This window comes from Eurytemora carolleeae, unplaced genomic scaffold (assembly GCF_000591075.1).
Source record: "Eurytemora carolleeae unplaced genomic scaffold, Eaff_2.0 scaffold22, whole genome shotgun sequence".
NCBI lineage: Eukaryota > Metazoa > Arthropoda > Copepoda > Calanoida > Temoridae > Eurytemora > Eurytemora carolleeae.
In genome coordinates this window covers 149789-221396 of record NW_019396028.1, presented here as the reverse complement: position 1 = coordinate 221396, position 71608 = coordinate 149789, and the positions used below count along the sequence as shown (strand labels likewise).

At 32.7% G+C, this 71608-nt stretch overlaps 6 protein-coding genes across 10 annotated transcripts in view; 5 read left to right on the top strand and 1 right to left on the bottom strand.

Annotated features, from left to right (window-relative positions):
* Positions 1 to 249: 249 nt before the first annotated feature.
* On the bottom strand, positions 250 to 5926 carry LOC111694877 (nuclear pore complex protein Nup50). 3 transcript variants are annotated; one of them, XR_002763747.1, is made up of 6 exons: positions 5808 to 5926; positions 3108 to 4808; positions 2746 to 2945; positions 2166 to 2258; positions 960 to 1094; positions 250 to 640 (listed from the first exon to the last, which is right to left on the bottom strand). XR_002763747.1 is itself a non-coding variant. In XM_023463929.1 (5 exons), the coding sequence occupies exons 1-5, from the start codon at positions 5892 to 5894 to the stop codon at positions 1022 to 1024; spliced, it is 2154 nt and encodes a 717-aa protein (XP_023319697.1). In that variant the 5' UTR covers positions 5895 to 5926; the 3' UTR covers positions 625 to 1021. The 3 variants fall into 3 exon arrangements, 1 of the variants encoding a protein (XP_023319697.1); XR_002763745.1 differs by having other exon boundaries at positions 580 to 696; XM_023463929.1 differs by having other exon boundaries at positions 625 to 1094.
* Positions 5927 to 20320: 14394 nt separating this feature from the next.
* Positions 20321 to 22564, top strand: LOC111718470 (uncharacterized). The gene is made up of 2 exons (XM_023494085.1): positions 20321 to 20508; positions 22081 to 22564. Exons 1-2 carry the CDS (start codon positions 20484 to 20486, stop codon positions 22524 to 22526), a joined length of 471 nt encoding a protein of 156 aa, XP_023349853.1. The 5' UTR covers positions 20321 to 20483; the 3' UTR covers positions 22527 to 22564.
* Positions 22565 to 23341: 777 nt separating this feature from the next.
* Positions 23342 to 29067, top strand: LOC111718464 (dentin sialophosphoprotein-like). The gene is made up of 4 exons (XM_023494075.1): positions 23342 to 25802; positions 25864 to 25916; positions 26482 to 26555; positions 28910 to 29067. The coding sequence occupies exons 1-4, from the start codon at positions 23962 to 23964 to the stop codon at positions 29057 to 29059; spliced, it is 2118 nt and encodes a 705-aa protein (XP_023349843.1). The 5' UTR covers positions 23342 to 23961; the 3' UTR covers positions 29060 to 29067.
* Positions 29068 to 31517: 2450 nt separating this feature from the next.
* On the top strand, positions 31518 to 53542 carry LOC111694765 (uncharacterized). The gene is made up of 26 exons (XM_023463779.1): positions 31518 to 31722; positions 32202 to 32382; positions 33328 to 33717; positions 34182 to 34521; positions 34780 to 34894; positions 35266 to 35356; positions 35990 to 36083; positions 38715 to 38828; positions 39479 to 39575; positions 41177 to 41267; positions 41658 to 41721; positions 42309 to 42364; positions 42688 to 42762; positions 42864 to 42909; positions 42993 to 43066; positions 43752 to 43848; positions 43949 to 43975; positions 44372 to 44428; positions 45546 to 45591; positions 46796 to 46922; positions 47187 to 47316; positions 47654 to 47796; positions 49003 to 49142; positions 49777 to 49924; positions 51800 to 51886; positions 52755 to 53542. The coding sequence occupies exons 1-26, from the start codon at positions 31518 to 31520 to the stop codon at positions 52849 to 52851; spliced, it is 3132 nt and encodes a 1043-aa protein (XP_023319547.1). The 3' UTR covers positions 52852 to 53542.
* A 2179-nt stretch (positions 53543 to 55721) lies between these two features.
* On the top strand, positions 55722 to 66034 carry LOC111694829 (stress response protein NST1). 2 transcript variants are annotated; one of them, XM_023463863.1, is made up of 10 exons: positions 55722 to 55881; positions 58457 to 58541; positions 61152 to 61233; positions 61954 to 62124; positions 62638 to 62728; positions 64050 to 64106; positions 64339 to 64452; positions 65015 to 65091; positions 65550 to 65582; positions 65735 to 66034. In XM_023463863.1, exons 1-10 carry the CDS (start codon positions 55864 to 55866, stop codon positions 65781 to 65783), a joined length of 777 nt encoding a protein of 258 aa, XP_023319631.1. In that variant the 5' UTR covers positions 55722 to 55863; the 3' UTR covers positions 65784 to 66034. The 2 variants fall into 2 exon arrangements, with proteins under 2 accessions (XP_023319631.1, XP_023319639.1); XM_023463871.1 differs by having other exon boundaries at positions 58457 to 58532; positions 65735 to 66033.
* Positions 66035 to 69492: 3458 nt separating this feature from the next.
* Positions 69493 to 71608, top strand: part of LOC111694771 (uncharacterized) — a 12457-nt gene continuing 10341 nt past the window's right edge. The window contains exons 1-3 of one of the 2 annotated variants that reach the window (XM_023463798.1): positions 69493 to 69614; positions 69694 to 69814; positions 70959 to 71071. In XM_023463798.1, coding sequence (XP_023319566.1) covers positions 69524 to 69614; positions 69694 to 69814; positions 70959 to 71071 — 325 coding nt within the window. In that variant the 5' untranslated portion in view covers positions 69493 to 69523. Of the gene's footprint in view, positions 69615 to 69690; positions 69815 to 70958; positions 71072 to 71608 lie in introns of both variants that reach the window. The other variant, XM_023463789.1, reaches the window with a different exon arrangement.

The following is a 71608-nucleotide window of genomic DNA, read 5'->3' as shown; positions in this document are numbered from 1 at the left end:
GGGACACCCTGTATATCGTCGACATTTTCTTCAACAAGAACTCTTAGCAAGACTAAAAAGTTGTAAAACCATTAAAGGCGCTATCGAGGAAGGCCCCCACCCCCTCCCCGGAAAACAGTGAAGTGGACCATGGCCAATTTAGTGCAAATTAAGACACCCCTCCCCCTCCCCCTGGACTTGTCCACTGGATTATCTTTCTGTACACGCCAAATGCCCTTATATAGTATAAGTAGCTTTTAAACAAACAAATTTGTTTTTAAAAAAATATATTTATTTACAACATAAAGCTAATTCTTGTGACTGGTAGAACATCTAATTTTCCTCCGTTTACTAACAAAGATTGCTTTAACATTAAACGATGAAAAAAGTCATATTGAAAAATTTGAAGCTTTTGTGAAAAAATAATTGGTCTAAAATGCGAGAGAAAAATTTACATGATAAATGCTTCTTTTATGAGAGGAAATTTAAATAATAAAATAAATCTGATAGAAAATTCTTCAAAATAAAAAGAAATCTTGCATTTTATAGTTTTAATTTGATAATAATTCTCTTCTCCGTTTTGGTGAGAATACTCAAATAAATAAGCCACGAATATAATCAACAAACTCAAACATGAAAAATAAATTCTTGAATCAAATAACTGTTTTAATGTTTTGTAATTTGTACAAAATATTGTCAAATAATTGTGTTGAGGATATATGAGAAGGGTGAATAAATTAATACAATGAACCGAAACCGGGAGTGAATCAAACTTCGACTCATTCGTTCTGATGCTAACCGTTCAATATTGATTAATCAATTGTCTGTATCCGGATTTCTTCGGAATCTTCTTTGGAGTTGAACGCAATTCAATAAATAACAGATCGCAATTGATAAACCAGCAATGAAGAAAATTAATTCAGATTTGGGAATGATTCGCTGGAAAAATTAATTGAAAAATATTAGAAAAAACTTTTCACCCTTCTGTATGTCAGGTTAACAATTCATATAACACAACTATCTCGGTGCCCCCTAGCTCCGTTCAACTATGCTTCTTCCCTTTCAACTCATCAATTTTAGACTTCAGATCATCAGCATCATCTCCAGTCTTCACCCTGTAATAATTCATTATTTAGCTTCAAAATTCGGTGATGATAATGGACAAAACATCTGTAGAGTAAAAAAAGTAGATGTTAGTTCCACATTTTATTGAAAATATAATTAGGTCTGGGTGGACCCTCATCAGTTCTTGAGATTGTTTTTTATCATGAAGATTATAAAACATTATTTAGCTATTATCGAGTTTAAAATACAGTGGAAACCAGAAAACTGTGGAATTAGGAAGACGACATTAAGGCAATACAAGTTTATTTGATGTTTTACAAAGCAAATATTTTACCACTGATTTAATCACTTTTCCAGGGAAATGGGTCTGTTTACACTGCACAATTGCTGTGTTTCATATTCATTTGACTATTTGAAGTCGTCTTCCAATTCCAGGGTTTTGTGGTTTTTACTATACTTTATTTTTCCTCTGGAATCCGTAACAGTGCACTGAGCATTATGTTACGACAAAATTTCTCGTGACTTATATTAGACGAAAAGTCTTATTTCTTTTCTAGAGACCAAATCTAATAAAAATTGCTTCTAGTAATGTTTACACCAGATTTGTTTTATCATTATTGATCCCGTAAACCTTTAAAAAGAGAGTTTATCCGCAATATTTTTTTACTTTTGGGTTCTGATCAACGGACGGTTTGGCAGGTCCTTCTAAGTGGATCCAGGTAATGAAAAAATAGGTATGAAGCAAATCAAGTGTTAACGATCTGTCTTTCGATAATCGATATTTACCAAATAATCTGTGTAATATCGATATAATGTGCGAAAAAAAAGAAAAAAAAGGGGGGGGGGTTAGTCTAATAAATTGACATTTTTGCAACTTAATCTCAATTTTTATCGGATCCATGCATCAAAAACATATGATCCCTCTGAACAACTCAACATTCCGATGTGTGTACGTTGAATTGAATAGATTGTAAATGAAATTTAAAAATCATAAATAAACTTTAAATTGATTATCTCAAAGCTTAGAAGTTAGAACAATTCTTAACCGATCTTCCACATGATAAAAGTTGACTTTAGTCATCCATTCGAAAATTGTCAGCATTAGTTACTTCTAGATATACCTGATGAGCATGGGGACTGGAACACTTGATGGATTCTTAGTGTCAATGGGAGGATTTGGTACACACACCAACATCACGTTGTTCTTACCAACCCTAGGAATGAAATGAAATGAAATGAAATGAAATGAAATGAAATGAAATGAAATGAAATGAAATCCAACCCAACCCAACCCAACCCAAACAACCCAAATCGAATCGTAGATTTAGGAAAGTCCTATTCGTACCTCTTAATCGAGAAAAGACAATACTAAATCATGATTGAAAGCTTATAAATAAAAAAACTATTTAAGTTTGGACACTTTTGGTGTTCGTTTTTAAGCATTTCAAGCTTTAAGGCTTAATATCCATGTTTCGTAATTATTAATTTTGCAAGCTTAATAAAATATGATACATTTTACCATGAAAAATTTCTCAATGGTATAACATAAAAGGAAAAGATGAACGATAAATATTTTCCTATTTTTGGATCATACTTTCCAGAAAATCAGCCTTAATAATAATTTTTCTTAAATACAAGCTTTTAGGTTAAAGATACAGATTTCATTTAAATACCCCCCCCCCCCTCCTCCTCCTAGCTTACCTAGTAGTTGGGATATCTGGGTTGAGAAGAATATTGAGAAGAATATTCCCCAGGTTAGTATCTGCTCTCACCAACAGCTGAGTTTTACCATTATCTGCAGATTTGAGATGAAGCATCCCAACTCCTTTATCCATATACTCATCACCTTTCTTGTAGAACAGTTTACATTTACGAGAATACAGTGCATCGTCCTCAACAACCTGAAGTGTTAACAATTGTAATAAAAAATTTCTTCATTTCAAAATTGACAGCTTTAATCTATTTTGACAAGAAGTTTTAATTTGGTTTTAAAACTTTGAAAATTTCATAAAGCATCATTCATCAAAACGAAGGCAGTATAAATTTTAAATATTTCTATCTACCTGTTTTACTTCTACAACCGGCGGAGAATCCACATCTTCCTCCTCCTGAGTGGCGGAAACCGGCTGGGATGGGGCAGGGGTCGCAAATCCTCCGCCGCCACCAGAACCGAATGAAAACCCTTCCCCAGCAGGTTTCGAGGCCAAACCAAATGAAAATCCAGATGAAGCGTGTCCCTGTTTAGTTACTGCTCCTGAACCGAAAGCAAATTTGGCTGGTTCTGTTTTGTTTTCTGAATTCGCTGCGAACGAGAATGGTTTAATGGACTCTGAAGGTTTCACTGGACTTTTAACACTCGGGGAAATTTGAAAACTGGTTGTACCCGAGGATTTTTCCTTGGCAGGAGTTTTTGTTTGATATTTTTCAGAGATTACCTTAAGATGTTTTTCATAATCTAGAAACACCGGAGACAGAAGAACTAATGGATTTTCTTCAACATGGCGCTTAATCCATTCCGTAACTTGAAGATTCAAAGCTTTCAAATGAGCCAAATAATCTTCATTATATTCATTACTTTCTACACCGTCCTTTGAACTTGAATTTCCAAACGAGCTTTCAGTCGATTTTGCAGACCCTAAAATAGGGGTTGAAGAGACACTTTCTCCAAATTCGGACGATTTTCCGTTTAAATTGACGGTGGCGCCACTTTCTGAAGACTTTGATCCAAAACTAAACTCAGCTTTAGAGGACTTGGGTTCTGTAGTATCCTTACAATTAGACATAAAAGCAAACCCAACAGGTTTGCTAACTTTTTCAGAGCTCGGGGTAGAAGAACCACTTCCGAACGAAAATGACGAGGATTTGGCAGATGATTCGTTCGCTCCAAAAGCGGGAGCGTCAGCAGGTTTAGGATTAGAATTTGATCCGAAAGCAAACACGGAACTTGTTGATTTTTCAGTGGCCGGAGCACCAAAAACAAAACCTGACGAAGATGTGTCCTTGCTTTTCTCGGCGCTTCCAAAACTAAACCCTCCAGCTGGCTTGGGACTTTCCTTCTCACTATCCTTCACAGCGGAAGATCCAAACTTAAATCCAGATGATGGTGCATCAGAGGATGCGCTTGAACCGAAAGATGTTCCGAATCCAGTTCCTCCGGTTTCTCCAGACTTTGTTCCAAAAACGGCCGGGCTAGATTCTGAATGTCCGCTTCCAAACTTAAACCCTCCGGAGTCACCAAAACTAGATTTGGAGCTGTTTGATTCTGGCTGCTTTGCTCCAGGTTTTGGAGTTTCGCAAGCAGCACATTTAATCTTATCTGCAGGGTTCGAGATCATACAAACATCACAAGACCAGGAACCGGACTTAGCTTTAAACATGTCCAATAAATCATTCTTCGGCTCAGCTGGCTTCTTCTCCGACGATGTAAAGGTCGAACTTAATGGTTTCTCCTCATGCGAGCTTTTACCAAATGAAAACTGACCGAAGGCTGGTTTGGTGGGCTCCGCTGCATTGCCCGATCCGAATAAGAACGGAGAAGCAGAATCTTTTTTATTAGCGGATCCAAATACAGCAGCATTGGCGTCAGTTTTAGGCAAATCAGTTGCTTCGGGTTTAGCTAAAAAACTGAACGAGTTCGTGGTAGCCGGAGTGGATGCAGAAAATCCACCGAATCCTGCGAAAACGTTCTTTTTCTCCCCTCCGTCGACAGCATTTCTCCTTCGGGCCGTTTTGATCACGCGACCCATTAACTCCTTATCATTGGCCTACAGAAAAATGGATATATAAAATTAAATCTAATTGACGCTATCATTATTGGCTTATTAGTGGCAATGATAGACTCGCAGATATTCTCAATATACTCCTAATTGGGGTCTAGAGATTAACTCACCAAATAACCAAGCCATAAACAATAACCTAGCTCGCCTCCTGATTTGAATTTAAGGTGCACAATTCTGAATATACTCCAAACTTGTAAGATTGTTAAAAAAAGTACTTATGGACACCCTCCCCCCTTTACACTAAGTCACCGGAAAGGAGGTTGTTTAATGTTTATAGAAAAGAGAAAAGTCGGAGAAATTAAAAGAAAGCGAAATACGGGAAAATCAAATGAAAGAAAAATCAGTAAGATACACCCCGGGGTATATATTTATAAGAGTTAAACCCTTTTCATCCATTTTCATACTTGGAGGTGTTTGGGGTGGGGGGGTGTTAATAATTAAGAATTGGACATGAAAGGCAACTTTTTCTTTCCTCATGTTGTTACTCCTAAATATTATCCTTATAAATAATTCAGTTTCTCAAATTCAGCGAATAAAACCTTAAAAACTGCACCGCTCCACGTAAACATACCCAACTTCTAGGGGGATAAGGAGTGGGAGGGGGTTGGCAGGGGATTAAATAATCTTTCAGAAAAAGATAAACAGCTGGAAATTTTGTATATAGTTATCATAGGTCATGTAGACGCAGCGCTGGGCCCCTAGCCTGTCATAGCCGCGTCGCTCGGCCCCTAGCGTGTCCTAGTCGTAGCGCTCGGCCCAGAAATTTTCTTATCCTAGCCTAACCCTAACATGGTAAAAAAAATAAGTAGTAATAATTTAGCTGAAAATTGAGTGGTCATGTACAAATTTGATAGGAGGGGGGGGGGGGTCCAAAAATCGTATACTTGGACGGACCCTCTGAATTGAATTGAGTAAGAGGGGATGGTGTATTATAAATCACCATGGGTCGCTAGCCAAATTTTGCACACTCATTATACACAATACCTTCTTAAAATGTCCTGCAGTCTCTGCTTCCTCTTCCTGATCCCAATTCTGGTCATTCAAATCACGTCCCGCTACACGTTTAGCCATTTTTACTGATTCTAAACATAAATACACTCCTTTAAACATAAATAATAAAATAATGCATTTGTTTCGAGACAAAAATTTATAAAAACAAAATTTTCTAAATTTACTTCGATTAATTCGACGCGACAATATGAAGTAGAGCAAAATAGTGAATCGTATTAATTATTATTACGAATTTAGAAGTTTTTGAAGCGCATGCCTAATGCCGCATGTGATTGTTAAATCTTCATGTTCGCGGGATCTGTCGTCCTTGATTTCAAAAACACCACAAATTATAATAATGAATAAGTATATGCCCAGTTGCCTTCTTGTTTATTAATTTGTAGCATGCGAGGTAGGCCCGTAGCGAGGGGCAAATTAGGGTACGTTCCCCCTCTTTTCACCAGGAGGTGGGATGGCACATCATCTGAAACAATAAAGAAGAGAAGGGAAGGAAAAATGAATTAGGAAGGAAATGAAAAGTGGAAAAAAAGGAAAAAAGATGGAAGAAATCAAATTTTTTAAATAAAGCATGTGACTGATATCAGGACCGTAACTAGGGGGGGCAAGGGGCATGTGTCCCCCTTTTTACCACCGAAGGGGAGGCACAGGGGGGGGGCACACTATCTGAGACAAAAAAGGAGAAAATTATAAAAAGGAAACGAAAAATTAAAGAAAGATGAGAAAAATGGGAGAAAATTGACAACAAAATGAATTTTTGTTTCCAATATTATTAAGGATTATTTTTTCTTCAAATTAAAGAAAAATTTATTGCTTTCTGTAATAAATTATTTGGGAATTTTTTTCTATCCTGTCTTGTAAAATGAAAGGGTTTTAATAATATTTTTGTATTTTGAGAAGCTTATCCTCTTCCCTTCTTTTATTAGATTATAATTGAACCCGCACAGCAAAAAGTAACATGGAGACAAATTGAAAGTATATATGGCCAGGTTTACAGAGGCGCAACTAGGGAGGTGGGGTCGGCCGGGCGCGCGCCCCCCACCCCCAGCACGTTTGAGAGGGCCGGGGGGCTCACCCCCCTGCCGAATGAAAAGGAAGATTGGCGAATTTCAGTTTCCGTAGGTGTCAGGAATAATAAAAAACCAAAAGAGTTATTGTAGAAATTGTATTCTACTATAATGGTTATAATTTAAAAAAACGTCATGTTTGTGTGTCTGTACCAAAAGAGTACGTGTGTAAGGATACCGTACCAAAGGTGTATACTGTAGGTTTATACAGTACGTAATAATCTCGGTATTTGTACACTGTACAGTCTTGGAGAGTACATTTGTTTACATATGTTAATTGTTTACTTAAATAAGTTTAATATGCATGTAATATATTATTTATATATTTAAGTCAACACTATAAGCCAAATGTTCATGCAAAGAATATAATTTGATTAAAGTTTACAATAAGCTACTCGTTATTCAAGTTTAATTATAATTGACGACATTGTTCTACAATTTCCTTGACTGTACCAGAAGAGTGTGTGTAAGGTTATCGTACTGCCTACTGGTCTGCAAAGCAGTGCGACTGGCTTTCTCATGCCAGACCAGCGCCATTTCCTTTCCCTTTATTCCTATTCCCTGGCTAAAGGCTATTGTAAACATTTAATGTAAAAAGGTTCCAAACTGTATTGTATTTGTGTTTAGTGTTGTTAGTTTAAATAGACTACAAACTGTTCAACTTTGTAAATATGCATCCGAGAGTCCTAGAATATTCCATCGTTGAAGGACAGATTTTTTGAATTGTTCTTTTTAATCATAAGATATTTTTTCTTTTAAAGTATATTTTAATTCTCCGTAAAGGAATTAAATTTTTGCCACAAACTCTGATTTTTTAACCCCTTTATCTTTGCAACCCAAGCTCGTAGATTTCAAACTTTGAATTATTTTGGTAAAATAACCTAAGTTTGAAATATCAAAGGTTTTCACCATTCGGTGCAAAGATTTAGGGATTAGAATATTTGAGTTTGTGGCAAAAACTCAGTTCCAAATATAGAAAACATTCTGAGACTGAACCTGGCAAACTTCTAACTGATTATCATATTGATAACTGTAACCTGTTTATCTTCTTTGAAAGAACTTCTATAAAATCGAAAATGAAATAAGATTATGAATGTTGGTTAGAATGATCAATCATAAATTTAATAACTTCAGGAGAAAACGTAACATTATCTGTCCTTTTTCAACGTAGATGATAAAAAATATATATGTATTTTGATGTTTTTTTTTCTTCAGAATTTATAAATGATTATTTCTTGTATTATATCTGTAATTAAACCATGGGTACAAATTTTCTTTGGCGCTCCGCGCACACATGAAAAGAGTTGATTGACTCATATGTTCATTTTACAGTTGTTGAAAACATAAATTTTTAAAAAACACAAGAAAAAAAACGATTTGAATTGAACACAGCCAAATCTGAATGCAACAACTGAAAATTTCTTTTTTTCGACACCAACCTCTTAAAAAGTTATTTTTATTTTGAAAATTTTTTTCNCCCCCCCCAGCAAAAGTGCTAGTTGCGCCTCTGCAGGTTTAGGAGAAGCTGTTTGTGCTCATCCTCAAGGTTTCAGGGGAGTTTTTCGAATTTTAGTTTTGGGAAAACTGAAGATTTTCATGCTTGAGCCTTTATCTTGATCTTTACATGGCATTTACATCCTTTACTTCTCCTGTATTAAAAATAAGTATTGACTAAATTCGTGATTCCAAAAATTTCAGAAATATATTTATTTATAGTTTGAAGTCAAATCTCTACATCTCATACAGTTATACCTCCTTTTTTTGTTTTGATGCAAATACAATGACAACCAGAAAACTCTGAAGTATTGAAATATGAAGACTACTAGACTTTTAAACTCAAATTATGTCTGATATTGTCAAATGAGCATGGGACACAGCAATAGTGCAATGTAAACAGACCCATTTCACTAAATTAATGATTTAATTAGTGTCATATTATAAAACTATTTTCTTTGTACACTTAAGTGATGCTATAAAGTCGTCTTCTTATTTCAGAGTTGTTTGGTTATCACTCTAGCTTTCCAAGCACTTATACAGATAACATAATGCAAAATAGGCGCAAAATATCTATCTTAATGAATCAAAATGTGTAATTTAAGTTAAAAATCTAGTTTTTTCATCTTTAGACAAAGAGAATAGATTATATATTAGAGGGGAATTTACTAGAAAAAAGTGTAAAACGGCCCCATTTTGTTGTACTGTTTCCATACTGCATGTGTACTTCACATATTTATGCTATTTAACCTTTTGGGCCCTTGAATATCATTTTATAGAAAATCTCAAATTAATATTAAAAAAGACCAAATTATGAAATAGGCTGGTTTCATAACTGATCAATAATCATTTCACATAGACTCTATACCTTTCACTTTATACAAACGATGATTTTCCATTATAACTATAACTCAAATGATGTTTTTTATTCACCTAATTCATTATAAAGTTTATTTAAAAGCTTTAAAAAATTCGAAATTGAAATGGATAGTCTAGGGAACATACTGTATTAATGTACCCAACTGCATATAATGTGTGAACATTTACATGATTTGTACACTTTGAACTCCTTTTCAGGCTGAAAGAGACTGAAAAAATTCATACCGAGAGATTCTTTAATTCCCCTCTAATATATATTCTTTCTCTTTAGATATTAAATTTTACCCTTTTTGAGTTTTTCAGGTAAAAAAATTCAAAAAATTCTTAAAATTTAAATTAAAGATACTATATGCTGTGGAATGGCTGTGGACGTCCCCCGGGGCCCTCTTCTTAAACCGCCACTCCTATTTTATAGTTTGTACTGTGTTATACTTACGCAGTGTCATATTTCAAATGAAGGTCTGCTGAGTAGCTGGACTCTGGAGGGGATGGTGTATTTTTCGACCTACGCAAATCTGCTATACTCCACTTCTGACTTTCGCCAAATCCGCTATACTCACATCTTACCTAATAGCATGTGGTTTTACAGCTGCGACTATGGACCCTCGAATGATACAAAAATTAACAGCTGGCGAAGGTCCGATATTGCAGTATGTCGGAAAGTAAGTAGGTCAGAAGTACAGTAGGGGGGATGTTGCGTATAGACGATATAACATTTCCCTGGGGCCTGGAGGGGCTTGGTAAACCTGATTTCAAGGCACCAAAGCAGAATTCAGACACATAAACAAACTGATTTTGCTTATGTAAGCATGTGTCTGTGCACATGTGTATTGTGCAAGGAACGAGGGAAGACACACAACACCATTTTTTCGTCCTCACCAGGAATGGCGTCCCTTAAGAGGGGGGGGGGAAGTGCAGAAGTCCTAAATGAGTAATCACCGCCACCCAAACGTGTTTTGTGGCATGCGCGCTCCTCAATTGGTTTCTTATCACCGTATAATCATGTTACATGAGATTTTAATTTAATGCATTTTTGAAACGATTTTCAACATCTATTATAGGGGTTTCATGGCATCATTATTGACTTAAACTAAATTTTTAATTTGTTTTCAGATTGATTTGGTCAACGAAAACTGAGAAACAAGACATAGTCCATTTTAGGTAAACAGTGCAAACGGGCAGTCAGGGCAACAAACATAGGTTTTGGCTGATCCAGGGGGGGGTAATTCTCTGGGGGCAGGGAGCATTGCTACAGCATAGGTTGCCATATGAGTTGTACATTTCAAAATAACATAATTTATAGTTATTACTTTGTTCATTAAAGAGGTGTGAAATATAAGGAGTTTGAAACAATAACATTCAGGGTAAAATGCTGCAAACATTCTTGTGGCATATTTATAGATTTATTTTAGAAACTGGGGGACAGTAAAGAAACAATTTGTACACCATAGGGCCATTACCAGAGGTCAATATTTAATGTTACATTTATTTGTCTCATTAGCAATTGAGAAGAAAGTATGCTGCAAAACACGTTTGGGTGCCAGTGATTACTCATTGAGGACTTCTGCACTCCACCCCTGGTCCCAACTCCCAACTAACCATTTTTTCTTCATACCATACCTTTTTTTGGTCCGGGCCTTGCTTCTGTGATTTTGCCTCAATATTACTTTTTTATTGTAGGCAATGTCATATTATTCAATATGGATTGATTTTGTTTAAAATGCAGTTTTGTTTGAAAATAAAACAATATTTAACCCCTGCAATACCCCCAATTTAACAAAGAACTCTGTTGTTTTGTATTATACTCCTAAACTGTAACATTTAGGTTATATTGGGCTGGAGGTTATATATTAGAATCTACAACTAAAAATTAACAGGTTTATTGTAGGAGAACATAGCGATTGATTATAATTTGCTTGAGGGATTATAAAATAAAAATGTATGTCCACGAATTGTTTTATGCCTACTGTATCTTGCTCTTCATAAAAAGTTCTTCTATAAAAACATTATAAAGTATTTTAAACCATTATAAACAGCACGAGTGGTTCAAGTTTTGAATATATAATATAAGGTACTTAAAAAAAGAAATTAAACAATACCAGACGAAAAAAGTGTGGTCGGACGAGAAAATGGTGAATTTTGACGTCACAGACGAAAAATTGTGTGAGTTGCATTCCCTCCCTCTTTTTAGGCAGGGCTCGTTAGCATAATATATAGTGCATGCTGAGATTTGATTATTAAAATTAAAATAAAAATAATAAAATGAATATTAAACAATTAAGACATTATACAAATGTTCTTATCTTTCATCTGCTATAAGTGGATTTTTGGATGTAAGTCAATCATAAAACGAAGAATATTCTTCGTTAATAAAAAATCATAGATATACAGGGTGTCCCACGAAACATGACATTTCAGAAATAGTTATTTTTAGTTAAACAAATCTTTTGCCTAATTATACTTTACTTTGAAATAAATTTTAATATAACAGAACTCCCATATAATATTTTCAGTGATCTTTGGTATCAAACAACTGAACAAATAATAGATAAAGACATTTTAAGCTATTCACCAACTGTCATGTTTCGTACAAGAATATAGATCGCTTATGTCGTCTTCACCATACTGGAGGGTTCCAGTTGAAATTCGAATTGGCAATTTACAGGGTGTCCCACATCAAATTAGACCGCGTCAATGGGTCTAAATTACGATTTGGGGGACAAATCAGAAAATTTAAAAAGAATGAATCATTTTGAAAAATTTAATAAGGCTAATAGAATTTATTTTTGCAGAAAATGCTAGATTTTTCGAGTATTATGTGCGTATATTTAGGTGTTAAAGATTGGAGATAATCTAATACGATATGGGACGCTCTGTAGCTATGGTGCTAGCTACTGACATACAGTACATTGGATATAAAGGTTTGCGGCAAGTATATTTGTACTCTGTACAAATTTGTGGGGGTTTGTTTACAAATATTGTAGAAATCGGTCTCTAAGAAATTACCCATTTTATCATTTTTTTAAAACCATTAATTTTGTTTTATTTCAGGATCTCTCTTCAACTTGTCTAGAGTGCAAAAGAGAAATCGACTGGCTAGTGCAAATTGTTACTTATTCTTTTTACAACTGAGACAAAGTTACCAACCTGTGAATATAAGATATACTTTTTGATATTTATGTATTCCTAATTTTTTCAAGGCAATAATTTTGTAAATTGCATGCTGAATTGATTGTGAATTAGTGGTCTATTTTACAGTGAATCCTTGAATGGATCCTGTAAACCTGCAATATATTTATATGTCGTCTTTGTTTCAACAAGAGAAAAGAACAGAGAAGAAAAACAACCAAACCAAAAATGTCCAAATTAATTTTGTTTCATCAATAAAGAGATTTTTTGTACTATACTTTAATTTATACATTTGTCTTGTATACTTCTGTGTTTGTGTTTGGACTTGAGAAATTTTCACTTTTAGAATCTTTTTTGGATATTTTAATTTTTAAAAGGGTCATGAAAAAAGTCGACATTTATTACTTTTGAAAATGTACCAATTTAAACAAAAAAGAAAAACAAATTTTTATAGCTAAGCTTGATGATCAAATTGTGAAACTTGCAAATACATACAAAATAACTGATGAGTGCCCCCTGAAGACCTGGAAAAGATTTCTGGATTATTGTTTGGAATCTGGACAGATTCTATTGAGAAATTATATCAATTCCTGGATGATATCAATAAAATTCATCCTACAATCAAGATTACTCTAGAACTTAGTTCTCCATTTTATTGTGGTTTAAAGGATGAACATGACTGTTGGTGCCACAGAACAAAAAGTATTCCATTCCTTGACACAAAAGTGTATAATGAAGATGGAAAAATCACAACAGATCTCTACAGAAAACCCACAGATAGACGTATTTGCCTACTTCCATCATCTTGCCACCCAGCGCATATTTCTAACAACATACCTTATTCACTTGCATACAGAATTGTACGAATTTGCAGCAAACCAGAACTTAGGGATGCCCAATTCTTTAAACTAAGGGATTTTCTTCTCAGCAGGGATTACAATTCTTCAATTGTTGACTCTGCTATAGTTCGAGCTAAAGCTATACCTAGAGAAGTTGCTTTAAAGAAAGTGGAGAAAAAGGAGAAACCAGATCGAGTTATATTCTCTATCTCATTTAATCCCCAGCTGCCTTGTATCTCCTCCATCATACGGAAACATTGGAGAACCATGGTCGAGGATCCTTGGATGAAGGAGGTTTTTTAAAATCCACCTATGGTTACCTATAGGAGACCTCCTAATCTCAGGGATAAACTCTTCTGAGCCAGAATTCCAGATCCTCCTAGAATGAGGTCAAAGAGGCTAATACCTGGTATGAAACCTTGTGGTTTAAATTGCCCAACTTGTCCCTACATAGAGCCTGGAACAGTCATGCAATCCTCTAATACCAGCAAGAAGATTGAGATTAATGGCACTTTCAACTGTAAGACCAGAAATGTAGTTTACTGTATTACAGTAAACTACAATATATAGGACAGACAACAAGATCTTTAGATGAAAGAGTGAGAGAACATATTGGTTACATTAGAAATCACCATATAAACCAGCCTACAGGAGAAAATTTTAACCTTCCTGAACATGAACTCTACCGGCTAAAAGTTAGCGTTCTAGAGAAGGTTTGGGACCACGGAAGAAGTTTACTTGAAGTTCGAGAATCTAAATACATCAGAGATTTTATGACATGAACTCAGAGGAATGAACAGAAAAAAATAGTTTTTCTTTAATTGTTAATTGTAATTCAGTATGTTTTTTTAAAAAAAAGAGTTTTTTTATGTCCAATTCTTTAAAAGGTTTAAATACCCCTCCTTAAACAAGCCGCCCCCCCCCCTCCCCTTACCCACGATTTACGCAAAAGTTCGTCAATTAGATCGACCCCCACCCCCACTCTATACACTTACATCTACACAGCTTATTTTTAATCTTTGTGAAGAAACAATTTCAAGGAATAATAATTGTCTTAAAACATTTTTTTAAAAGTGAATATTCGCAAATTATCTTTTTTCCATCTAATAATCTGAGTTCGTTTCCCTTATGTCCATTTGACAGCCCAAATTTTCATTTTGAATAATCTTTTTTGTTTGTTTATCTTCCTGTGATTTTTTACATTTTTTTATTTTTTTTATCAATTTTGATGGTTATTATATCGTTAGAACTGACGAGGGTCAACCCAGACCGAAATATATTTTCAATAAATGTGGAACTAACATCTACTTTTTTACTCTACAGAGGTTTGGTCCATCACCATCACCGAATTTTAAATACACAAATTTTTAATTTTTAAACGATTTTTAATGGCGACTTTCAGGGCAACAGTCAACCCTATAAAGGCTGGGGGGTCTGAATCTATGCATAGAAAAAGGCCTTTGCTAATAGGTATAGGGTTAATTGCATATTCATAGACCAATTTGTCAAGCCCAGATCATTGAAAAAAAATTTAACTGACAACTTAAATAGTTTGGGCGCTAGGAAAGGTTGGAAAAAAGGTAAAAATGTAATTTTTTTAAACAGACATCCAATTGTGACACATTTTTCTACATCCATTTTTCAGGGGCGTTTTAAAAATATAATTTTTAGATCTGTAGCTTTAGTCACAAAAAGTTATGGACCATTTTATATTTTTTTTTAACACAGACCGGACTTTTTACCGCCCTGTACCCAACCCTATGCATCAAAATGATTGACAGAAAAATCCTTTAGATTAACTATTGATATGATTAAAAGTCACAAAACGGTAATAGTGACTAAAATGAGAGTGCTTGGACAATAAAAACTATAGGGCCGGCCAAGCCTGTTTAGGGTTAAAAGGTAAAATAGTTAATGGGAGAAGCCTAGTTTTTTTAAACTTCTTTAAAGAAAATAGTAAATAAATACTCTACAGATTGACCCCGAGAAGTAAAACTTATATTCAATAACCTCTTCAAATTACGAGTTCATGATGTACAAGGGGTTGTACAATTTTTAGCTTTACAGTCTGCATTCGCGATCTATATTCTTGTATATCATGTAAAAATTCTTTAATAAAAAAATCTAACGGAAAGGGGCCAGTTTTACCCTGCAACCCTGAGTAAAAGTATCGCTATAACCTGTTTCTGTTTTGACGTAGACAAAATTAAAATGTATTTTTAATCCCAACCCATTTAAATTTTCTTCGTTCATATGTTTAAAACTTTTAACTCTTAGATTATCTAAATATTTAAAAGAAATTTAAGTTTTAAAACATTTTCTTGTGAAACGCAGTTTGAGAGTTGAATTCAGGTTTGCATAGTGGAATATCCCCAAGAATTCAGGATTGTACGTGAAAAATAGCATTTAAAATACTAGTTTATGTATACTGTAATAGATGAATCCATGAACTGGATATTTCTGGATTGAATTTTTAAAACGTCTTAAAATTGCAAAAGCTTATGAGTGGAGACTGGAGCGTGCCTTCAAACCAAACTTGATTTTGACATGGTTTCAAAAATAAATTTTGTTATGAAATGTACTTTGTATATGATTGTACATTATCCAGCATGTTGTTTTGCTAATGTATTTACAGGAACCATGCATATAGGAGTTTACTTCCGGGAACTGCAACTATGCAGTGTTCACTTTCAGGAACTACATTTAGGAACCACAACTATATGGATTAACTTGCTGGAACCACAGCAATGGGTTCACTGTCAGGAACCACCATTATGGGTTACTTCCAGGAACCACAACTATGGGTTACTTCCAGGAACCACAACTATGGGTTACTTCCAGGAACCACAACAATGTGTACACTTCCAGGAACCACAACAATGGGTAAACTTCCAGGAACAAGAACTATATGTTCACTTTCAGGAACAACAACTATGGGAACACTTCCATGAACCACAACTATGGGTTACTTCCAGGAACCACAATGATGGTACACTTCCAGGAACACAACTATGGGTTACTTCCAGGAACCACAACAATGTGTACACTTCCAGGAACCACAACAATAAGTAAATTTCTAGGAACCACAACAATGGGTAAATTTCCAGGAATCACAACAATGGGTACACTTCCAGGAACCAAAACTATGTATTTACTTTCTTTAGCTGCAAATATGCGTTGATATTTCAGGAACCAAAACAATGGGTTCAATACCAGTAACAACAACTATATGGGTACACATCCAGTAACCACTTCAACTATGTGTTCACTTCCAGAAACCACACTTATGGGCTTCTTCCAGGAACTGCAAATATGTGTTCACTTCCAGGAACTAAAACTATGGGTTCACTTCCAGGAAAAAAAAAATTTTAGGTTTATTTCCAGGAACCACAACTTTTGGGTTCTCTTCCAGGAACCACAAGTATTGGTTTACCACCAAGAGCCACAAATATGGGTTTACTACCAGGAACCACAACAATGAGTACACTTTCAGGGACCACAAATATGAGTTCACTTTCAGTAACACACTTAAAGATGCTTCTAAAGGCATCTTTATTTTTACATTTACTTTACAGTCGATATATGGTAATGCTCTATAAAGTATACATAATCTGAGATTGCACTGTATGCACTATTCAAAGAATTTTATGACCTAACATAAAAATATAACGCAATTGAAGCATATGTGTTATTAACTCGTGTCGAAAATGTGTCCTAGATTAAAGGCAGGAAAACCTGATGAATTTTTAAGATTTCTTTCTATAATCTTATAAACAAGTAATGAGCAATAAAAACCAATACTTTCATATAATATGAACTTACAGATCCAACATTAAACGAGACTTTAAGAGACGACTGTACGGAATTTAGTCAGCTTTTTACTTGCATACATTATGTCCTTCAATCATGAAAGTGAGGTTTTCCTTGCCAACTTTTATGATTATTAAAAAACTATATTCAAGGCTAGACATCCAATTGAACCCTCAAATCGTTTTCTTCAATTAGTTCAAGGTCTACGAGGTTCAATTACGTGTTTTTGCTCTAAATAAGCGATGAACGTTTTTTGAATTTCTACAAACAAATTTCTGTCCCTTAGTTACAAAAGCTGCAATCATAACAATTTAAAGACATTTTTTGACATATCTTGTATGTCACATGTTATGATGTCAGCATATTAGGATTTTTCTTAAAAGCAAGCTTTTTTTGCGCGGGCAAATTTTCAAAAACAAACGATTTTTCTGCCGAATTTCAAAGATTTCACAAGAACTTTTAACAATATGAAAATTTTAATTGCGTATTGTATTTTTTTAGTTACGTCGTGTTTCAGATTTTGTTTGTCACTACTCACGTTCCGGCCTTTTAATAGCATTGTGAGTTGCTACCAACCCTAGAACCAGTGTATACTAGAGTAGAGAACCAGTGTATAGTAGAGTAGAGAACCAGTGTATACTAGAGTAGAGAATAAGTGGATACGTACTAGAGTAGAGAACCAGTGTATACTAGAGTAGAGACCCAGTTTATATACTAGAGTAGAGAACCAGTGTATACTATAGAGAACCAGTGTATATACTAGAGTAGAGAACCAGTGTATTCTAGAGTAGAGAACCAGTGTATATACTAGAGTAGAGACCCAGTGTATACTAGAGAAGAGAACCAGTGTACAGACTAGAGTAGAGAATAAGTGGATACTAAAGTGGAGAACCAGTGTATACTAGAGTAGAGAACCAGTGTATATACTAGAGTAGAGAACCAGTGTATAGTAGAGTAGAGAACCAGTGTATACTAGAGTGGAGAACCAATGTATATATTAGAGTAGAGAACCAATGTATATACTAACTAGTGTATACTAGTTTGGAGAACCAGTGTATATTCTGGATTAGAGAGCCAGTATATAGTAGAGTAGAGAACCAGTGTATACTAAAGTGGAGAACCAATGTATATATTAGAGTAGAGAACCAGTGTATACTAGAGTAGAGAACCAATGTATTTACTAGAGTAGAGAACCAGTGTATAGTAGAGTAGAGAACCAGTGTGTACTAGAGTAGAGAACCAATGTATATACTAGAGTAGAGAACCAGTGTATACTAGAGTAGAGAACCAATGTATATACTAGAGTAGAGAACCAGTGTATAATAGAGTAGAGAACCTGTGTATAAATTAGAGTAGAGAACCAGTGTATACTAGAGTAGAGCACCAGTGTATATTATGGATTAGAGAACCAGTGTATACTAGAGTGGAGATCCAATGTATATATTAGAGTAGAGAACCAGTCTACCCTAGAGTAGAGAACCAATGTATATACTAGAGTGGAGAACCAGTGTATACTAGAGTGGAGAACCAGTGTATACTAGAGTGGAGAACCAGTGTATACTAGAGTAGAGAACCAGTGTATACTAGAGTGGAGAACCAGTGTATACTAGAGTAGAGAACCAGTGTATAATAGAGTAAGAGAACCAGTGTATACTCGAGTGGAGAACCAATGTAATAGAGTAGAGACCAGTGTATATCCTAGAGTAGAGAATCAATGTATATAATAGAGTAGAGAACCAGTATATATATTAGAGTAGAGAACCAGTGTATAATAGAGCAGAGAACCAGTGTATACTAGAGCAGAGAACCAGTGTACATCCTAGAGTAGAGAAACAGTGTATATCCTAGAGCAGAGAACCAGTGTATGCTAGAGTAGAGAACCGGTGTATACTAGAGCAGAGAACCAGTTTACATCCTAGAGTAGAGAACCAGTGTATATCCTAGAGTAGAGAACCAGTGTATACTAGAGCAGAGAACCAGTTTACATCCTAGAGTAGAGAACCAGTGTATATCCTAGAGTAGAGAACCAGTGTATACTAGAGTAGAGAACCTGTGTATACATTAGAGTAGAGAACCAGTGTATACTAAAGTAGAGGACCAGTGTACATCCTAGAGTAGAGTACCAGTGTATACTAGAGTAGAGAACCAGTGTATGCTAGAGGAGAGAACCAGTGTATGCTAGAGGAGAGAACCAATTTATACTAGAGAAACAGAGATGAAACCGATGATTTGAAAATATCCTGAATTGCAAACAGAGAATTCTGGATTTTTATACGTTGAATTCCCAGAAACTTGGGATACCCCGCCCCTCCCCTCCCCCCCCATCTCTGGTACTCTAGCTGCGTTATGAGTTTCTCTCCTTTCTTCTTCCTTGACATTTTCTTACTTCCTCATGCACCAAGGACTGCACCTTTATTTATGATTTTGCATTGTGATTTCAATTGGATTAAATAGATTCGACTTCGTTCTCATTTTGTTAAAAAATAATTTGTGCCTGATTTTCATTTTCTGCTGAAACAGCAAGAAATAGAAATAAAACTAAAATCTAAATATAAAATTAGATATATAAAAATAAAATCTAGAACTTATAATAAAACTAATGCTTAAAAAAAATAGAACTAGATTTAAAACTAAAACTTAAAACTAGAAGTAGAAAACAAATCCATTTACTAGAAATATTTAGAATTAAAACAAGAATTAAGGTTATAAAACTTAAGATTAAAACTAGAATTATGTAAATTTAAATTAGAGTAAAACTTAAGATTAAAACTAAAATTATGTGGAATCAAAACTAGAACTAGATATAAATCTTAAGATTGAAACGAGAACTAGATAGAAAACAATAGATTTAAACTAGAATTATGTAGAATTATAAAACTAGAACTAGATATAAATCTTAAGATTGAAACTAGAACTAGATACAAATAAAACTTGAACTATAGATAGAAAACTAAAGCTTAAAACGAGAACTGTGTAGAATAAAAACTAGAACTATATTAAACCTTAGGACTTAAACTAGAATTTTGTAGAATCAAAACAAGAATCAAATAGAAAACTAAAGATTTCATGTAGAACTAAAATAGAAACCTAAGCATTACATGTAGAACTAGATAGAAAATCTAATATCTCCAAACCTTCGAGTGAACTTGGAAGAAAAGTTCTAACCTGCCCATCTGTTCCCCTTCTCTCCCATCTGGAAATAATCCCGCAATTCTCCAACTATGCCTGAAACAGAAGATAAGATCAGAATGAATAAAATATCTGGCGCCGAGGATAAAAGTCATCAGTCTTCCTCAGGCTCTCCTTCTGTAAACATCTCTCCTTATAATCCTATGGAGTATAAACTAAGACTATGGTCTCCTGATCAACTATTTATTTCTCATTTTCATTTTTCGGACAGATGATTCACAATATTCTTCTTTTGTAAATATATAATGAGCAAAACATCTAATGGATCAGGTAAAAATTATTTAATTTAATTACTTCTCCCTTCTTTGGTAGGTCAATTCTGATTTAGATATGTACATTATAATGTTCTTATGTAATTTTATTATCAAAATCTTCAAAAGTATATTTTTTAATTGATCTTTTTTTAATTTAACACATTTTCCACAAAAATGTATATTCATGTATATAAAAATTGATAAATGAAAATCATAGATAAACTTTGATATATCAAATTCAAAGGGTTTCTAGAACTAAGTTCAAAGTATTTTATTGTTGGACGAATCTTCATTGATTATTCTAAAGATTTCCTACTCTGAGCAGTCGCTTGCAATTTCAAGATCCTAATTTCTAATTTGAGGGTTCGCCTAATTTTTAAAGTTTGGGACCCGCAATAATCGAAAATACTATTTATGTTAAATGTTAGATACAAAAAGCATCCTGATTGAAAGGAGTTGAATCTTTGCCACACATCCTGATTTTCTAACCCCAAATCGTTTTAACTTGGTTTTAGCCCAATATGTCATAAACCAAAGATATTTTAATCTCTGAATTTGAGTTTGTGGCAATTACTAAATTCCTTTGTTGAAAATAAAATGCTTCTAGTATAAAACAAATGAAAGATATCAAGATTCATCCTAGATCAGTACACAATATTTAGACAGAAAATAACATAACTAGGGAATAAAAAGCCATCCCAATTTGAAATATAAAGCTCATTGGAATGATCTTATGACTTTAGAAAGATGAAACTTTAACTTAAGGAATTGTAACTCATTTGAAATAACAAAATCCTCCAATTCTTTCAGTATAGAACACAATTAAGCTAGAACTAGTCGAAAAGGTTCTCTAAATAAACCATATCGTTTTACAGAAAATCTCGTTTTTTGTAAACTTCGTAAGTTTTGGAAACATTTTTCGTAAAATTTAAAAACCGGGTTTCGAAAATTCTCTATGATCATTTTGACATAAATTATAAATATTTCTGACCATAGAGTAATTAAACGAAGAGGTGAAGCTCATCTAAGATGTACACAACCGACCTACCCATTAATTTATTATTAGAGTGGTCGGTTGTATATATCAAGATATGTTTACGTATCTAACACTGTACACTTGTATCTAGAGTGATCGTATTTCTAAGGGGTGGTTTTATGTAGATATTTGAATATTAGTATTGATAATTAGATAGACACTTAACATGGATTTAAATAAAGAAAAAAATCTGAAAATTGGTCAATTCCATAAAATCCCCCATAGAAATACGATCACTCTATAAACAAGTGTACAGTGTTAGATACGTAAACATATCGTGATGTATACAACCGACCACTGTATTAATTAATTAATAGGGAGGTTGGTTGTGTACATGTGAGCTAAGCTTCACCTCTTCGTTTTATTATTCTATGTTTCTGATCCTCACAAAGATCTTTAATCGAGTCATAATTTTGGTCATTTGTATGTTCCTTATTCCAAAAAGTGTATGTTCAAAAAAGGGGTACAATACTTTTGAGTTTTTAATTTTATCAAAATATTCGTGAACATTATTGTCAAATCAAAGAATCGGTGTTAAATTTGTATTTTCAGAGTTTGTGTCGTGTCTCCCGAGTGTTGGAAACGATAGCTGTTCCACTATTAGTGAAGGGGGTTGGAGCCCTGCTGGAACCTTCTCCTGGATATCTGAGTCCTCTAGGAGTTGGAACCGAAGAGGAAGTGAATCCTCAGCCCTGAGACAGAACTCAAGTTCGGTTCAATTCTCCGGGTCTGTCCCAACCATATCATTCCTCTCTCGGTCCTTAGGTTTAGGTTCGGCCAGTAGAGGACAGATGCAAGCTGGTTTCAGATCTGATGATACTAGCTCTTGGTGCCCTGGGAGTAGAAGAAACAGTGACTTCCAACCCCAAGGAGGCAGTTTGTATAGTTTTGGATCTGAAAGTACAAGTACCAGTACAAACAACTTAAATGGTTCCAGCAAGGTTGAAAATAGGCAAGAGATGGAGTGCAGACAGGTTTTTTTCGACTGTGCATTATAACCTCAATATTTTTCCTAAATAAATGTGTTAAATTTTTACCTTTCTATTTAAAAAAAAAGTATCGAATTTCCGAATAAATCTTTTCTAAATGTTATCTCAGGTTAGAAAATTAAACAATCTTACAATATTACAATATACATTAAAACCTTTGTCTGATCATGAATGAATCAGATATTTTTTTTTTTTTGCTAAAAATGGATAAATCTGAAATGTGGGTTCTCTGTGGAAGTTGCTTGTAGATTTTTAGTAATAAAAACAACCATGTCTGAAGTCTAAAGAGGACTGACGAATTCAATGTTTATTTAAACTGCAAACAATACTATGGAAACTGACCAATAGGAGACGAATTAAAGGGAATGCGAACAAATTATGAATACTTTTAAAGACAATATTTACTAGTTTCAACGTTCTGCATATATTTTTATTTGTATGTAGGTGGGCACACAGCTGCCAAAGTTATGTTAGCTATAGGTGGGCAAACAGCTGGACCAAAGTGGCTGAAATTGTGTGACAGAACCCATGGGTTCCTTGGGACTAAAGGGTGTCCCACGAAACATGAAAGTTGGTAAATAGTTTTGAATGTCGTCTTCCATACACTGTATTAGATATTAAAGACTGTTTTCAGTTTATTTCGTTTAAAGAATCTTTTCCACAAGTATATTTTACTGTGAAGTTAATTTTACTATAATATGACTACTATATAATATTTTTTATTGTCTTTGGTATTAAACAACTTAACAAATTATAGAAGAAGACATTCTATTTACCAACTGTCATGTTTCGTGGGACACCCTGTAGGTGAAATTTTTTTAAAATATGAATCAAAATCCAATTTTTAAAATTTTCAACATTTTTTCTTTTTCAAAATTAATTTTCGACGGTCACTTTAGCTATGTTAGCTATATAACTATAACTCCTAACATCGACTGTGTAATGTATTGTAACTGCATTGTATATGTAAATACAATTTAAAATGTATCAAATATAAAATGCCACTGGTTTTACCCAATTAAAGAGGCGGAAAATCCAAAAGTTGGCGGAAAATCCAGAAAGTTCTAGATTAGGCTGTCTACGTCGTGTTTGGTCAGTAGGTTTCTTTCTCAGATTCTTAATTTTTTTAATTTTTATTATAAACAGGCTTTCATAATAAATAAATAATCTTATTAAAAAGTTTTAAAATCTAAATTAAGAAATTCAGACGAAAGATGGGGGAAAAATCATATCAAGTGTGTTTACGTTGCTAACGGGGTTACCTGTTGATATGTCTGATATATTGTAAAAATATTAAACATGGTTCGGTTGAGTAGAGTCGGGGGGAAGTTAAAATCAATAGAACCTAGGTGATACAGACAACAGAGGAAACATTAAACCTTCATATATACCCACCCAGTAACCACCAGTATTAAACAACCCTTTACACGTAGTAGTTGGTTTTATGAGTAAAAAACAAACGAAGCAGGCGTCTTCTCCACGCCGATGGGATGAACTATCAAAACAGCCCGAGGCCAAGTGGATAAAGATCTATGATCAGAATGACAAGTATGATACTAAAGGAACCACTCTACTAGTTTCTCCTAGAGTTGTCAAAGATTTTGATCATTTTGTTGATCATGTTAATGACAAGCTTAAACCTGGTGTTGGAGCCAGGAGAATATATACCTCTATGGGAGGTACAGAGGTTAAAAGTCTCGATGAACTTCAACCTAACAAAGAGTATACTGCGGCCCGCCGAAGATTTAAGAAACGAAAACCTCTTTCTCCCCGAAAGAACTCAAAGAAAGGTTCGGCGGGCAGCTCTGAGGGATATCATTCAAGCGAAGATTTGAAAACTAAAAATGCAAATGGACGCCAGACTCTTATGGAAAGACAAGCTTTATTCGCGAAGAAAAGATCTGAATCTGAGCCCCCCGTGTCCAATAGGAATAAAGTCAAAGATGATTCCCCGCTCTTCAAAAAAAGTCCTAGAAAACCAAAGTTCCTTGATGTCACCCCTCACAATGGTGGCAAAAAGAAGAAAGAGATAAAAGCATCTCCTGCTAAAAAAGTTGCAACTGCCATAAAAGCAACAAAAACAAATCCAACTTCGAATAAGACCCCAATCAAGTTTGCAGGAGCTAGGGAGAAAACACCACCAGGGAAAAAGCGAATGGCTTTTAGGGGTCAGTATATTTTTGTTTCCGATGACGATGATTATGATTACGATGAAGACAAAGACAACAGAGCCGGAGACAAAAAAGGGTCCGATGATGATGAATATGATGATTATGATACTGATTCAAAGAAACCAGCAGCTTTTGCGTCAAGGAAGAAGAGCAACGCTTCATTAAAGAGTACTACAACAAACAAAAGTTTTGCATCAGCTAGATCTAAGGCCTCCTCAAGTTTATCTACCAAAAGTAAAAGAGACAAAAGTGATGAAGAATATTCTGATAACTCTGATGATGACGCCAAAGGTAACAAATCAGCAATTAGTAAAATTAGTAAACAATCAACAAATCACCTGACAGCCAGTCGCAGTCCCTCTAAGTTGAATTCAAGATCAGCTGGAAGTACTAAGTCCAAGGCATCAGCTGGAAGTACTAAGTCAAAGGTTAGTGCAGCATCTCGTAGAAGCTCGAGGAAGCCTTCAGATGCTGGATACAACTCAGACAAAAGTAACAAATCTGCAGCTTTAAACAAAACCTTCAACAACAGTAAAAAATCATCTCTCTCAAATTCAGACGATAGTGATAATGATTCTGATGATAGTAAAAAGACCAGCAAGAACTCCGACAGTGACTCTGACAGTAAAAAATCCGCCAGATCAAGATTAACTACAAGGAAGAGTATTGGAGGAGCAAAGTCTAGAAATAATTCCAAAAGTGATGATTCAGATGGGAAAAAATCTACGAAATCAAGACTCACCACCAGGAACAGCAATAAGTCAAGAAATAACTCCGACAGCGATGACTCTGATGGGGGGAAATCTACGAAATCAAGACTTACCACTAAAAAGAGCATTGCAGGAAGCGCTAGATCTAAAAAAGATTCTGACAGTGATCAGGACTCTGATAGCGGAAAGTCTACAAAATCTAAGTTGTCTGTAAACAGATCTACAAAAAGTGGAAAATCTAAAAAAGATTCTGACTCTGATGATGGCAGAGCTGCAAGCAGAATCAGCAAGTACAGCAAGTTCAGTAAGTTCTCTAGTAAGGAAAGTAAAAAGAAGGATTCAGGTTCAGATTCAGAGGAATATTCAGAATATGATTCAGATAATTCAGATTATGATAAATCTAGGTAATTCTTTATAATCTAATGATAATTAATAATGATAAAAATTCATATTTAAATGTTACAGAAAAGGCGGAGACAAAAAATCTCAGCTGTCAAAGAATGGAGCAATAAAGTCAGGTAAGGGTTCATTTTCTTTGAATTTATATAAAAGGAGTTGAGTCTTTGTCAGAAACTAAAATTTCCTTATTCTTATATCTTTGCAACCTGCATTGATTTAAACCTTTGATATTTCAAACTTAGATTATTTGATCTAACAGAATCCATAGTTTGAAATATCTAAGGTCAACGACATTGGGCTGCATAGAAATAGGGAAAGTTAGATATTTTGTGGCCAAGAATAATTGTTTGGTTTGAATTATTATAGATTTAGCTTGAATTGCTTTGAAAGTTTGAATTCTTAAGACAGGAATTGAGTCTTTGCCACAAACTCTGATTTTCTTATCCATATATCTTTGTATTTCAATATCGTAGACTTTATATATTTCAAACTTTGAACTGTGTTAAATGTAAAAATCTAAGTTTGAAATATCAAAGGTTTACTTCAGGTTGCAAAGACATAGGGATTAGAAAATTAAAGTTTGTGGCAAAGACTCAATTACTTGGCAAATATGTCTGAAAAATTAATATGTATCTACGGCAAATGATATTTGTTTGTTCTTGTATAACATAATTCTACTCCTAGGCCCTGGGAGTCCATACAGAGCTAAATCAATCGCGGGAAGAGCAAGCACAGTACCAGATACCCCAGATACTAAGGTAATAACATACCATATAAACCTGACGCCTCAGATACCAAGGTAATGTTATACCAGATACCCCAGATACCAAGGATAATGTTATACCAGATACCCCACTATATCATATATACCAGATAACAAAGTAATACTGTACCAGATATTCTAGGTATCAAGATAATAATATACTAGATACCCCAAATTCTTGGTAATATTATACCAGATTCCCATATACTAAAATAATTCTATACGAGATACTAAGGTAATATGTACTATACCAGTTACCAAGGTAATATTATTCCAGAATTAAACCCTAGATACCCAAAAGCTATTATTTGTTGACATTAGTTCTACTAAGTCTAGCGTAAATGGTTCCTTTTTGTATTTCTATGCATGATATGCATAATATTTAAATATTCGGAAAAATATTGCCAAGCAAAATTTGATTATTTTATTTAAAATTAAAGCGTATATTTGTAATCCGTGGCCGAATTTAAAGAATTTAAGCGGCGGTTTAAATATGGTTGGTTCCACTTAAAATTGTATCAAATATTTCAAGATTTAAGCCGGCGCTTAATTTAAACCAGGTTTTGGCGGATTTAAACCGCGGCTCAAATTCTTTAAATTCCATCTCCGTTCTCACAAATTTCACTCATAAAATTGTGTTTAAACAAAGATAGAATAACTTGCTTATGTTTAACAATGAAAAAATTACAATTTCAATTGGCCTTCATTGTAGAAGTTTCTGGTTTGTTGGGCCAAGAATCCATGGTTTTATTTAATGGTTTGATATACAGCTTTCCCCTTTTATACCTATGATACTATATAACGATATTCAGAAATAACATGACCTTGTTTCAATATAAAATATTAATATTGGGGCAGAACATTCCAGACATTAATTTGGAATTCAGAGGTTTGGAATTGGGAAACTAAATCATGGTGGGTTTCTTTGTGAACAAAGTACCAACATTTTCTTTGATTCAATTTAAAAATATTATGATAATAATATATAATATTATATTGGCATAACTTTCCAATCATTCCGATAGAGAATAAAGATCGTCCAAATTAAATCAAGATTGGTATCAAAAATTATGAATTTTAAAAAAAGTTTGGTTTTTAGCCTTGAATCAAACTATTTTTAATTTTACATTTTCGAATAAATAGTTTCACCTTTATCAAATATATTTGAACTTGGTCCCATAATTTAATTTTAGACAAAGTTTTTATTCAAATATAATTCGTGATTTCAAGCCCTTTTTTGATATCAAAGAGTACCATACTCGATTCACAACGTTATCCATTGAATCTTTTCTAATTGAATATTCAGTTAATGAAGTAGTAATCTCTGTTTGTTTGTATGTCCGATCCATAGAGAATAGAATATATATTAGAGGGGAATTTAGAGAATCTCTCAGTATGCATTTTTTCAGTCCCTTTCAGCCTGAAAGGGAGTTCAAAGTGTACAATAAATGTTCACAAATTAAATGCAGTAGAGTACATTAATACAGTATGTTCCCTAGACTATTCATTTCAATTTTGATTTTTTTTAAAGCTGTTTAAACTTTATAATGAATTAGGTGAATAAAAAACATCATTTGATTTATAGTTATAATGGAAAATCGTCGTTTGTAAAGTGTAAGGTATAGAGTCTATGTGAAATGATCATTGGTCAATTATTTGGTTTTCTTTTAACATTAATTTTAGATTTTCTATAAAATGATATTCCAGGGCCCAAAAGGTTATATAGCATAAATATGTGATGTACACCTGCAGTATGGAAACAGAACAACAAAATGACCGTTTTACACTTTTTTGTAGTAAATTCCCCTCTAATATATATTCTAAATTCTATGGTCCGATCATAACTAATTGAACCTCTGAACCGATTTTCCTCAAACTGTAATTGGGGAACTTAGCAGAACGATGGAAATGGTTTTTACCCAACGAGGTTATACTTTTATAGAGCAATATTTCCTTGTTAATTAACTGTTGTGAGAAAACTCAGTAAAATTTAAGATACAAAACCTCCCCATGCACTTGTACTCCGAAAGCGTACTTCATATTTGATATTTGTACTGTATCATTAGGCCATAATCTCGTAATATCCTTTATCAGTAAACTATACTAAGTGTACACTCAGGCTAATACACACGGTTGAGGTAGCTAAGATCCAGCCCCCCTGTTTTTACCTGGTTTCAAAATTCTAAGTTGAGTAGTTTATAGGGAAAACTCCAGGCAAAGCTGGGTTCCCAATCTAGTAATAATTCTTAATATTGAGTGGAACTTGAAATCACGTGACAGCTCTTTTGAATTGTAAATTAGAAAATAAGATTTATTAAACCCGCTGTAAAAAATATTTTCCTTGTTCAGGTGAATACCCCTGTTGACCTGCGAGCTGCAAGCGAGGTGGATGACGACGACTACTACTCCGACGAGTCCAACAAGTCCGATAAATCGAGCAGATCGCGTGCAACAACAAAAACCAAAGCTACTGTAAAAACTAGTTTTAGTAAACGTTAAGAACATCATTGTATGAAGATCAATTTCGAGTTTAAACAAAAATGCTGAACTGTTTCCAATTAGTTTTGACAATGCTTTTTTATTTTAATCAATTATGAATAGTTTTATTGTGTTTTCAATATGGATAATACGTCAGTAAACCTATCGCTTATAAAAATAATTGTAAAGAGTTTTCTCAAAAAAATTTAATATTATTTTTGAATAAGCATATATAGTTACAAAAAATTCTAAAATTAAACAAAAAATTTTAATTTGATAAAAATTTGATTTTATATTGTAGCGAAGAACGGTTTTGCCATTTTTGATCAGTAGAATTTCAGTTATCCTCGTGCTAAAGAAAAAAATGGTTGTCAAAGTTTTTTTTTTTATAAAATCTGATTCGAGAAAATAAATTTCTAATTATTTTCATGACTTTTGATTCTTCAACTTTTTATGTCAACAATAAAAATGTGACTTTATGAGACCTCACAACCTGTAAAACTGTTAAGTTTAAGAAAACCCTGCGCCTTAAAAGATACATACTCGAAGTTTTGAGTGTCTTCCTGATTAAAAAGTTCCAATCCCCGATTCACAACGGTAATCTTAACCTTTACCTTGAGCAAAAATGAGGAAGATATCGTCGATTTTCTTTTCCATTAGGGGATGATTTGGATGATTTCTATCAAACTCCTTCTTTTTCTAAACTGCAAAAATCCCCAAGGCCCACTAGTTATAACCTTTAAAAAAACAACTGTTCAAAAATTTTCCTAAAGAAAACAGGAAATTTTAATAAATAATTGAAAGGATTTTAAAATATTTAAAGGGAAACATTGCGAATATGTATACAGCTAAGCATTATTATGAGCAAGGTATGGAGAGCTGGGTCTGTGGAATCACTATACAGCGCTACCGATTGTTCATCTCCCTAATGTTCAAAGTAAAATATAAACAAGTCCCTCTCCCCTTCTCCTTACCATCATTTCTGAATATTAGGGTTTAATTTATGGATATTCGTTTGAGGAGATAACTTTTCTTCGAAATCTCCCATGGCTTTTTCTTCCAACCAAATTTTCTCTTTTCTTTTCTATTCTACTTTCTAATCCGTATATCTTTACATCCAGATGTCGTATACCTTTATGTTTTCAAATTACTAAATCTGGTAAATCAAATTGTGAAAGTTTGAAATTGAAAAGTATTACAACATCAGGTAGTAAAAAAATTAGATTTGGAGACGATAGACAGCCAAGTCCTTCTTGTGCAATAAATGTATTGGACATTGCAGAACCTATATATCTTCTGAACAAAGAAATAGAAAGTGTTTAATATGAATAAATATATTTCATAGATATAAATTATTGACCTGTTTTGATTATGAACAAGTGCGATAAAGCTAGAATTAGTTGCAGGTGGTAAACCTACTGGACACACATGTACTTCTGACCGAATAGTCGGTACTTCGCAAATATCAAGTTAACATGTCTTTATAGTTTATTCTAAACATTTTATTTTCGATGAAATTTTTTTGGGAAATTCGATCTTTATAAATATTTATTTTATTCATCTTTATCAAGTGATAACTTCAGATAAATTCGAGATTTGACGAGTGTTATATTTTAACAAGCGTAAAAAGTCTGAGTAAAATGAGTATAAATTACAAAAAAAAAACATATTTAATACACAAACCTATGCATAACATACGTGGTGTAATCTTTGTGTGATGTCTGATTCATTCAATTTAAACTCATACTTCAGGTTTCAGAAAAGGTTTAAAGGAATTGAGTTTTTGCCACAAACTCAGATTTTCTAATACCTATAACTTAGCAACCCGTTTTTCTAGACCTTTGATATTTCAAACTATTAATTCTGGTAGATCAAATAGTCTAATTTTGAAATATAAAAGGTTTACACCATCAGGTTGCAAATATATAGGGGTTAGAAAATGTAAGTTTGTTGCAAAAACTCAATTCCTTTCTCACAAAAGGACGTAGTTTTCCGACAAACTCTGATTTTATCATACCTATATCCACTGCCATTTAAGAATGTATGGGAATATGAAAGCTCCACTAAATTCCTACCTTTCCGACCTTTTCCTCGTACTGTAACATGAATTTATTATTACATTAAACTTAGGACTTTTAAGGTGATTTTCGACGTATCCGTGGACAGCCTGCCTTGTCATATGACTCGTTTGCATGTGAATCTTTGAAACCCAGTGTCGTAGACCTTTGATATTTCAAACGAAGAATTGTGTAACTGTTGCATCAAAAAGTTTAATTTTAATCAAAGAATTACACCATCAGGTTGCATAGATATAGGGATAAGAAAATTAGAGGTTGTGGAAAAAAATGTTCTTCCTTTAACTGTCACTGAATTGAACTGCAAGAAACTTTTACTGCAGAGAAACAACCGGTAGTTTAAAATTTACGATTTTTTTCTATTTTCTGTTTTTATTTTAGAAAACTTTATATTTGCATAAAGAATGAAAAGTTTGTTTTTAATCTCAACAGTTCTCCTGGTGCTTCATGAAGTAGGAGGGTTCAAACCATTTGAGATCCCGGAGCAAGGACGAACGGTTCCAGCCTGGACAGAATATCTTTACTTTGAAAATGGTGGGACGGATACAGTGAGAAGAGAATACGTCCTACAGGAGTCGGATCAGAGAACCTACCTTCTCTGTCCTAAAGGTAAAGGGCTTATCAATAAAACAGGAAAATCTCGATATCCATTGGAGCCACTTTTCAATTTGAGGATTAATGCGTGATCCCTCAATTAGAGTTATCTCTGCAGGGTATGGTCACCAAGTGACATCAAAGAGGAATTAAATTAATCCGTAATGACCAAATTCGTAGAGGGGCCTGATAATGATAAAGAAAAACGACAACTTTTCCACTTTTTCTTGGTTATCACTGTAACAAAAATATTTCAAGAGTATTTGTTTTCTTCTAAATATGGTTTGTCAAAAATGTTCGAGGGCGTATTGCTCGTCTTCAATGTTATCAAGTAGTTTTAGCCCATATGCATCAAATATTCATATGTTTTTTGTTTGATTACTGGAAAATAAATGTGTTCAATTGTTAAATCTATATTTTGACTGGAAATTTAAATATATTTTCTTGAAAAAACCCTCAGCTTGCCGTTGTTAAAAATGTTTGAAATTGATCAGGATATTTTATCGGAGAGTTGAGTTCGTCCCTGCTCCTATCCCGGGAGCAAATTGAATCCAACCCTGATCTTAAACACAAGCAAGCAGTATTCCATTACACAGCAGTATCCGGCCTGCAGGGTGGAGTGAAGGAGATGGAGAATGAACTGGAACCAGAGGAACACTGCCCTCCGCTATCTAGGTTAGTTCTAAGGGTTGAACACGTCACACCGGTCTGGCATATCACACGACTATATGTTTTGCAGATACTACTTCGTCAAAAAGAGGAAATGATAGGTCGTCTTAATTATAAAAAGTATTTGTTGAGGAATGATCAAAGGATGGTGTATTTTTCGACCTACGCACATCAACTATACTACACTTCTGATCTTTGCATCATCCGCTATACTATACTTCCGACCTACTCACACGTGGTTTTGCAGGTTCTAGTAGGACATTTGGCCACAGAGCCCGACCCCCTAGCCTGTCTTAGCCGCGGCGCTCGGCCACCTAGCCTGTCCTAGCCACGGCACTCGGCCCAGAAATAGTTTTAACCTAACCTAGCCCTCAAATAATAATAAATAAACAATTGTCGTAGGTCGGATATTGCAGTAGGTCGGAAAGTCAGTAGGTCAGAAATTCCGTAGAGCGGATATTGCGTATAGACAATGTAAATTAACCGACCAGAGATGCGCGAGAATCATTGGGGAGGATTTTTTGAATTAGTGAATAAAACAACATCTCAAGTTTCTTTTTTTAATGTAGAACTTCTCCAACTCCTATCAAATACTTAAGTTGTGTGATACGCTGGACTGTGTCTCATGATACATGATAGTTTAGAGACGGCTTTAAGGTCGTCTTTGATCTTTAAAATAAAAGCCAAGCTTTACAAGTAGGGTTATTGATTTCTGAAACAAAATCAGAAAATTCCTTTAGACATTTACAAAAATATCGATTTATTAAAGAAAACCAAACTTGTCTATATCTGAACAAAAATCTTCATGGATTGTCTTTCTGAAATAAAACATTGCACTGCCTAATGAGTTAATGACTTCTCTTTAAATAAAAAAGATGGTAAAATGGCTTGATTTTCTTTCTATTATAATCCTGCGCTCTTCTCACTATGAACATGTTTTTTATGTTGTAGGTGTCTGGTTTACCAAGCTTGTGTTTTCAATTTCGGAAATGAGTTTTGTCAGAAGGATCCGAACCCAGGATCTCGGAAAAATATCAACCTGAATATAACCTGTGTCCGGGACGAATTCAAAACCAGGATTGAAAACTTTTCTCCGGATCAGGTTGAGGAGAGGATCAACAGTGTACTAAATATAGTTTTTCAATCCAAACTAGATTTTGGGATTGAAGATTTTGAGAATACTGTTCTAACAGACAGAGCAGTTCCGGAGAAGTTTGTATTTGACTCCGGGTGTCCGATAGAACCGTACTCTGCTGGATACAGAGGGACCTGTACTCCGGTAGAACAGCTTGAGAACTCGACAGTTGCAGAGAATACCTGGCATCTGACCAGTAGAATCAGGTGAACATTCTTAATAAATCGGGTTTAATGAAATTCCTAATCAACCATTCATCCCTCCATCCAACCATCTATCTAACCAACCAACCATCTATGTAACCGACTAACCAACAAACAAACCAACCAACCAACCAACCATCTAATTATCCATCTGACTAAAAAACCAACCAACAGACCGACAGAACAACTAATCTTCCAAACGACCAACCAGCTAACCAACCCATCAACCAACCAACCAACCAACCAACCATCCAATCATTCAACCATCCAACCATCCAATTATCCCATTATCCATCCATCCAATCATCCAACCATCCAAATGACCAACTGACCAACCAATCAAACAACCAACCTGTTAAACAGTCAACCATCCATCTATCCATCCAACCAAATAACCATCCAACCATCTATCTTTCTATCCAAATCACCAAATAATCTCACTCAAAGAAATATTGTTCCATGTTTAGGAGTGAGAAATGTAAATCAAGAGTAATAATGGTCTACTGTGGATTCCAGTTTGATAGAATGGGAAAATGTGTTCCTCCGTTCCTAGTTAAACCTGGAAATGTTCCCTGGAACGGGACGGATGTATGGTCCGGCTCCGCATATCCTGAACCTGGATCCAGGCCTAGTACTCAGATTCTTCAACGGTTTAAACTCTTGGATAAATACAAACATAAGAACCTAGTTCCTGTCAGGATAGGGTTTGCTCTCCTGGTTCACAAGGATGTACCCGCAATCCTTCAGCTTCTCCGGGTCATCTATAGACCTAACAACTTTTACGTCCTTCATGTCGATTATAGAAAGGTTTGATCTTACAGAAATTATAAAAGGAATTGAGTCTTCGCCACAAACTCGAATTTTCTAACCCCTTTATCTTTTCAACCTGATGGTGTAAACCTTTGATATTTCAAACTTAATTTGTTTAATCTAACAGAATTTATAGTTTGAAATATCCCAGGTTGCAAAGAAATAGGGATTAAAAATTTTTTGTTCTAAATCTGATCAAAATTAGAAATTCAGGAAGCGTCATGTACATTCTGGTTTATACTATTTGTTTTGAAGGATGATATACGGGAAGAATTGATCCGGGAACTCTCCTTGAGCCTTCCTGCTCGAAATATCAGGGTTCTCCCGAAGCATAGATCCTGGACAACATCCTGGGGATCTTTTCATATAGGAAATATAAAACTAAACTTAACCTTTAATTAGGAATACAATATCTAGAATTTAATGGGACTTTAGACGTAATGTTAAGTTAAACTTTATTTGTAGATTGGCATGTTTGATTCGCAACAGTATTCTATTTAAATCTTTGTCTGATCATCGACGACGAAATGATTCTTATTTTTAGAGCCAAATATTGATTGCCGAAAAAATTTTCGTCCTCCTTTATGAAATTTTTTTTTAGATTGTACCATTGTGAATCGGTAATTCCCTTCTAAAATGTCTACGGACGATTCTGTGTTATACTTCAATACACGTTATTGTATTACTATTTACAAACGATAGTTCTGAAAGTTAAAAAATCTAGTTTTTGTGTTATTACAGTTCGTGCACACCTAGAGCAGTTTGAGGAGCTGTTGAGGATGGGAGTTTGGGATTTTATGATAAATATGAGTGGATCAGATCTCTCTATCAGGTCAGTTAGTTGGATTTATGTTTGGTTTGATTTTTTACTTTGATATTATGATTCCCTTTATGTAACATACAAAGACACCCCTTTTCGAAACATTAGATGAAGAGCCAGAACAGGTCCCAAGCATAATATGCCCTCCAAACCCTCAAATGTTAGGCACGTTAAAAACTTTACAAGATTTATCTTTTTCATTTGGTAGTTATATATACCTAGACAAAATGTAAATCCCGAAAATCCGTTAATTAATGAGGCAAAATGAAGAAGTTACTGGCAGAACCAAACAATAACGTGAAAAGCAAACTATTTTCATTTTTAAATTTTATCAATATCAATTGCTTTCCAAAACCATGAAGATATTATTTTGGTCCGAACAAAATTTCAAACTAACTTGATAATCAGTTAGATGTGAGTAATCAATATTTAAAGGGACTGTACAGTTTATTTCGAGTGACTCTTTACTTATTGAGTGGTGGACTCGATTCACAACGGTACTGGTAAAAATAACGATATAGTTCACATTCCATGGTTAGTTAAAGTTTATAAGGGTACCGTTGTGAATCGGGCAAGTCCCTCAGTAAATAGAGAGTCATATAAAACAACAAGCACATTCCTTTTAAAAATATAATCTAAGTATAGAAGTGTGGATGATCTTGGGTTTGCTCTAGCTCCGTACAGGGGACAGAACTTCTTCGCATTTCATGGAAACATCAGAAATTCAGATTTAAACAAGGTATTTAATAGAAGGGATCAGCATTTTCGGTTGAAAAAATTGTTTTGAAATTTTCAAAACTGATAGCTGTGTATACTAAACCCTTAAACATATTGTAAAAGATGTTATATATTATATGCATCTATATATAAATTTAGCTTGTCTGTTTGTTTGTTTGTATCCAATAAACGTAAAAACGGCTGAACCGATCAGGCCCAAATTTTGTGGGGGACCTCACGTGGCCCCAGGGAAGGTTTTAATAAGGGGATATATCGACTAATTATTCTTCAGCTCTCATTTACCTCAACCTGCCAAATTTTATCTTAGATTCTATACAACTCAAAGCCAAGAAAATGGAACCAAGATAAATGACAAATCAGTAATATATAAATACTGAACACTCATAATATACATATACTTATTTATTGGCTTTTAGGGCTATGCGTCCTTTTTTAAGTCACACTTTTTCGCTTTTAAATGAATGATTTTTTTTAAGCCGCCATATTGTCGTCGAACTTAACGAAACTACACATTTCCCGGATTTTTATGTTTACATTAAAGGATTACTAAAAATTCAAAATATTGAAATTTGTCTGGATGAAATTTTTAATTTCGACCGAGTCATAAACCCATACAACTTTAGTCGTATTCACGTCATTTTTACAATAAAGTTCTTTGCTAGCTCATAAGCTGAATGTTTTTAAGGCAATTTACCTAAAGACACCCCGGTAGTGACAAAGGTTAATAAAATATTTCACTGTGTTTTTAAAACCTAGGCAACGCCGTGTTATTTAGGTATAAATATATTAACATACATCCTAGATATATAAATAAAAGAACAGATATATGTTTCATAAACTATCTTTAGTTACATCTGATTATCTATATATTTTTGTTTGTTCAATGAAAGAATGACTTTAAATTATTTGAATCGCTTTAAATAAGAACTCTCCTTCCAAAAGTTCCAACCTGTGCAGTGGAATTAAAAAAATATTCTAAATTTTACTTTTGTATAATTTGATTGAAGGATTGAGAGTGAAGGATTATTTATGTTGAAATATTATCAGAAGTTTGAAAAAATAAATTTATCTCTCTCATATTTGGAATGCTAATATAAACATTTCCATTTTAGTAAACAAAAACATAGATTTATTTATACATGAAACCTGATATTGATGACCAAATTTTCCTTCAGGGTCAGAAATTTTACTATTTTCGAATAAAAAACTTTGTTAACAAAAAAATGTAGATAAAACTTTTATTGCAGCCATGAAACCAAATTTACAAAAATCGTGTTTAAAAAGTTTCATCTGTACAACCCACGTACATAAGTAAATTTTATGATATGAAATACGAGTGTGTTGTGTCTACTGAATCGTTATGAGTGACGTCACAAGTATCTTACATGAGTGAGCGGATGGTTGATTATCTGAATCAAAGATTAATTAGAATAACAGATAGGACACTAGATATCGTCTTTTCAAAATTTGGATGTAACTCGTTCATAATAACCCTGAGTCAGAAGCCCAGAGAAGTTTTGCGCAGTCGACGTAAAACAGACTCTCTCTGTCTTGTAATTCTACGCCAACTGCGCGAAACTCCTCTGGGCTTCTGCCTCAGGATTATTGTGAACGAGTTTCATCCAAATCTTGAAAAGACGACATCTAGTGTCCTATCTTTTATTTTAGTTAATCCATGATCTGAATGCTTTGCAAAAACTTGAATAAAATGTAACAATCCAAAGTTTACTGTTTACAAAAACCAACGACCCTCCCAAGTTTTCCCATGAACTAACGAACCAGTTGGGTTAGATACGTTCAGTTTCGCTAATTTAAATTCAATCGCATTTTCGTTTATAATTAAACAATCATTAAACTCACAGAGTTGTTTTTTATACTTTTTAATTTGAAACGTACGTTAAAAATTATGCATGCCTTTATTGGTGTCTATTGTAACATAGTTTTAACTCTTCTTTTAGTGTAGAGGACATTTAATACAACAGTTTATAAAAAGAAACGAAGGAACATACAAAACTGCACAAATTTCATTGCAAGCTTAAGTACTTAAATGTCTAATTTATCACCATTATTAAATATTTTGTCTCACACTGACAGTTTTTAGTTTTTGCCAACAAAATCTAACTTTCTAACCCAACTTAGACTATTTTATAGAATTTATAGTTTGAAATATCAAAGGTCTATACAGACATAGGGTTGCAAAGATAAAATAATTTGAGTTTTGTGGCAAAATCTCATTTATTTTGAAATGTATGTATATTGTATATCTATAGATCAGGGTATATATATCAAGGATCAGGGTTTAAACATCTAGGATCAGGGTAAATATATATAGGATCAAGATATATATATCTAGGATCAAGGTTTATATATCTTATAGGATCAAGGTTTATATATCTAGGATCAGGGTTTATATATCTAGGATTATATATATCTAGGATCAGGGTTTATATATCTAGGATGAGGGTACATATATATCTAGGATCAGGGTTTATATATCTTGGATCAGGGTTTATATATCTAGGATGAGGGTATATATATATATATCTAGGATCAGTTTTTATATATCTAGGATCAGGGTTTATATATCTAGGATCAAGGTTTATATATCTAGGATCAAGGTTTTTATATCTAGGATCAAGGTTTATGTAAAGAAGCCTGGTTTGCTTGTGACGGATTTACCTATAACGTGACCCGGAGTGCCGGTCAACCTAACAATCAACAGCTGGAGATTAAAACTGCTTCACAGGAATCTGCAATTTTTAAATTAAAAGTTTTCTTTCTTTTCATAATTAAAGTAATCAGGGAATTTATTTGGAAAAGTTAAGAAGATATTGAATAAAACATGATTGTAAGTGTTGCTTCCTCAGGCAGCAGAGATGGAGAAAAAAATTGAGTTTTTTCTCAAATTTTATAATCCCTATATCTTTGTAACCTGGAGGTTTAAACCCTTGATGTTTCAAACTTAGACTATTGATCTAACAAAATTAATAGTTTGAAATATCAAAGGTCTACGACATCGGGTTGCAAAAATATTTGGATTAGAAAACAAGAGTTTTTTGGCAAGAATTCAGTTCCTTTTTGTTTTAATTTTGGTGACTCCTATGCTCTATATTTTTTTCGAACATTCTTTTAATCTAAAAGATTAAAAGTAAAAATCCATCTAACTTAATGGTAGGAGATGAATTGATATTCCTAACGGAATGCATGATAATCATGTTTATAGTGCATTCTAGATTACTTATAGTAATGTTGGGTTTGATAGTGATTTTAGTTATGTACTGTTAAGATTGAAAAGTTAAATTTTATCATAAAAAAGATTTATCTATTAATTTGATCAAAAAAATTACTTCAATTTTTTTTTTATTTTAATTAAGCTTTACTAAACTGTGGATACAGTGGGCTACATTATCCCATGAGTTTATCCAGTATATACTCAACACAACCTCTCATCATCCTACCTGGAGAACTTATGATTTCCATATGCAGACTTCAGGTTTATACATTCATTATACACCTCTCAACTCTATCTCCATGTATATACGTTCCAACTATACACCTCTCAACTCTATCTTCGACGTATATACATTCTAACTATACACCTCTCAACTATATCTCCATTTATATACGTTTCAACTATACACCTTTCAACTCTATCTCCATGTATATACATTCTAACTATACACCTCTCAACTATATCTCCATGTATATACGTTTCAACTATACACCTCTCAACTCTATCTTCATGTATATACACTCTAATTATACACTTCTCAACTCTATATTCAGGTTTATACATTCTAACTATACACTTCTCAACTCTATCTTCATGTATATACATTCTAATTATACACTTCTCAACTCTATCTCTATGTTTATACATTCTAATTATACACTTCTCAACTCTATCTTCATGTTTATACATTCTAATTATACACTTCTCAACTCTATCTTCATGTATATACATTCTAATTATACACTTCTCAACTCTATCTCTATGTTTATACATTCTAATTATACACTTCTCAACTCTATCTTCATGTATATACATTCTAATTATACACTTCTCAACTCTATCTTCATGTTTATACATTCTAATTATACACTTCTCAACTCTATCTTCATGTTTATACATTCTAATTATACACTTCTCAACTCTATCTTCATGTTTATACATTCTAATTATACACTTCTCAACTCTATCTTCATGTATATACATTCTAATTATACACTTCTCAACTCTATCTTCATGTTTATACATTCTAATTATACACTTCTCAACTCTATCTTCATGTATATACATTCTAATTATACACTTCTCAACTCTATCTTCATGTTTATACATTCTAATTATACACTTCTCAACTCTATCTTCATGTATATACATTCTAATTATACACTTCTCAACTCTATCTTCATGTTTATACATTCTAATTATACACTTCTCAACTCTATCTTCATGTATATACATTCTAATTATACACTTCTCAACTCTATCTTCATGTTTATACATTCTAATTATACACTTCTCAACTCTATCTTCATGTATATACATTCTAATTATACACTTCTCAACTCTATCTTCATGTTTATACATTCTAATTATACACTTCTCAACTCTATCTTCATGTATATACATTCTAATTATACACTTCTCAACTCTATCTTCATGTATATACATTCTAATTATACACTTCTCAACTCTATCTTCAGGTTTATACATTCTAATTATACACTTCTGAACTCTATCTTCAGGTTATACGTTCTAACTATACACTTCTCAACTCTATCTTCATACGTATACATTCTAATTATACACTTCAAAACTATATCTTCAGGTTTATACGTTCTAACTATACACTTCTCAACTCTATCTTCATGTTTATATGTCCATTCTAATCACTCACCTTTCAATGGAGAAGTTTTCCGCCAGTATTAGAAACGCATTTCTACTTTTTTTTGTAGCAGCAGCAGTGTCCAAACAAAGGGTTATAGGGGAAGGGGGTGGGTGGAGGCTGTTTTGAATTTTTTTTCTCGTTTTCATAAAACTGATGAAAAATAAAGTTTTTAATCTTTTCTTTCATATTTTTGTTTAAGTTATTCCTGATGAGAGTTACTTCAGTACATTATCCCTGAATGGTCCCTTTAGAGACAAAACTCACCATGTGGGCCTCTACTGGCTCAAAAGGTTAAGAATTAAAATTTCAATAGAGAATGCTAGTGCCAAACAAAAATATATATAATCTGAGCTGAAAACTTTAGAATGGTGGATATCGGGATTAAGGCTTAATCCACTCTTTTTCTTAATCTCGGAATTAAATATTGCTTGTTTACCTTCAGATTAATTATCCGATGGGATATCTGGATATTTCATTCTAAAGTTTTCAGCTCAGAACATACAAAAAAATGTTTTTATTGATTTTAGACAGTGCTTTTATTTTTCTGTTATTCCAAGTGTTTTTTTTAAAGCATAATTATAGATATTAAGAACTTAAGAGCAAAATAGATAAAATGTTTCTGAAAGCGACATATATTCTCAACTTTTATCACATAAAGTTGTACACACTGTATGTTTAAGGTTTGAAGGGAAGGATAAATACAATCTATGTAAACATCTTGGAGATGCGGACTTCTGCGGACAGGTCAAATATCTTGAATCTTAAGCACTTCAACACTTAAAATTATATTAATGAACTTAGACTGTTTTTAGCTTAGAAAAAGTAAAAAATATACTTATACTTTTCAATTTAATTTTTCGAAATTTTTGAAAATCCCGCGAGACCAGAAGAGCTTCTGAAATCAATTTATAAAAATAAGATACTAAGAATGCATTTCATAATAGAGTGTCTATCATTCTACAAACCAACCCGAAAAAGGTAGAACTTTAGGATCCGTCTGATACTTTTGGTGTTTAGGTTCCGTCTGATATTTTTGGTGTTCAGGGTTCTTCTGAAACTATTGTGTTTTGGGTCCGTCTGATATATTAGTGTTTAGGTTCCACGTCTGATATATTAGCGTTTATGATCCGTCTAATATGTTAGTGTTTAGGGTTCGTCTAATATTCTGCTGTTAAGGGTCCGTCTGATATTATAGAGTTTAGGGTTCTTATGAAATTATAGTGTCTAGGGTTGGTCTGATATTTTAGTGTTTAGGGTTCTTCTGAAATTATAGTGTCTAGGGTCCGTCTGATATTTGTGTTTAGGGTCATTTTTGATATTATAGTGTTTAGGGTCCGTCTGATATTGACGAGTCTGATCTAGGCGAACTAGCTGAGATGACTCATAGGTAAATACCCCGATAAACATGAAAAACAGGACAATAATATCATTCTTTGATTATGAATAATGGATAAATGTTAAAGATATTTAGCTAATTTATATTTTGAAAAATATTATTTAGCTAGCTAATTTGTAAATTTAAAAATAAAATACTGCAGGAATATTCTTAACTCAAGGAACACAGCATGACATGAGAATTAAACTAATCGATTTAAATTTCGGAGAACATAAACATTCTCAAAATTAGCTAAATTTATAACCAAATTTTATTTTATTAATTTTATTGAGAAACTGGCAAAAATTAAAAAATTACAAAATTTTATTTTTTAGGTATTTTTTCGCTCGGAAATTTCCTACAAGTAACCCACATAAACTGAAAACCAGAGAAACACTAATTAAATACAGGTTATTCACAATAAAGAATTAATTAACGTAATTAAGTATAAATAATTCACAATAAATAAATAAAAAAAACTATATTTCAATTAAATAATATTTTTGTGCAGTACTGATGAATATTACAAAGTGTTACGAAGATATCTGTCACCTCAGGTTGGACTTTATAAACTTAAAGAACATCAAGATTTTTTATGATTAGATTTAAAAAAAAGAATTTTTGCCCAATTTTTTTTAAGGTTTTGTATCAACTAATGGAGAACGCATTTAAGTATTTAAGCTTAAGAGGAGATATCATGAGCAAAGAAAACAGGAAATAAAACGTTCTCATCTATATCAACCCACTTTTTAAAAATGACTAAAAAACGTTTTTAAATTTTCATTTGTCCAGTCAACAGATCTCAAAAGAATGGCTCCGATTTTGCAGCAATACTTTTCTGACTCATGCGACGCATTTACCAAAGTCAGTTCTGCTTATCAATAACAATAAAAGTATAAATAAATAAAACTGAACAACAGCTCACTATGTTCCCTCATGTTACCTTCTGGTTAGTAAGATAAAAGAAAAGCTATCAGAACAAGCCGACTAATCACTTTAATAGAATCCCATAAAACATTCAGAAATAGTTATAAAAAAGCTGGAATCAATAACGTGATGATAAGAATATTTAACATTCTATTTTAAGGAGAGCAACGAACTTTTTAGAAACAAATTTTGAAAAATAAAAAGCTTTTTCATTTTCTACGTGTACTTATTAAAATACACTTTTAGCAGTGTATCAACTTATTAAAATACACTTTTAGCAGTGTATCAATTTATTAAAATACACTTTTAGCAGTGTATCAACTTATTTGGATACATTTAAAAATTCAAGACATTTTTGTTCTTCTCAATAGTTCTTTAAAAACAGTCCAAATTATAATTGTAAACTTTCAAGATTTCAATTTAGAATAGATATTATTTTATAACTGAAAACTGGAACGGATTGTTTGTGTAGAGGATTGAAGTTAAGTTCAGTTCATGTATTCCCTAAACTCCATCCTGCCCAATCTTGCTGTAGTTTACCCTTTCACAGGCATTACAAGAGCGTTCAGGGATAACAGAGCATTTAAAACCGTTTTTTGAAAATAATTTTCTTTAAAAAATTTTAGAAAATCGTTTTTTTAAGATAATTTTCGAATGCTCTTTTTTTAGGAATATGCATATGTTTTGGACTTTCAGGTATACGGAAAGCTAAGTCCTGACTCCTCAGTCAAAGATTGTTATTTTTGTTCTCAAGATATCTTGAATCGTTTAAAGGGATGAATAATTTCAAGATACCCACCATTTAAATATCAGTAATAATTTAGACAAAGTCATTTTTCTACCTTGAAAAGTGTTTAATTCAGACAATCAACTTTATGTTTCTGTTACCAAAAATCCGCAATCCCTTTTATAAAGAAATCCCAATTAGAAGTAGTCAAGGTAGCTCAATCAGTTTTGATTCGACAAAACTTTGAGGCCACCGTTGTGAATCTGACATTCCCTTCTATTTCATACACAATTCAAATAAAATTTCTTGATATTTATTATTAAAAAAAACTTAAATGCGGACAGAACTAAAATACTGGTTTTTAGGTTCATGCTACACCACAACCCTATGCAGTAAGAACTAAATACAACGTTATTCCTCAGGTGGTGCATTCATGACAGAATACATGTATAAATCATTCAGAGCCTGGAACTTTTGTATGACATACCTAAACTGAAACTTTAAGTTTAACTCATTACTTTTAATTTTTCGACATCACTTATGACCAGAATTAGAAAATTAAAGAAAGGTTTGGAGTTGAACTCATTAACTCCTGTATGCCGAGTCCATTAGCGCCTGATCCAATCAGGGTTCTGTCATGTGTTTGTTGTCTATTCTGAATCAATAGAAATAGTATAGCGGTAACATCTATTTTTCTATTTATCTAATTATCCAATTAGAGATATGAATCCTTCAATCGGCGCTAAACAGTAAATGGCAATATCTACTTCTACTTAAACTATGGTGCATGAGAACTTATGTCAGCTCATTGTCTCACTTCTAAACTTCACGGCTCAGAATGCATGTTAGTTTTTTGCCCTTTTTTTAAAAAAGTATTTCTAATTTACATTATTAACCCTATCACGATTGGGGATGGGGGGGGGGGTGTTCCCCCCTTTGTGGTTCTTTCTTAATAACTTAAAAACTTTTTAACTTTAAAGATGTAGGAAATAGAAAAATAGACAAAGGGTAGAGGAAGGTGTTTTGAAAAAAATAATTAGAAGAGTTTTATTATTTATTATTTTTTATTAAAAAAATTCTGTAAAATTGATGAAGAAACATGTGTCACATTGCCAACTTTCATTTCTTAGTTAATTTTTTAAAAATTCAAAAATAATTATTTCTGAATTCTGTCCCATAAGCCTCTGTTAAAAAAACACTATCTATAAGTCACATTTATTATTGAAATAATTTATTTGTTTGTCATCATCTTTATTAATTTTTAATATTAATCCATACAAGGAATCAATAATCAGTAATTGAACTAAGTCAAATTATCATTAATCCTAATCATACTTAACTATAATAATAAAAAGACAAAAAAGAAAATAAGTGGAAGAAGAAAAAACTAACCATGCCAAAATAATTACATGCAGTTGTACATATACAGATTACATACAAATGATAAGACCTTAAAGACGACCTGAAATTATTTAAGTATGATAATTCTCATTCACATTTTTTAACCAAGAATTAAAATTCTGAATAAAAATGTTTTAGGCTATTTGCTTCCCTAAAGGAGATCTTAGAGTCATTAGAGCCACAGGTATATTAATTAAAATATCACAAACTCTAATTTTCTACTCGCTTTATCCTTGCAACATGATTACGTAAACCTTTGATATTTCAAAAATTTTCTTTTGGAAACAGTATTCAAAAGTTTGAAATATCAAAGGTGTCTTCACGACATAAATTGCAAAAATATACAGATAATAAAATTATTGTTTATTATGAGTAATGAGTTCCTTGTTATGATACTCTTGCATGTTTTGCATGATAATCTCATTCGCGGATATTCTATTATTTTTTAATATGATGCATATTCTCTTTTTTGGTATAACATAATTCATCGTTTGAAATGCACGACATCGGATTAAAAAGATATATGGATTAAAAATTTATTCAGAGATTGTTGATAAAACTCAATTCCTTTGCCAAATTATAACACAATAATTTTGAAGCAAAGTAATTGAGTTTTTGTCACAAACTCTAATTTTCTAATCCCTATATCTTTGCCCCCCATTATGACGTAGACCATAAATATTTCAAACTATGATTGTTGACGGAAAACAGCAACACGCTAGACAAATTAGGATAGTAGGCCGGTTAGGATTCTGGTGGGGATGTTTATTATCCCCAGACAATTCTTTCCCGATGGCCGAACAACACACACACAACAGAGTAACCCCGTCTCAGAAATTCGATAACAAAATCTTTATTTCCTAAAAAAAATAACATAGATTATAGATCATGGTTACTTGTACAATGTTATAATAAATGTTAATAGTAGAAAAAATCTTACGAATTATTTGATTATGGTCGGGGGTGACTTATTTGTTGATCAGTATTGAAATACGTTTTTTTAACTTCTGAAAAATTATAGTTGAATATTTAACGAAATTCACTAATGCTTCCTGTGAAAATATTTTGCTTAACTTTAATGATTTCACAACAACGAAAATATTTTAAACTCCGTCGGAGGAGAACAAGGGAATTGCGGGCTGAAAGTTTGGTTTGGCTGTCTCCGACAGGAGATTCGAGTTGAAGACGACATTTTATAGAGGTTTTAAAATTAATGGTTAACAATGATGTCTGTTAGATCAAATAAACTAAGTTAAAAAATATCAAAGATTTCCACCATCAGGTTGCACATATATATAAGGATTACAAAATTTGAGTTTGTGGCAAAGCCTGATTTCTACTTCGCACTTTCACGCTTTATTTGCGAAATTATTTCAATTGGTCTCCAGGTTGGTCGGAGGAGGGTTCGGATACAAAGAAACCGGTTTCAGTGAATACTCCGTTCCCATTTCATCCTGCCGGAGCCACAGCAGTATTTACAGAACTATGGTTTCATGCCTCGCCGGAGAGTATTAGGTAGCAGGGATACCCAAACATCTGTGGAATAGGAAGACGACATTTTATGTGTATTTGATGTGATTCTAAAGTAAATAGTTTAACTAATTTCTAAAATTCCAACTTTTTAAGTGAACTATTGTGTTTCATGTCCATTGGACTTTTTACAATTAAGACTTGAGTCTAAAAATCGTCCTCCAATTACAAAATGTTATGGGTCTCACTGTAGCATACTATTTTTATAACAAAAAACTTTATCGTTAAAATTAAGCATTGCAATTTTAGTGGCGAATGCAAGAAAAGTTCAAATGAAATGAAAGGTGATTTGGCAATAATTCAAAATATTCGGAAAAACGAGAAAAATGAAGTTGTGGGAGACACCCTGTACATGGTTGGTACACTTACAGATCCACAGGTAAATATGTACATGCTGTACAGTTCCATGCTAATTGGTACGATTACAGATCCACAGGTACATGTTGTACAATTAAAATACAATTTTAATAAGGAATGTTAATCCTGGCTAATGTTGAACAATGATTTTTTTAATTTGTAATTTAAACTCAAATCTTTTACATACAAATTCTAAATTTTTGGGTTGCCTTCACTTTTTAGTATTGTTTTAAGCCACCTTTTTTTTCGTGTAATTTCGACCAGCCAGTCTCTGTAAAATTAGAAAAAATTGGATCAAGTCATTTTAGCGTTTCTTATGTTCGTGTTCACACAGTTTAAGTCCTATAAACCTGGTGCAGGGTGAGGTGAGATGTAGACGAGAGTTTGATGTAGTTTGGAGTAGAGAACATTTACATCCGGATGGAGAAGGAAACAGGGTGGAGAGGGCTGTCATGGTTACAATGGATTGTGGGACTATGGAGGCGGGACAATGGAAACTTAGGTAAACTAATTTTTAGAGATTAAACTTATAACAATATTTAATGTTACGCAGTTATCTTTTTATTCTATTATTATACACACATCCAAACGAAAAAGGTATAAAAGAAAAAAAATTGTTTAATCTTTGCCAAAATATTTGGGCAATGACCGAACTGTAAAATCAGCATGCTGAATATTCGTTCCTTAATTAACCAAAAAGTTTTTCTCACGCTTTTTAAATTACAGACCAAAACAAGATTGAATTCAGACTTAAAGGGAGTGTTCGCGAAAAATGAAAGGGGGTATAGGCTTAATGCGATAAAAAAGCGCTTTTGATCGCTACTAATCTTACTTCTATCTGTTGCGTCTATAAGGAGAAAATTGATAAAGACGTCTCATACCGAAGAGAGCGTAGGGCCCATACAAATTGAGGAAGTTGGAACATATGACTTAGACCGTAAAAAAATCAAATTAATATCAAAAAAATCATTCAGATATTACAACCTTAAGTTATCGATTATCTTTCGCCACATTTGTATATATTTGATATTTCATACTAGTTTTGATTTTGTTTTTTAAAATAATATTTAGCTTACAATTTGTTTTCGAACATTCCTGGAAAATATGAAAATGTCGTCTTCATTACCAAAAATCCTTGAAACAGGAATAAATGTTTTTATAAGTAACTCTCAGATCATAAAAATTAAAACATATTATGAAAAATCAACTATATATAAATGTGGCGAAAGATAATCGATGACTATAGGTTGTAATATCTGAATGATTTGTTTAAAATTAAATTGATTTTTTTACGGTCTAAATAGTATGTTTCAATTTTCTCAATTTGTATGGACGCCATGTTATTCGGTATGAGACGTCTTTAACAATTTTCTCCTTATAGACGCAACAGATAGAAGTAAGATTAGTGGCGATCAAAAGCGCTTTTTTATCGCATTAAGCCTATACCCCCTTTCATTTTTCACGAACACTCCCTTTAAGAAACCGAACTCATTTCTCCCTTGTTGGTTCAATGGGAAGGAGATATTGTGCTGAGCCAATCCCTTTTGACATTTTATTGCAGATCCAATTCACTTATTCTAAACTTTGATTTTGATAGATACTATCTATAATCTGAGATTGCACTGCAAAAGTAGAATTTCCACGATAAGCCCATTAATATGCATAGAAAACTGTCATCTGCAGGTTCTCATTATATTATAATATTTAGTTTTGTTAAGAACGGGAGTTTAACTCCGTATGTGTACGAAATATCTCTCCTATTTCTACCCCCTGTCGGAGAACTGAGTAACCTTGGAGCTGAACCATCAAGAGATACGGTTGATTTACTCTACAGCATGTGGAGTCTAGGTAATGAATATTGTTTTAGTTACAGTGAGAACCAGAAAACAATGGAGTAGGAAGACGTCATAATTGCAATACCTAAGTGTATTTGAGGTTGTTACAAAGAAAAAAGTTTTTACTAGACACTCAATAAATCAGAAATTTAGTGAAATTTGTCTGTGTACACTGCACAATGACTTATTTTCTCCAATGAAAACTTCCCAAAATGTTAAATTTTCCGATGATAACTTCCCAAAATGACTTATTGTCCAAGGAAAACTTCCAAGGATGACTTATTGTTCAAGGATAATTTTCTGAAATGACAAAAATATTTTTTTTAAATGGGCATTTTTCTTAAAATAACTAATTTTAGTTAGGATATCTTTTCAAAAAATAATTTCCCCATTGTTCAACTCTTCAATTCTCAAAATTTTTTTTTTTTCAAAATGTACAATTATCAGTCTGATTTTTAACCAAAAAAACTAGATTTATGGGTGCCTATCAACCCCCCCCCACTTAACATCGACCGGTGGGGGGGGGGGAGTGTAGGGGCAGTAATACTGATTAGGGAAGCTCAAAGACTTTTTTAAACTGCTAGAAGTGCTGTAGATCTTTGTCTGTTCAACAGTAATTTTATTTTATTTATTTATTTTATTTTCAGATGATATTTCTCTGCTGCCCCTAGAGAACTTTTACAGCGGTTCTCAGCAATCCCATTCATCTTCTCATCTTCTCCCAACCCTGTCACGCCAGTCTCAACCTCATCCGAACCATCCACATCTTTCTCTTCCACACAAAGATTCTTTGGGGTAAGAAAGAAGAGATAAAAATAAATAAGGATAAGTAGAGTAAGGAAGAGATAATTAAACCTTTTTATCAATGTATGTCATCTTAGCTAAATGAATCTTAAAAAGGACTTTAGAAGTAATATCAAGTAACCCTTCATTAATATAGAGGCATGTCCTATTTACAGCGGTACCCTTTAAACATTTGACTGGTCATCGAGGGTAGAAACCATGTGTGTTTATCTCTAAAATGGTGTTAAAATTACCAAAAATAAGGGAGTATCAACTCAACCCAACTAAATTCCGAATTGTCCAACGCGGTTTTCAAAAATTCAATTGAAAATATTCATCTTCATTTTGGATTTTGGAAAGAGAATATTAATATTTCTTACATACAAAACTGCTACAAAATAAAGATATCAACAATAAAATTAGTTTTGTAGAGAAATCATAATAAATCCATCATATTTGATCAGTACACGGTATAGAGGGTACTGTTATGTCTTCTAATAACATTTACATACTTCAGTTATAAAATGGCTAGATAGAGGGTACTGTTATGTCTTCTAATAACATTTACATACTGCAGTTATAAAGTGGCTAGATACTGTTATGTCTTCTAATAACATTTGTATACTGCAGTTATAAAATGGCTAGATTTTACCAGAAATATTAAATGGAATATTGTAAATAAACCTATGTATTTGTAGAACTGGACTAGTTTCTATGCTACTCTGCCTAAGTGGATAAACCCTATGTATTTGTAGAACTGGACTAGTTTCTATGTTACTATGCCTAAGTGGATTAACCCTATGTATTTGTAGAACTGGAATAGTTTCTATGTTACTATGTATAAGTGGATTAACCCTATGTATTTGTAGGATTATACTGTTTCTATGTTACTATGCCAGGGTGCATTATAAACCCTATGTAGTTGTAAAAGTGGACTAGTTTCTATGTTATTATTTCAAGGTGGATTTTATTATTATTATTTGTAGGATTGGACTGGTTTTTATGTTTCTATGATTTCTATGTTACTTTGCCAGGGTTCTTCATTAACCCTATGTATTTGTAGGATTGGACTGGTTTCTATGTTTCTATGCCAGGGTGGATTATTAATCCTATGTATTTGTAGGATTGGACTGGTTTCTATGTTTCTATGCCAGGGTGGATTATTAATCCTATATATTTGTAGAAGTGGACTTGTTTATATGTTTCTATGCCTAAGTGGATTAATCCTATGTATTTGTGGAAGTGGACTAGTTTCTATGTTACTATGCCTAAGTGGATTAAGCCTATGTATTTTTAGGAGTGGACTAGTTTCTATGTTACTATGCCTAAGTGGATTAAACCTATGTATTTGTAGAAGTGGACTGGTTTCTATGTTACTATGCCAGGGTGAATTATTAACCCTTTGCATTTGTAGGATTGGACTGGTTTCTATGTTTCTATGCCAGGGTGCATTATTAACCCTATGTATTTGTAGGATTGGACTGGTTTCTATGTTTCTATGCCTAAGTGGATTAACCCTATGTATTTGTAGAAGTGGACTAGTTTCTATGTTACTATGCCTAAGTGGATTAACCCATATGTATTTATAGGATTGGACTGGTTTTTATGTTACTATGCCAGGGGCTTCACTAACCCTATGTATTTGTAGGATTGGACTGGTTTTTATGTTTCTTTGCCAGGGTGCATTATTAACCCTTTGTATTTGTAGGATTGGACTGGTTCCTATGTTACTATGCCAGGGACTTCACTAACCATATGTATTTGTAGGAGTGGACTGGTCTTTATGTTTCTATGTCAGGGTGCATTATCAACCCTTTGTATTTGTAGGAGCGGATTGGTTTTTATGTTACTATGTTAGGATGAATTATTAACCCTATGTATTTGTAGAAGTGGACTGGTTTCTATGCTGCTATGTCAAGGTGGATTATTAACTCTTTGTATTTGTGGTCTAATATCTTACAATTTAATGAACAGGTAAACACACAATTAGTAATTAACGTATTAATTAATTAACATTTTTTAAAATTGATATTTTGACCTGGTTAAAGTTATGGGTCCATTTCGATATTTTACTAGTAGATTAATGGTATTTTGAAATCTAATTTTCTTGCTCGTCTGGTGCTGTAGAATCTTGTACAATATCCTGTTCTAGGTCTAGGTACAACAGAACCCTGTTCAATATTTTGTTCTATGTCTAGGTACAACAGAACCCTGTATAATATCCTGCTCTAGGTCTAGGTACAACAGAACTCTGTTCAATATCCTGTTCTATGTCTATGTACAACAGAACTATGTACAATATCCTGTTCTAGGTCTAGGTACAACAGAACCCCGGATAATATTCTGTTATAGGTCTAGATACAAAAGAACTCTGAATCTCAACCAATATCCTGTTCTAGGTCTAGGTACAAAACTCTGTTCAATATCCTGTTCTAGGTCTAGGTACAACAAAACACTGTAAAATATCCTGTTCTATGTCTAGGTACAACAGAACCCTGTTCAATATCCTTGTTCTAGGTCTAGGTACAAAGCTCTGTTCAATATCCTGTTCTAGGTCTAGGTACAACAAAACACTGTACAATATCCTTTTCTATGTCTAGGTACAACAGAACCCTGTTCAATATCCTTGTTCTATGTCTAGGTACAACAGAACTCTGTTCAATATCCTGTTCTATGTCTAGGTACAACAAAACTCTGTTCAATATCCTGTTCTATGTCTAGGTACAACAGAACTCTGTTCAATATCCTGTTCTATGTCTAGGTACAACAGAACCCCGGATAATATTCTGTTATAGGTCTAGGTACAAAATAACTCTGAATCTCAACCAATATCCTGTTCTAGGTCTAGGTACAACAGAACTATGTACAATATCCTGACTGTTCTCCTGTTCTCTTCTCTAGTTCAGATTATCCTCTGCTCAATCTTCTGCTGGGACTAAACAATAAACCTTAAAATCTTTTTTACCTTTTTTTAAATATTTCATTTAAATTAATTTATTTTTCTTCTCATCCATATGGATCCGGACAACTGCTTATTTCAGAACAATCTTAAAAACCCTATTGTATTTTGTAATCTTTCTTTTAAGTTTGATTTTGGATTTAATCCTAAGGTTAATTCCGACACTACACGATGATCAAACCAAAGTGTTGTGCATAACGCCTAAGTTTTAATTACTAAATGAACTAAACCACAAACTCAAATTTATTAATCCCTATATCTTTGCAACCTGATGGTGTAAACCTTTGATATTATAGTGATAAAGTGATATCAAAATCAGAATTTTTGGAAAGAACTCAATTTCTTAGCTGTGTTTTTCTGTTCAAAATAAAATATGATATGTTTGTGTTGAATCATAATAAATAAATAACAAATTATTGTCGAAATAATTTATAAAGTGGAATGTATGTAGGGAGTATATATTTCGGATATCATTCAAGGGGAATCTTCATTAAAAAAAATTGGGGGAAGATTAATATAAAAATTTCTTTTTTACTTTTTAGAAAAAGTGGAATTACACCGCAGCGCCACTTATTATAAACTATTTCTTAATCTCTTTATCCTTGCAACCTCTTGGTAAGAACATTTAACATTCAAAACTTTGGCAGAATTCAAAGCTTGTGCTAGTAATCAATTAATCAAACTCTTGCACACAATAATAATGGTCTAATCAAATATAATTCTGATAATTCCAAGACATAAATATATTTAAAAACTTTAAAGTTATTATTTTCTGTAAGATTTCTTGCCAGGTAATATATCGGGTTTGTGGAGATTAAAATGGAAAAGCTTAGAAGAGAAGGTATTGGGCCTGGAGATAAAAATGGAAAAGCTTTGAAGAGAGGGTATGGGACCAGGAGATTAAAATGGAAAAGCTTAGAAGAGAGGGTATGGGGGCCTGGCGATTAAAATATGTAAAAGCTAAAAAAAGTTGGGCTGGGACTGGAGATTGAAATGGAAAAGCTAAGAAACAAGAAACCGAGGCTTGTACGCCTGAAGAAACAATGAACAATCGTTGTAAACCTTTAATACATGGAGAAAATAGGGAAGGAGACTAGGGTTGAAAACATTGTGAATCAGGAGAAACTAAGGAACGAGGGTTGTAAACCAGGAGATTCTAAGACACGACTAACTGAGAGTTGCAAATCTTGTGAACCTGAAGAAACTAAGGAAACTAAGGAACTAGGAGCCGAGGGTTGTATTGTAAACCTGGAGAAACTAAGGAATTAAGAACCGAGAGTTATAATTTAAACCTGGAGAAACTAAGAAACTATAGGAACCGAGAGTTGTATTGTAAACCTTGAGAAACTAGAATTGTAGGAGCCGAGGGTTGTATTGTAAACCTGGAGAAACTAAGGAACTGTAGGAACCGAGGGTTGTATTGTAAACCTGGAGCAAATAAGAAACTAGGAACCGAGGGCAGTATTGCTAACCTGAGCCCGCGATTTAAAAGCTTCGGCTCGAGTCTTAATTCCTTAAACGCAGCTTTAAGACCCAATCTTAGACCCAACTCTGACGACAGCTTGTGTCACGTGATTGACAGCTGCGAGATCTTAGGCTCGACTTAAGGAGTTAGGCCCAATGAAAATAAAACCGACCTTGGTTGGTTTTAGTGGAGAATAAGGCTCAATGTTGGGTCTTATTCTCATCAAAACTCGGAATGCACCAATTCCAACTATGAAAATCCGCCAAAAACAACATTAAACCGGTTTTATGAACTAAATTCTGTTGAAAAATAGATGCAACTTAAATTCGAAAGCCCGAGCCGTAAATAAGGCTCAACAACAGCTTAGACCCGAGTCGTATTTTCTTGAATTTTTTAAATCGCGGGCTCTGGAGAAACTAAGGAACTAGGGACCGAGGGTTGTATTGTAAACCTGGAGAGAGGAACCTCGAGGATTCAATTCTAACAGTTAATCAAGGGTAGTGTAACAGTACGGAGTAATATAGTTCTCCATTATTCTTCTATTGAAGATTTATCATTTCTTAGATTTTGTAACATACTCAAATATAGACTTGAGGCAAATTAGATCATTTTAACAATATCAAAAGTAGTTAAACCAAATTAAAACCTGACTTGACCTTTAAACCTTTAACTGTTAAATGTTAATGTTTGAGTACAATTCATTAGAGACGATTTGGACTTTTTTTTTAAAAAATTGGATCAGGAATACAATCATAAAATAACTCTATGGCATCTGAGCCCGCGATTTAAAAGCTTCGGCTCGAGTCTTAATTCCTTAAACCCAGCTTTAAGACCCAATCTTAGACCCAACTCTGACGACAGCTTGTTAAAGGGTTTAAGATATAAAGGGTTTAAGATATAAAGGGTTTAAGATATAAAGGGTTTAAGATATAAAGGGTTTAAGATATAAAGGGTTTAAGATTTAAAGGGCTAGAACTAAAAGGGTTACTGACCCATTTTTATTTTGAACAACGAGTGGCTGTAGCGAGAAAAAGACAAGGAAATTTTATCTCCCCCAAACTCTAATTTATAATCCCTATATCTTTGAAACCTGAAGGGTTAGAGCTAGGATTCTTCTAAATATTAATTCTGCAAGTCAAATAGTTTAATACAATCATCAGTTGCAAAGATATAAGGATTAGAAATTTAATAAGGAATTGTAATAAAAGGATTTAGTTGTAAAATGTCAAGGATTAGAATGAAAAGGATTAGGTTGTGATCGAACATAGTGAAGTCTGATTAAGTAGTAATGAATTCAAGTTAGTGTTAACTTCTACTCTATAACTTTTCTTTTTCAACTTTTAATTTGAAAAGAATCCAATATTTTTTAAAATTAGTCATCATTAACATTTTCCTGTTTCAGCCATAATGATAAGTCATAAACTTTGTCAAGTTTAATGAATAAATGAATGATGACATGTGCTTGAGTTGTGAGCTGAAACTCTAGATATTTAGAATTATAAAAACTCGGAGCTATATTTCATCTTTATGGAAGAGAAAAAGGAGGTAAGACAAAATTCAACATTTTTGACGGGATCAAAGGAAAATTATTCAGGGTGTCACAATAATAAATGATTGTCCACAGGCCCAAAAAACATGATTTCAAAATCGAATCAATTTTTCACTTTTTAAAGTTTTCAACTTACTAATTATTGCAAGTTGATTTTGTTTGCACTTTATTCACTATAACTTAAATATTAGTAAACGTAAAATGATATATTTTAGATAAGTTTTTCAAGCAATAATGAAATAATTAGAAGAGAAAGTATTTCTATAATAAAAAATTCATATTATATCGCAACCATCTTCTATATAAAAAAGCTCTTTTGATGGATCCCAGGGGTGTCAAAGGCAATTTTAAATTTTTTTATTATATATTATATTATATTTTATNGAACCTTTACCCAGCATCATCAGTTCATATTCTAAACCTTTCCCCAGCATCATCAGTTCATAATCTGAACCTTTACCCAGCATCATCAGTTCATATTCTAAACCTTTATCTAGCATCATCAGTTCATAATCCGAACCTTTACCCAGCATCATCAGTTCATATTCTAAACCTTTCCCCAGCATCATCAGTTCATAATCTGAACCTTTACCCAGCATCATCAGTTCATATTCTAAACCTTTATCTAGCATCATCAGTTCATAATCTGAACCATTACCCAGCATCATCAGTTCATAATCTGAACCATTACCCAGCATCATCAGTTCCTAATCTGAACCATTACCCAGCATCCTCAGTTCCTAACTTGAACCTTTACCCAGCATCATCAGTATATCTGAACCTTTACCCAGCATCATCAGTATATCTGAACCTTTACCCAGCATCATCAGTTCCTAATCTGTACTATTACCCAGCATCATCAGTTCCTAATCTGTACTATTACCCAGCATCATCAGTTCCTAACCTTTACCTTTACCTTACATCATCAGTTCCTAATCTGAACCATTACCCAGCATCATCAGTTCCTAACCTGCACCTTTACCTAGCATCATTAGTTCCTAAAAAGAACCTGATATAAAAAATACTTCCTATAAAATAGAATCTTGAGAACTGTTATAACTAAAATGATATCAAAAACTATTTGAAAGATTCTAGGGACCAAAAATTATGAATTGCGAGAAGTAGTTAAACTACGATGACCTGGTTAAACCTCTTATTTTAAACTTGAACTAGTACGGTTCAACTAAGTATTCTTAGTTCAACTACTGCTCGGTATTCATGTGGTCCCAGGTTTGTTCTCCGAGGTTGTCTCGTAAACGTCTTACATCGAAGGAAAATCTTAAATATAAAGCTGAGTCGAGTATTCAAGGTAATCTAATGCAAGAGCGAAGATCCCTTCATTGCCTGATTTAATCTCATAAAATGTTAATCAGAAAGGATTTAAGTCGTTGCCACAAACTCCAATTTGCTAGTCCTTATATCTTTGCAACCTGGTATTGTAAACCTTTGATATTTTAAAATAAGATTAGTTGTTCTTGTTCTAACATAATTTATAGTTTGAAATATCTATATCTTTAGAACTGAAATATTTATATCTATAAGACTGAATTCCTTTACGATAACTTTTAAAATTCTTAGATTTTATAATATCTCCCCAAATATTCATTAAATAATATCCAAACAACATTTTTTTGGTCATTAATCAATTGTATGTTCCCCCCCCCCCCCTGAAAACGACGTCTAAACATTTTTTGTAAAGGTGACACCAGAAAATTAATTATAAATTTTGATACAACTTTTTTATCACTTTAAATTGAATTTTTCAAAATATTAGCTTTAGCAAAAAATTGAAGAAGCAAAAATAAATTGTATCCATGAATTTGTATCGGTTTTCATTCACAAATACAAAATATTGGTACATAACGTTTTATTTCATAATTGGACATTTTTCATTCAAATGTTTTAAAATTTGTTGAAAAAGAAAATTCTTATTATTTACATAAAAAGCTAGCAAGAGTTTTTTTTATAAAATGAAAGTAGATATTTACATAAATCAATAAACATTTAAAAATAATAATTCTTTTCAATTGTCTAGACAATAAATACAGGTTATTCACACTTTAAAGTTATATAGGAATANGGGGGGGGGGGCGGTGGGAGAAGAGGTTATACAGTTTTAGTCGTAAAGTACAATTTTTTTCATGGTTTCAATGGTCAGGTGTACATCAACGTACACGTTTATTGTTTTGGTGTACAGCAACGAACACGTTTATAGTTTAGGTGTACAGAAACGATATGGTTTATTATTTAGGTGTACAGCAACGCACACGTTTATTGCTTAGGTGCACAGCAACGATATGGTTTAATGTTTAGGTGTACACTGTACAACAACAATATTTTTAATGTTTTGGTGAACAGCAACAAACTTTTTATTGTTTAGGTGTACATCAACGATATGGATTAATGTTTAGATGTAAAGCAACGAAATGGTTTATATTGTTAAGATGTAAAGCAACGAAATGCAGTTTTAATTTCTAGGTGTACAGCAACGCAATGGTTTAATGTTCAGGTTTACAACAACGAATTAGTTTATTGTTTAGGTGTACAACAACGCAATGGTTTATTATTTAGGTGTACAGCAACGAAATGGTGTACAGCACTGTGACTGGGAATAATGAAGAGAGTTCTAATCTTCTAAAATCTCCAGGGACAGGAGGAGGGACAGATGAAAATATGAATCTATAAAATAAAGCTCTTCGCCTGTACATATATATATATGATAAATATATATATTATGTATTATATATATAATCAATTTATTATTCAATCAAAAAACAAATTTACATTCTCATATATATATATGTAAATGTTGGCTACAGTTGGCCAAACGGCTGGACCAAATTGGCTGAAATTTTTCGGGAAACTCAAGGATACACTGGGGGCGATACCGTGATACACATAGGCTAAAAAGATGATTTCAAAATTCCACAGGCCACGCCGGTCACTTTAGCTAATACTCTCATATAGGCCGAAATGATAGTTATTTAGCTATTTAATTATATATGAAGATAGATATATTAGAAAAAGGAATTCCAAATTTTTTCAACTTTATAATGTGTAGGGTTACGCACATGTAAATAATACAAAGTGTCGGATTCGGGCATTTGCCAAAAGGCAATATAACAAAGGATTTTTTACCTCTGGCAATTTTCCAAAATGGGGTTCATCGACATAGGGGAAAACGACCGACCTAGGGCAAACAACATAGGATAAAACGACCTAGGGTCAAACGTAAAACGGCCAAAAACACAACAAAGGGTCAAAATGACAAAAATATTTCTTTTAATTTTTTCATTTAATGTGTTTAAAAATATTCTGTCTCTCATCTTATTTTAAGTTAGGTTAGGTTAAAACAATTTCTGGGCCGAGCGCTACGTTCTCTTAAATGTTAAATAATGTACTGTCTCTCAAAAAAAACAAAATTACCCAGTTCTCGCACTTTTTGACCCTCTGTCGTTATAATTCATACGTTATCAGACAAAGCTTTTAATGGTACCGTTGTAAATCGGAAATTGACATCTTTGAATGGATGTCCACTTGAAATTATGTTCCTTTAAGTTACTCTTAATATTCTTCAGCGACTTAAGATTGAAAAAATTTATTTCATTCTCCAAAGATTGCTATTTTATAAAGCGATTGCAATTTCAGATTTGAAATCCAAGTTGATTAATAAATCTGTTGCCATGGATTCGGGTTTAGTTTGGGCAAAATTTAAAGTGATTGTTCAGTTGTTTGTATGCGTTCTTGATTGATTTTATTCACCCATCATTAAAACTCATTTTTCTCAAATTTTTGCAACCTGATGGCGAAAAAATTTTAAAATTCAAAATTTGAATATTATTCCCTAATTTGAAATGTGAAAGATTTAAGGATTAGAAAAATAGAGTTTGAGACGCGCATTCAGTTCTTTTATCAACGACGTTTCAGCAAAACAAAAATATTCTGTTACTTGCTTGTGGAACCAGGTTTGCCAGGAATATAAGTCGACCTACTTCACTTTAAACCAAGCTTAGAACATAGTTCTAACAAGTTAACCCAATCAAAACAAGCAAATCGGTGAAGGGGTTCATGAGTTATGATTAGACAAAGAAACAAACACCAAAACAGACAAACCAAGAGTATTGGTTTACATTATGATAATATATAATTGGATTTCACTGGACCTCTTTTTGATAATATGCAGATTAATTTGATCTTTATTTGAAATCTAGGAAAGTATTCTAAAATTCAATTTGTAGAAAACGGACAGCCAATCTGAAGACGAGAAAGGAATTGAGTTATTGCCACAAACTCAAATTTTCTAATGTCAATATCTTTGCAACCTGATGGCGCAAACCTTGGATATTTCAAAATTAGACTAGAATACAATTTATAGTTTGAAATATCAAAGGTCTACGACATCGTGTACAAAGATCTAGGGATTAGAAAATAAGAGTTTATCGCAAAAACTCAATTCCTTTGTGCGCAACCAATTAGAGAACTCTCGTTGGTCGGAACTCAGATGGATATCCAAAAAGAGAGGATTAAGCAGGAAATCTATAGTGTCCACAATGAATATTGGGATTAAAAGATCACAATTAAGGGTATTAAATACAAAAGTTACTGGCTTAGAAATCAATGCGACATTTAATTTTTAATTTCTAGTTTTTGTGATGATGATGAATGCACTCCGCTAAGATCTGCTGATCTTGTTTTTCTTTATATTTTCAAAATTTGCTGAATAACAAAACTCTTCTCAAAATAATAATATGAAGGAAACAATTCCAGGAATTTTGTAAATACTTAAATTAACAAGATAATGTAGAAAATTCAAACCTTACTGGGAATGTTTTAGAACTTGGTCATACATATTACACATTTTTTTATCATTTCTATTTGTCACTTATTTACCATAAACAAAGCAAAGGAATTTAAAAAAAACTTTACCATTTCTATTATCATATTATTTTATACTTTTGGGCCTGCGTGCAATAAGTATGTAAAGTAGTTAAATAAGTAAAGTAACTTTCAATAATTTTAAAAGTTATTCCTGCCTGAGCTAACTTAAATTTTAGCTTATGTTTTATTAAATATATATACAACAATTCCCCCTCCCCATCCAAAGAAACAAAAAAACAATCAAACTAAAAATTAAAGAAACAGTTTGCGAGAATTAAGCAAAAACGTTTGATTCTGGGCGATAAAGGATGAATAATCTTACCCTACACACTTTACATTTTAGATTAAATATAGAAAGTAATTATTTATTTTCTGTTACCTACACCAGAAGACCAGTATGAGAACTATAATGAAGTTGAAGAAATATCCGAACCTGTTCAAACCTTAACATTATCTCCAGACTGTATCAGGTATAAGGAGATATCTGAACCTGTTCAAACTTTAACATTATCTCCAGACTGAATCAGGTATAAGGAGATATCTGAACCTGTTCAAACTTTAACATTCCAGACTTTATCAGGTTTAAGGAGGTATCTGAACCTGTTCAAACCTTAACATTATCTCCAGACTGTATAAGGTATAAGGAGATGCTGGGGATGCAAAGGAATTGAGTCGCTGTCACAAACTCAAATTTTCTAATTCCTATATCTTTGAAACCTCATGGTTAAAACCTTTCATATTTCAAACTCAGATTTTGTGATCTAACACAATTTATAATTCAAAATATCTAAAGTCTGCGACATTGGGTTGTGAAGATATAAGGATTATAAAATCAGAGTTTGTGGCAAAGACTCAATTCCTTTAAAACCTATATTATCCAGATTAAAGTATGATCCTACCAAAATCATTCTAGACATTGTTAAATCTCTGTTAAGAGGATTTTAATTTACCCAATCTTCACGTTGAACGTTTTTTTTTCTTGATGGATGTTTTTCAACGACAAAAAAACTTGATAAATCAAACCTGAATATTAGGAATAGATCTAATATCAAATGATAAAACCATGAGACCAAAGGAACTGTCATCGTCATTTTCAGTGGCCTTCAATTTAAAAGAGGAGGATCTCCGATTCTTAATGGAAGGTCACTCGAAATTACGCTTACAGAAACCTTTAAATCATTCTTTCTCAGGTCCCAAGGAATGAGCCCCAGTGATCAGACAGTATCTCTCCTGGAGGAGCTGGAGGAGGAGGAGAAGAAGGAGAAGATGGAGAAGATGGAGAAGATGGAGAAGAAAGAGGAGAAAGAGGAGAATAATGATGATGAGGACCTTCAGCATCTCCTCAGGATACAATTGCACAGGTAACCACTTGTAACTTTTCAAATTTGTCGGAAGGAGTTTTAGTTACTTTAAAGCGACTTTTGTTAGTTCGAAAGGAATTTTAGTTAATTTGAAGGGATTTTGTTAGTTTAAAGGGATTGTCAATCAAACGGTGCCATGATTAATATGGGGTTGTTTATTGAATATCACTTTTTAAAAACCTTGTCTTCTCAAACTTAATATAAGGAGACATCCCATACGGGTATCGACTGTTAAGTAAAATTCGGTCAAGTACAATCTCATCTGTCACTTCAGGGCAGACTCGGCAGGTACAAAAATAGTGAACGGTACAGTTATTAGTCAATCGGAGCTTAAAGTTAGTAGTAAAAGTTTATAATGGCCAAGAGGCATGTATCAATTAAACATTAAAACACATGGTTTTATTCATAACCAACCTCCACTAAAAACCAATTATTTCTTTGGTCAGATCACTGCAGTACACACCGAAACACATGTTTTGAAAAGATCATATAATCATTTTTCCTTCGGTCTAGGTGTAAGGAGCTGGAGAATGAAATATCTCGTTGTAAGGCAGAGGTTGAAGCAGAGAAGGAAATATGGTTTAGGAGAATAAAATCAATTCAGGTGGATAAATCATACTCAATACACATACATCATACATTAAGAACAGAAACGTAAAATTGTAAAATTTTTGTTTAATTAGTTTTTCTTTAAAAATGTCGATCCACAATTTTTAGACTAATTAAAAAATTTCCTTGGGAGTACAAAATACAAAATACATATTATTTAAAATTCGGTGATAGTGATGGACCAAACCTCTGTAGAGAAAAAAAAGTAGATGTTAGTTCCACATTTATTGAAAATATATTTCGGTCTGGGCTGACCCTCGTCAGTTCTAACGATATAATAACCATCAAAATTGATAAAAAAATCTTTAAATTAGATTATAGTACAGGTTACGTACCTAAAAATGGTTCATAAACCATAATTTAAAGGTTAACTTTTCATTAAATGCTGATCAAATACGTAAAAAAAGAAACAAAGCAAACCATAAAATAAATCAAGAAATGAGTTTAAATAGTTTCTGTTTAGTCGTCTCTAATGACTCCTCCTTAATGGATAACCCTGTATGTGGATTAAACGAATTATTTGTTCTGACGAAGAAACATTTTAAAGTTTTTATTTCTTGATGTTATAAACATTACATTAGGACGTCTTAATGACATTTTTAAAAAGACCTGAAGCCGAATTTAAAGAATTTGAGCTGCGGCTTAAATTTAAACTGGGGGCTCAAATTTGGTTGGTTCTTCTAAGGATTGCATTCAATTTTTAAATATTTAAGCCGGCGCTCATTTGAAACCGGTTTTTTGTGGATTTGAGACGCGGCTTAAATTCGTTAAATTCGGCCACTAAAGTCAGAACTTTTGTTTTGGGAATCTCGGGATCAAGTCTTGATCTCCATCTTTAGACAGACCAACGGATTAATTTAATTTCTCTTTAATATACCGTGTTGATCTGCAGGGATAAATTTAATTGAGGAATCAAGCATTGATCCTTAAATTCAAAATTGCCCACAATGGAAATCGAGATTAACGTTCAAGATTGACGAGACGCTACACAAAAAGTTATACTTCTGAACACATTTCAACAAGAATCACCAAAACACAAAATTTCCGACCTTTGTGTATTTGACTAAATAGGAATTTACAGTCTTGATATTTAAGAAGTAATCCCACGCATATTTGCTGGAATTGGTGTACTTTGTAAGCAAATTGAAGATAATTAAAAATGTTAAGAAATGAAATGAAGAATTATTGAATGAAAGCAAATTCTACTTTTCCACGGTGTAGAGTAAAAAGCAGTCTCTCTAAACACCTTGCTATATTAAAATTGAAGCTTATTTTGACATTTTTGTAAATAAATATTAATATCAATATTGTTTTAGATAAAACACAAGAAAAATATGAATGAGGTGAAAAATCTACTGTTAGCACAGAGGCAGGTAATCTATGGGGTATCATTTTTTTAATCAAAAATATTTTTAAAAAATCTTTTTTTTCCATATTTAAACTTTTTTGGAATGTAAGGTTCGTCAAACTGAAAATTTAAAACGGCAGAATACGTTCAAGTTTGGCATTGGCAGTTTTTAAAACGAAAACTACGTAAATACAACATTTACGTCGTTACTCTATTGCTTTGTGTATGATGACTAACTGTGAATTATGTTATTTAAGGTTGGAGAGCAATGGAAGGATGAAATGAGAGAGTTGACCCTTAAATTTGACATCCGCCTCAAGGATTCTCTTAACCAGAACAAAACTCTAAAAGCAAGAATTAAACAATTAGAAGTAAAAATTAATAAATTTTTTATCTTTAAAATGTATTATCTGAAATCTGTGATCAATATCTAATATAAATCACATGAAAATGCCTGAATTGTCAGTTAAAAAAACAACATGGGTTTTAAAAATAATGAAAATAAAAAACATGGACTTTGTAAATAATAAGAAAAGTATTCATCATTATTAAATGTATCTAGATATTTTATCAATCTCTTAAAAGATAAAGTAAAGATTATCATTATTATCATCAATATTTATAATATTAAAAATGTAAAAAGAATTTTTTTGAAAATATAGACAATTCAAATATGCTGATATTCTTTTATATTTAAACTTATAAACAATCTGATTACTTGCCAACAATTCTATTTTTCTTATCTCTATATCTTTTTTAACCTGATGGTGTAAGCCTATGATATTTCGAACTTTGATTATTAGTCAAGCAGAATTCAAGTCAATATCATGCTTTAAAAATAAAAGGGTTAGAAAATTAGATTTAAAGGATTTTTGAATCGGACATGCCACTCTACCCATATAATGAAGTAAACATGATAGTATTGATAATCAGGATGACCTGGCGAGGAAGGGAGCAGAGGTGGAAGATGCTCATGAAATGACACAAATTTACAAAACTAGACTCAACAAGTAAATATTCCAATATATAGACTCAACAAGTAAATATAACAATATATAGACTCAACAAGTAAATTATGTATATCTTAAAAATACAAAAAAGATTCATCAAGTACACTTACTTAGAAAGTGTAAAATTGTACAGATTTTCACAGTTAATTTTTATTTATCGTAAAGTTTATACTGTATATTTACACATACAGGGTTACCCACAAAGGATGGGACTTTATAGACGACTCTATGGAATGTATACTGTATGTTTCCGTATATGCATGATTCCCTGCAACAGTAAACTTATTTTGTTTTACCAAATGAGTCTATATGCTATTAAAAGACTATATTCAAGGCAAAAGACTTAATTTAACCTTGGAACCGTCATGTTTAAAGAGTGATTTAGGTCGTCTTTGTAGTCTTATCCTTTGTGGGTAACCCTGTATGTAGTTGTCATACATAAAAAACAATAATTTCAGAGCGGAGAAGAAGATTAAGCAGGATTTATCTAGGTAAAGTTTAGAGATCAAATCAAATTGAAAAAATAACAATTTTCTAGTTTTTTAAAACAAATATTTTGTGACAAATTAACAATAGGAAAATAGACCAAAGGGTTGACATTTTATCAATATTTTAATGTAGAATAGATGAGTTTTTTTTTCAGAAATGATGATTCCTATCTGGAGCTCACATTCCCTTTCTCAGTCTTGTAACTTCCATCAATTCAGTAATAAAACATAATTTGTATCAAATATTAGTTTTCATGAATGTAAATATCTGTTTTAAACCGTTGAATTGTCTCCAATGTTAATATCATTCTGTTATAAAACTTGACACAAAACCAAATACTAACATAGTCGTCATTTCAATAATTATCATCATTCACATCATGCATAGAAATACACCTCAAATGTACAAAGTGCATTTTTGTAATATGTTAAATCATTTTATATAAATTTTATTTAATTTGGAAAATAAACTTACTTATTATTCACATTTTTAGTACACAGGGTATCACATACAGTTCAACCGTATTGACAATTTTTCAATGGGTTTTATACTTTTATAAACCTAAATCTCAGTAATTGTAAAAATAAATTAATAGAAATATGCGGGAACAGATTAAAATAGCTCCAAATAGTCATTCAATTGAAAATCTAAATATCTTCAGTATTTCATTATCAGTAGGTTTAAAAAACGTCATTTATAAATTCTTTCGATGTCTCAGAAGTACTGGGTTAAACTGTAAAAATAAATAAAATGCCATGAAATATGCGGGAAAAGTTTAAAATAGCTCCAAATAATTATTCAATTGAAAATCTAAATATCTTCAGTATTTCATTATCAGTAGGTTTAAAAAACGATATTTTATAAATTCTTTCGATGTCTCAGAAGTACTGGGTTAATGAGATCAATGAGATGCAATCCTAGTTTTGTTGCATAAACCCTGCGCTGGTTCAACTACATACTGGGTACACTGGACGGGTTGGTACGATTAAACACTAGACCATTATTCTTACATGTTTGGGTTAAAAACATTGCAGCATGCACATTTTGCAAATATACCTTTTTCAAGGAAGGGAGGGGTGGGGGGTGGCACGAGACATCCCTCCCGTCCCTCCCTGACATACAAAGATACATGTTGGCTCCTATAGCCTGTTAGGGATAAATGTGAACAAAGTCATTTATTTGTCTTAAGTGATTTCTTCAGTAAGACGACATTATACATCTTTGTAGTTTGCATAAAAAAACGTGCAAAAATTTTTCAAGATAAATAATTTTTAGATGATTATAAATAGCTTTGAAATAAAATCAGCTTTTTGATCTTGAGAAATGGTAAAGTAGAGGGTGTCGGAGTATGACTGCATACTGGGTTACCCCCAAAGTATGCGACTTGAGCTGACGGCTAGCTTTACGGAATTTATTCAGCTAGTGTTTATTCTTATATTATTAAATGGTTCCCTGCAGTTGTAACCTTTTTTCTTCATGTGTCAAATAAACTTATTTGTCTTTTTAAAAACTAAGTTGAAGGCATGAAAGCCAAGATCAGCGTATCCTTTGTAGATAACCCTGTATTTTCTTCCATTTTTTGTTCAGCAGCTATGGTCGATTTTTCTTAAATTAAATACAAGGGATCTCATCCTGATCCACTAACCAGGAATAGATGCGTTCGGTTTCTTCAATTTGCATGGAATCCTGTTTTGGTTTATAATTCAACAATTTTTAATCTATACGGAGTAATCTTATCTGATAATTTGCCATATAAAGCCCTTATGCAGACAAAAACGTAAAAAAGAGAAAAGTTTGTTTAATCTTCAATCTGTAATCTGTAATCGAAAGCGTCACAGCTTGCAGGGATAGGACCGAATTGTTAAATACGCGTGATCTGGATTCTGGGCTCAGCTCTACTATAGTTCTAATTAGTCTGTGGTTACTCACCATAAAATATATTTAGAATAATGTTAATCACTAAATATATACATATCTGCAGTCATTCAACAGCATATGGCAATGTTGTTACTTGCCAATTTGTACGTTTAACAGTTCATAAACCTTTACTGGATTTAGACGCAATTACACACATATACACACATTTATATATATATATATATATGTAAAGCAACAATCAGAGCAGCTTCTCCTCAGCTTTCATATTTATTAATACAATATGTTTCATATTGCTCCTCTTCAGTCAATAAACATGGTTTTTAACTGATGTTTTAAAACAATATTTATGGATTTTCTAAATTTTTTCAACGGATATTCAAGAATTAAATTGGGTAATTTCAAAACTTTTCTTAAAGGGAGTGACCGGCTGTGTAAGGTAGTTGAACTGAGTATGCAGTGTTGTGGAAAACTTCTTTCGGATTCATTTGAGACATATAAAACTTTTTAAAGTTCTGTAAATCCTGAGTTTGAGCGCAAATTCGACGTTCAAAACTCCTACTTTGGGGGTGGTTACGTTTTCAGAATAATAATAATAATACAGTAATAATATAGTAATACACGGGCAGCCCTAGTACATTTTAATTTCGGAGCCGGGTCAACCTCTCCGGTCCCAGTTTCTACTGTATCGCCCGGACTGAAAACTATAGACAAAGACACATGAAAGAAAAAAAGACAAAAGAAATAAGACAAAAGAAATAAGACAAAAGAAAAAGACAAAAGAAAAAGACAAAAGAAAAAGACAAAAGAAATAATACAAAAGAAGTAAAACAAAAGAAAAAGACAAAAGAAATAAGACAAAAGAAAAAAGACAAAAGAAAAAAGACAAAAGAAATAAGACAAAAGAAAAAGACAAAAGAAATAAGACAAAAGAAATAAGACAAAAAAATAAGACAAAAGAAATAAGACAAAAGATATAAGACAAAAGAAAAAGACAAAAAAAAGACATAAGAAATAAGACAAAAGACAGCAGAATACAACAGACAAAATACTAAAATAGGACAGACCGACATGGTTCCTGAGAAAGTATAAGCAGAAACTACTGGTGCTAAAATGCTCTATATTTTAGTTTAAATCTATTAAAATGCATAAACAATACCACAATATTGCTTTGTAGGCAGGAGAAAACGTTCTCAGTTCTTAGTCATTCTTCAAACAGTATTCATCATATTCATTCATACACTCATTTATTAAAATAATAGTCGTTTGTGTTTTAGAAATTAAGGGATATAAAAGAATTAATACTAATAGAGTTATTTCACGGATAAATTCATGAAAAAACTGATGACTAAACAATAAACATTGATTGTGTTTATTGAAAAATTGTTTGCAATTAACGTTATTCGTACGTTATGTTTAATGTTGTGTATACGTATTGTTATTGTGTAAATAAAATGTTGTTTGTTTGTTATTGTCCTTTATATATATAATTTTGCTTGAATCTGATGTTGATATTGATATTTGCGTGTAATAATGGTTGTATGTAATGCTGTTTGTGTGTGTAATGTTAATCAGATAACAAATAGTTTACATATTGTTATTTGTATGCAATATTGCTTCTTCGTAATGTTTGCAAGTAATGTTGCTTGTATCCAATGTTATTTTTTTGTGTAATGCTGTTTTTGCTTGGCGTAAATAATGTTGTTTGAATATCAAATTGTTTTTATACAATGTTAAATTGTCGTTTTTACTTGAGCCTTAAGGTTTGTTTTAAGTTGGCGTGTGTGTAATGTTGATTTTAAATATTGTTGTTATTAAGTAATGCTATTTATCAGTAATGATTTTGCGTGTAATGTTGTTTTTATTTAATGTTGTTTATGTGTAATGTTATTTGTATGTAATGTCGTTTGAGATAATATCGTTTGACTGTTATATTAATTGTATGTAATATTATTTGTTTGTTAAATATTTCTTTGTAGTATTGCTTACATACTTAATTTTTGTAATATTTTTTGTATGTAATTATGTAAGATTGTTTGTATGTAATATCACTCTTAGAAAGTTTAAAATGCTCCAAGTATTGAAGTATCTGAAGATGAAAAACTTCACAATAAATATTATTATCTCAATTATTCTAATAAACATCACTGCTCAGGAGGGTGAGGAACAAAAATTCAAATTATTTTTTTATTTATGTTTTCTTAAATTCTATTTTTAAATGAAATCATTGTCTAGAAGACCTGGAGAGGGAACGGGTTGGGAAGTTTTTGAATCTTTTCTCCGTTGTCAGATTTACTAATGCTCCTTGTCTTGGAAATACTGGAAGAAATGGAACTTGCTATACGGAGAAACAGTGCAGGTAATAGTTTACACAATTTTGGAACCCAGTATCCAATATCCAGTATCTAGTATCCAGTATCTAGAATCAGTATCTGGTATCAAGTATCTAGTATCTAGTATCAAGTATCTAGTATCTAGTATCTAGTATCTAGTATCAAGTATCTAGCATCAAGTATATAGTATCTATAGTATTGAGTATCTAGAATCCATTGTCCAGTATCTGCAGTATCCAGCATTATCTTGAATCTAGTATCTAGAATCTAGTATCTAGAATCTAGTATCTAGAATCTAGTATCTAGAATCCAGTATCTAGTATCTATTATCTAGTATCTAGTATCTAGTATCTAGTATCTATTATCTAGTATCTGTATCTAGTATCTATTATCTAGTATCTAGTATCTAGTATCTAGTATATAGTATCTATAGTATTGAGTATCTAGAATTCATTATCCAGTATCCAATATCCAGTATACAGTATCCAGTATCCAGTATCCAGTATCCAGTATCCAGTATACAGTATCCAGTATCCAGTATACAGTATCCAGTATCCAGTATCCGGTATCCAGTATCCAGTATCCAGTATACAGTATTATCTAGAATCTAGTATCTAGAATCAAGTATCTAGAGTCCAGTATCTAGTATCTAGTACCTAGTATCCAGTAGTATCTATTATCTAGTATCCAGTATATAGTATCTAGGGATAAGGATGGAGTAGCATCTGGAGGTTGTGGAGAAGTATCTAGTATCCAGTATCTAGAACCTAGTATCTATAGTATATAGTATGTAGTATCCATTATCTAGTATCTAGTATCCAGTATCTAATATCTAGTATCTAATATCTAGTATCTTGTATCTAGTATCGAGTATATAGTATCTAGTATCTAGTATCTAGTATCTAGTATCTAGTATCTAGTATCTAGCATCTAGGGATAAGGATGGAGTTACATCTGGAGGTTGTGGAGAAGTATACAGTATCCAGTATCCAGTACCTATTATCTAGAATCTAGTATCTAGAACCTAGTATCTATAGTATCTAGTATGTAGTATCCATTATCTAGTATCTAGTATCCAGTATCTAATATCTATTATCTAATATCTAGTATCTTGTATCTAGTATCGAGTATATAGTATCTAGTATCTGGTATCTAGTATCTAGCATCTAGGGATAAGGATGGAGTAGTATCTGGAGGTTGTGGAGGAGGGTTTGGAGTATGTTGTGTATTTGTTATTGGCTGTGGAGGAACCTCTAACGAGAATACAACTTATATGACAACAGGCAATGTCAATTTTCAGTTTTTATATCAATGAATTTGTTTAACTGAACTTAGTGTTTAGATAATTAATTGATTCAAATTCTTGAAATGCGAGAACCCTGGGTTAAAATCTTTTGTACGTGTGAAATAGCGCTAATTTACTACGCTTGGTCTAAATATTCGCAGTGACAACTTTTAAATTTGAGGGATAAGTGCTTGATTCCTCAATTTTAGTTATCCTCGCAGGGTTAGACCCTATAACGGAGTAACCATTATGAAGTTTAATCCACAACGGTTACTATTGAATGCTTGATTTACAGATTAAATAACAAACATGTTTTGACCTCTAGTAAATGTAAAAAAAATGTGATAACATGGTCACTATCAAATTGATTATCAAGTACAATACGTGGAAACAGAGAAATGAACCAATTATACACAACGTTACAAGTGTCAAATATAACAAGGAAAACGAAATTGTCTCACATTAGTTGACATGTTTTCCAAGATTAAATAAAAAAGTGTAAAAACAGAAACTAAAGAACACATAAAATTGCACT

What these genes read in the sequence shown, in the direction of transcription:
- LOC111694877 (XM_023463929.1), bottom strand. Translation starts at nt 5,894, where the DNA reads ATGGCTAAACGTGTAGCGGGACGTGATTTGAATGACCAGAATTGGGAT. An exon ending in CGGTTGTAGAAGTAAAACAG is followed by an intron (nt 2,946 to 3,107) that starts GTAGATAGAAAT and finishes TTAACACTTCAG; the next exon opens with GTTGTTGAGGACGATGCACT. An exon ending in CCAGTCCCCATGCTCATCAG is followed by an intron (nt 1,095 to 2,165) that starts GTATATCTAGAA and finishes GAATTATTACAG; the next exon opens with GGTGAAGACTGGAGATGATG.
- LOC111694765 (XM_023463779.1), top strand. Translation starts at nt 31,518, where the DNA reads ATGAAAAGTTTGTTTTTAATCTCAACAGTTCTCCTGGTGCTTCATGAA. An exon ending in ATGCGGACTTCTGCGGACAG is followed by an intron (nt 41,722 to 42,308) that starts GTCAAATATCTT and finishes TATAGTGTTTAG; the next exon opens with GGTCCGTCTGATATTGACGA. An exon ending in CCACACAAAGATTCTTTGGG is followed by an intron (nt 49,925 to 51,799) that starts GTAAGAAAGAAG and finishes ATGTATTTGTAG; the next exon opens with AAGTGGACTGGTTTCTATGC.
- LOC111694829 (XM_023463863.1), top strand. An exon ending in CTCAGGATACAATTGCACAG is followed by an intron (nt 62,125 to 62,637) that starts GTAACCACTTGT and finishes CCTTCGGTCTAG; the next exon opens with GTGTAAGGAGCTGGAGAATG. An exon ending in CAAGAATTAAACAATTAGAA is followed by an intron (nt 64,453 to 65,014) that starts GTAAAAATTAAT and finishes ATTGATAATCAG; the next exon opens with GATGACCTGGCGAGGAAGGG.
- LOC111718464 (XM_023494075.1), top strand. Translation starts at nt 23,962, where the DNA reads ATGAGTAAAAAACAAACGAAGCAGGCGTCTTCTCCACGCCGATGGGAT. An exon ending in TCAGATTATGATAAATCTAG is followed by an intron (nt 25,803 to 25,863) that starts GTAATTCTTTAT and finishes TAAATGTTACAG; the next exon opens with AAAAGGCGGAGACAAAAAAT. An exon ending in CAGATACCCCAGATACTAAG is followed by an intron (nt 26,556 to 28,909) that starts GTAATAACATAC and finishes TTCCTTGTTCAG; the next exon opens with GTGAATACCCCTGTTGACCT.
- LOC111718470 (XM_023494085.1), top strand. Translation starts at nt 20,484, where the DNA reads ATGAGCAAAACATCTAATGGATCAG. An exon ending in CAAAACATCTAATGGATCAG is followed by an intron (nt 20,509 to 22,080) that starts GTAAAAATTATT and finishes TTGTATTTTCAG; the next exon opens with AGTTTGTGTCGTGTCTCCCG.